This window comes from Lampetra fluviatilis, chromosome 30 (assembly GCF_964198595.1).
Source record: "Lampetra fluviatilis chromosome 30, kcLamFluv1.1, whole genome shotgun sequence".
Lineage (NCBI taxonomy): Eukaryota > Metazoa > Chordata > Hyperoartia > Petromyzontiformes > Petromyzontidae > Lampetra > Lampetra fluviatilis.
Window position 1 is genome coordinate 12608948 of NC_136304.1, and position 72089 is coordinate 12681036.

A 72089-nucleotide genomic window follows, 5' to 3' on the forward strand; every position below is an offset into this window, starting at 1 on the left:
AGCGGAGCAAATAATCCATTCCCTGCGGAGTGCATATCAAGAGGAATTTAGCATATTTATGGGAAATGCAGGTATGCGATTAGTACTACTTGTGAAATGCGTAGGAGGATTGGCGAGGGGTTTAAAGTAATTATGCCCATGCATTATGCAGGATTAGCTGTATCAAAGGGAGGGAGTAAGGTTATAATTAATAAAGAGAAGGAATGTTAATAATATGGCGCCGCAGCAACTAATATGCTTTTAGACTATACATTGTAATATTACACTATGTATTATTCTACCCACCCAACTGTATACCAATGTTGTATGTGTTGGGTTATGAAATTTTGATAAAAATAATACAAATTAATAATTTTCCGAAAAATGCGCAAATCACATTAATTATGTTAATGTGTGTATTAACATGCATAAATTATGATAATGCGTGTAATGCTATGCATAAATTATGATAATCGCGGAGATAATCGTAGTAATTTATGCGGATGCTTGCGATTATGTTAATGTGAGCAGTTGTGATAATTAAGCTCAGCTTCGTTTATCCAGTGTTATATCAATCAGGATAACACGATTATCATTGATTAAACGTTTACCGATTATCCTAGTGTGTGTTATGATATTTTAGGTCTCCATTTTCATATCTCATCACAGGATACAGTTATCAAGAATAAGATAGTTTTGCATGGATTTGGAAAGAAGCACTCGAACAGTTGGTGTTAAGCAATTTTATTCTAACAAGCATGTGACATTCTATCATGCAGGTCAAACATGCGTCAATAATTAATGAGCAAGATTATGCAATGAACTAATATGAATGACAAAAACTTATGCATTTACGAGATTATGCAATTACCTAATATGAATGACTAAAAACATTTATTCATTGGCGATATTATGCATTTAACGAAATTGAATGACTAAAAGCATTTATTCATTGGCAAGATTATGTATTTACGAAATTGAATGACTACAAGCACTTCTAACAACCGTAATTCTACTTTCCCACCAGACATCTCAGTAGTTCCCCCATGTATCGAGCACAACCGGCGACGGGCGGAGTTTTAAAACAGACATGCGACGATTTGTATGAAGGCAATAAAAGCAACTGATTATATCCCAGAGGCGAAAGTATATGTCAATAGATTCATCGGCAAGTATAATATCCTTTTAACGAAATGTTTGAGACAAGGGTCGGTGGATGCGTTTGTGAGAGAGAATATCGGCTCTGCTTTGATTAATTCCTCGGCGAGATTCTCTGACAAAGAAAACCGATTTGACAAGATATTCTCTCTCTATATATGGGCCGATTCGTAATGAGGATTCCGAGAGTTTGAGTTTGCCTCGACGAATATATTGATCGCCTATGCGATGAACGGGACAAAAAGAAAAAGGCAAGGAAAATAACCTCACTCTTATAACCGACGGACTCTTAATCACTCGATAGGCCACGATTCCTCATGGCCAGCTGATGGTTCATGTGGTTGATAATCAGTCTTCTGATAATTGACTAGGGTTGATACGATGGTAAGGGTGAACTAGATAGGATAGTCTCACAGGTGAGTGGGGCGTCGATGCGTGCGTGTGTGTGGGTCTATTGGTGGGGGAAGTTGTGGGTACGAACGACTTTCGGAGAAGGACCCTCTGGCTTGCGCGGCTGCGGTGAGCGGCTTGCTTTCCGACTCCTCCCTCGGCTGACCCCGTACGATGACTGACGGCGCGGCCAGGCGATGCACCTCGGCGTGGCGACACGGCAAGGGAGCTGGGCTCGTACACTCGTGTGTGGCAGGTGATGCACCTCGGCGTGGTGACACGGCAAGGGAGCTGGGCTCGTACACTCGTGTGCGGCAGGCGAGCACCTCGGCGTGGTGACACGGCAAGGGGGTTGAGTCTCGTGTACTCGTTTGCGGCAGGCGATGCGCCTCGGCACCCCGCGAACCTCGTCCTTCTGGATGACGAAAAGCTTCTTCGTTGGCGGCGACGAGAAGAGATGGAGCCGAAGCCCTGGAGATCTGTGGTGGGGGCCAGAGCCCCTGACGATCTGAGTTGAATGGATTTTTCCCCGGCTTATATTGGGAAAATCCACTCAGTCTTCCCGAGTTGTTTGAAGGCCGTCATATATCTTTCTGTGGGTTGAACACATCTGCGTCCGTGTGTTTCGTGTGTCGTGTGCGTGTTTATTAGTAAAGACACAGCTGTGTAACCATTCTGGAAGGAGGGGTGGGGAATGTTATTTGCTCGCGTGTGCAAATCTTGCTGTCCGTGCTGTGGGGAGACAAAGACGGCCGTGTTTAACTCAACGTGAGCACCCTCTCCTCTCTCCGCGTCTCTTGCGAGAGAAAACAAACAAAAACAGAGCGAGAAGAAGCAGACACCCCCGCGACCCCTCCTCGCGACCTTTCCTAACCCTCCAAGCATTCATGGGCCATCTGTTTGTGCTGCGGGGAGACAAAGACGGCCGTGTTTAACTCAAAACGTGAGCACCCTCTCCTCTCTCCGCGTCTCTTGCGAGAGAAAACAAACAATGTCAGCAACCCCCCCCCCCCCCCCTTGTGACCTTTATGCTCCCTCCTTGCTTGCCAGACCCCGCTGGAAGACAAAGGTGGCTGAGGAGATGTTTGTAATACATTTATGTGGTCCTGTGTGTTACATTTATTCTTGAATTATATTTTATGAGTTCCTTCGGTCTTAGTAGCGTGGTTATCATACGTCTATGTTTAATGAATATTCGTAATGATCCTCGTCACATTATTATTTTGGGGCTTCGCCAAGTTTAGTTCTCCAGAGATTGGTGTTTTATTCTGAGTTATATTTTAATGTCTTGAGGTTAAGTGTAACTATGTTTCCACTTAAGATTTCTGGAATTCGTACTCTTTAGTTTTTAGGAAGGTCGTGTAGGTAGGAAACATATACTAATAATAAAAATATTATTGTTTGTTGGTTAATTATCTTTGTTAAGTTTCTACTTTTCGGTAAGGAAAACGTTAAGAAAACGCGAAGTTTCAAGCGTTATTTACTCTGCACCTTATCTGTACATCTCCAGATGTCTTGGGAGGTTAGTCCATACATATTTTTGTCCATCTGGATGTCTATGACCTTTCTGTGACCGACTTCTTACCAGTTTAATGGCCGTTTCACAGATTCCTGGTGTGCTTGTAGTGGGTTGTTTTCATTATTTAATTAAAAAGTATATATAGATACAATAAAAAGAGAATTTTTTTTTTATTCTTAATATTAATAACGGAAAACAGGGCATAGATACAACACCAAACTGCTGTATATTCACTATACAATTACGATACTATATATTACCTTATACATTGTATTAAACAGTACACTTTAATACTATTTATTATTATACAATATGCTATACACTATACCATTGACCGTCGCGTGATAGGTACTAAGAGGAAGCAACGAAATATGTCAATGGGAGAGTGGTGATAGGAAGCTTGCAGCGGAGCAAAGAATCCATTCCCTGCGGAGTGCATATCAATAGGAATTTAGCATATTTATGGGAAATGCAGGTATGCGATTAGTACTACTTGTGAAATGCGTAGGAGGATTGGCGAGGGGTTTAAAGTTATTATGCCCATGCATTATGCAGGATTAGCTGTATCAAAGGGAGGGAGTAAGGTTAGAATTAATAAAGGGAAGGAATGTTAATAATATGGCACTGCAGCAACTAATATTCTTTTAGACTATACATTGTAATATTAAACTATGTATTATTCTACCCACCCAACTGTATACCAAACTGCTGTATATTCACTATACAATTACGATACTATATATTACCTTATACATTGTATTAAACATTACACTTTAATACTATTTATTATTATTATACAATATGCTATACACTATACCATTGACCGTCGCGGGAAAGGTACTAAGAGGAAGCAACGAAATATGTCAATGGGAGAGTGGTGCTAGGAAGCTTGCAACGGAGCAAAGAATCCATTCCCTGCGGAGAATACAAGATATATAGTCAATGTCAGTGAGTGGACTGCGGTCTGAAAGTCACCGTAAACGTGAACACAATCAGTTAAGATCCGAAATGGTTTATTACGTCCTTCCAATGATTGCTGAGCCAGAATCCATCTTCTCGGTTGAAATTGTCTCTGTGTTTGTATATGTGGATCGCCTCATGGACGAATCTCTCATGGTAGCCGGATGGCTTGCAGAGAACCTTTGTCTTGGAGAAGTCAATATCATGTGAGCCCACTGAATTGTAACAGTGATCTGCCACGGCTGAGGTGTTTGTCCTACCGTGTTTCAAGTCTGCTTTATGTTCACGGATGCGGTCCGAGACATGTCGTTTGGTTTCTCCAATGTAACTGCTACCACAGAGGCAACTTAGTTTGTTAACGCCAGGGTACTGTATGTCTGGAACCACGTCTTTTAGTTCCTATTAGTTGCTGCGGCGCCATATTATTAACATTCCTTCCCTTTATTAATTATAACCTTACTCCCTCCCTTTGATACTGCTAATCCTGCATAATGCATGGGCATAATGACTTTAAACCCCTCGCCAAACCTCCTACGCATTTCACAAGTAGTACTAATCGCATATCTGCATTTCCCATAAATATGCAAAATTGCTCTTGATATGCAAATTATTTTGTCAAAGCGCTCTTCGCCCCTCCATCTCAGCATAAATAGTCGCTCCAAGCCTGGGGCGTGCCATTCAGACTCTGTCTACTTGGCAGACCTGTTCTCCACCTGAAGACGGCTGCTTGCGTTGTGACCGAAACGTCGTGAGAATTATTTTATTATGTTTTATTATGTTTTATTAAATTTCGATTTAAAGCTCCCACGTGGCCCCCTCCTCCGTTGTTTCCCGTTCTGACCACGTGTCGTTCGTCTCCACCCCTATTTAATACCTGGGTCACGTGGTATGTTCCGCCAATCCTCGTTAGCCTGCATGGAATGTTCCAGGCTCCCTAGTCATCTCCCGGGACCACGCCCCTGACTCATCTCCCCATTGGCTGTGGCCAAGGCCAGCAGAACCAATCCTCATAGCTGTCATCTTTCCATCACGTCAGGGCCACGCCCCCAGGCTTCCCCCCATTGGCTGTAAACCAGGACCGGCAGAGCCAATCCCCATGACGAGTTGTGTCAGTGAGCCGGATATATCCTCATATTACACAATGAAAGGTGGCCCCTCATGCCACATTTAATAGTCAATGCGTGCTTTCTCACAAAGTGTGTAAACCCACGAGGGCTTTTATAGAGCACAAGATAAACCCTACTGTGTATTTCAAAGAAAAAAGGAGTAATGGCAGGATTCAATAATAGCTGGAAAAGCAAGCAAATCAACTATACCACACAGAACATCTTAAGAACATGTGTGTTCAGTACAGCTTTGTATGCCTGCGAGACTTTGTCATTAAAAATACTGACAGAGATAAGATATTGACACTAGATATGTGGGAAGGCTAATGCATCTAACCTGGACCCAAAGAATGACCGTCGTAGAGGGTAGAAAAAGGTTGTACATAGCGGACCTGATGCAGGCAGTGATGAAAAGGAAATTGGCACTTTTTTTCTTCTTGGTTCTTTCGGTAAAGTCACGTAGAAGGAAAAAAATAAAATAATAAAACATATCTTCTTGGTTCTTTCGGTAAAGTCACGTAGAAGGGAAGTAATAAAATAATAAAAATAAAACATAATAAAATCAAATAATTCTCACGACGTTTCGGCTACAACGCAAGCAGCCGTCTTCAGGTGAAGAATGAGACACTGCCAAGCTAGGAGCTTATATATAAGCTGAGTTGGAGGTGGAAGAAGAAGAGAGCCTTAACAAAAGAATGTGCATTTCAAGAGGAATTTAGCATATTCATGGGAAATGCGTAGGAGGTGGGCGGGGGGGTTTCAAAGTCATATTATGCCCATGCATTATGCAGGATCAGCAGCACCAAAGGGTTGGGGGGTAGCATTAACAAAGGGAGGGCATGTTAATAGTATGTAGAAGCAATGAAACATGTGAATGGAAAAACGGTGGCAGGAGATCCGCAGCGGAGCAAATAATGCATTCCCTGTGGAGAACACAAGATACACAGTTAATGCCAGTGAGTGGACTGCGGTCTGAAAGTCACCATAAACGTGAACAACAATCAGTTAAGATCCGAAGTGGTTTATTACGTCCTTCCAATGATTGCTGAGCCAGAATTCATCTTCTCGGTTGAAATTGTCTCTGTGTTTGTATATGTGGATCGCCTCATGAACGAATCTCTCATGGTAGCCAGATGGCTTGCAGAGAACCTCTGTCTTGGAGAAGTCAATGTCATGTGAACCCACTGAATTGTAACAGTGATCTGCCACGGCTGAGGTGTTTGTCCTACCGTGTTTCAGGTCAGCTTTATGTTCACAGATGCGGTCCGAGACATGTCGTTTGGTTTCTCTAATGTAACTGCTACCACAGAGGCAACTTAGTTTGTAGACGCCAGGGTACTGTATGTCTGGAACCACGTCTTTTACAGACGGAACCAGATCACGGATTTTTTTGTACTGTGTTGAATCGTACCTGAGTCTTGTGTTTAATCAGGATTTTGGAGATCTTTTTTGTGACCCCAGCAATGTAGGGTAAGGTGATCGTTTTGAAAGGCTCCTCAGCAGGATCCTTCTTGACGGTTGGAGTGATGGCCTTGCGGACTGTGTAGTCGGAGTAACCATTAGCCTGAAGAGCTTGGCGTACGTGTTTGAGTTCACTGGCAATGTGTTCCTGGTCGGAGATGCATTGGGCTCTATGGTATAGAGTCTTGATGAGGGAGTTCTTCTGGGATGGATGGTGGTGGGAATCCGGTTTTAGGTAGGCATCCGTATGGGTGGCTTTCCTGTAGACAGAATGGCTCATTGAACCATCAGGTCTCCTTTTAATTAGGACATCCAAAAAGGGTAGCTTGCCATCTGTTTCGACTTCCATGGTGAATCTGATGGCTGGGTGTATGGAATTGATGTGGTCGAGAAATTGGTCTAGAGCAGGCCGGCCATGTGGCCAGATGACAAAAGTGTCATCTACGTACCTCTTCCATAAGGTCGGGTGTAGAGTGGCAGTCTGGATGGCGTCAGTCTCAAATTTCTCCATGAAAATGTTGGCTACAACCGGAGATAGGGGGGAGCCCATTGGGGTGCCCTCAGTTTGCTTGTAGAAGGTTCCATTCCAGGTGAAGTATGTATTGGTTTATGCAGTGGTCACCAGGGGGGTACCCCAGTATTCAGTCCTTGAGGAACCAAGTCTTCAATGATTGCGATGGTGTCAGGCACAGGAACCTTGGTGAACAAGGAAACCACATCAAAACTGACAAGCAGGTCGTCTGGGGACAGGGAAATCCCCTTGATTGTCGATACCAGGTCAGTAGAGTTTTGTACCGCAGAGGTGGTTTTTCCAGTGAAAGGCCGTAGGATTTCAGACAAAAAACGAGCCAGTTTGTAAGTGGGGGAGTTGATAGTAGAGATTAAACACAAGATTCAGGTACGATTCAACACAGTACACAGTACACAAAATCCGTGATCTGGTTCCGTCTGTAAAAGACGTGGTTCCAGACATACAGTACCCTGGCGTCTACAAACTAAGTTGCCTCTGTGGTAGCAGTTACATTGGAGAAACCAAACGACATGTCTCGGACCGCATCCGTGAACATAAAGCTGACCTGAAACACGGTTGGACAAACACCTCAGCCGTGGCAGATCACTGTTACAATTCAGTGGGTTCACATGACATTGACTTCTCCAAGACAGAGGTTCTCTGCAAGCCATCTGGCTACCATGAGAGATTCGTTCATGAGGCGATCCACATATACAAACACAGAGACAATTTCAACCGAGAAGATGGATTCTGGCTCAGCAATCATTGGAAGGACGTAATAAACCACTTCGGATCTTAACTGATTGTTGTTCACGTTTATGGTGACTTTCAGACCGCAGTCCACTCACTGGCATTAACTGTGTATCTTGTGTTCTCCACAGGGAATGCATTATTTGCTCCGCTGCGGATCTCCTGCCACCGTTTTCCCATTCACATGTTTCATTGCTTCTACATACTATTAACATGCCCTCCCTTTGTTAATGCTACCCCCCTCCCTTTGGTGCTGCTGATCCTGCATAATGCATGGGCATAATATGACTTTGAAACCCCCCCGCCCACCCCCTATGCATTTCCCATGAATATGCTAAATTCCTCTTGATATGCACATTCTTTTGTTAAGGCTCTCTTCTTCTTCCACCTCCAACTCAGCTTATATATAAGCTCCTAGCTTGGCAGTGTCTCATTCTTCACCTGAAGACGGCTGCTTGCGTTGTAGCCGAAACGTCGTGAGAATTATTTGATTTTATTATGTTTTATTTTTATTATTTTATTACTTCCCTACTACGTGACTTTACCGAAAGAACCAAGAAGATATGTTTTATTATTTTATTTTTTTCCTTCTACGTGACTTTACCGAAAGAACCAAGAAGAAAAAAGTGCCAATTTCCTTTTCATCACTGCCTGCATCAGGTCCGCTATATACAACCTTTTTCTACCCTCTACGACGGTCATTCTTTGGGTCCAGGTTAGATGCATTAGCCTTCCCACATATCAGGTGTCAATATCTTATCTCTGTCAGTCTTTTTAATGACAAAGTCTCGCAGGCATACAAAGCTGTACTGAACACGCATGTTCTTAAGATGTTCTGTGTGGTATAGTTGATTTCCTTGCTTTTCCAGCTATTATTGAATCCTGCCATTACTCCTTTTTCCTTTTGAATACACAGTAGGGTTTATCTTGTGCTCTATAAAAGCCCTCGTGGGTTTACACACTTTGTGAGAAAGCACGCATTGACTATTAAATGTGGCATGAGGGGCCACCTTTCATCGTGTAATATGAGGATATACCCGGCTCACTGACACAACTCGTCATGGGGATTGGCTCTGCCGGTCCTGGTTTACAGCCAATGGGGGGAAGCCTGGGGGCGTGGCCCTGACGTGATGGAAAGATGACAGCTATGAGGATTGGTTCTGCTGGCCTTGGCCACAGCCAATGGGGAGATGAGTCAGGGGCGTGGTCCCGGGAGATGACGAGGGAGCCTGGAACATTCCATGCAGGCTAACGAGGATTGGCGGAACATACCACGTGACCCAGGTATTAAATAGGGGTGGAGACGAACGACACGTGGTCAGAACGGGAAACAACGGAGGAGGGGGCCACGCGGGAGCGGGGCTCCGAGTTGCCACGTGGCAGTGCGTTTCTCTCGGTCTATATGTCCCTTCACGTTGCCTATCAGCAGCGTGAAGTAGCTGTAACCTAAAGTGAATAAAAGACGGATTTCAGAAGTCGTCTCAAAGAGCTTTATTACAATTTCTTGACATTCTCTGAGAGGCAGTCCTCTCCTACGTCTCCACGCACTCACTCCACCCAGGGCCGGATTAAGGTTCCTATCGGCCATCGGCACTTTTGTTTCGTAGGCCTTCAGTGACAACTTACTACAGTTAGTACTGCTGCTGCCCCATGCTATAACTGCCGCTGTCACTCCACTTGTTTCACACGTACTTCGTCCAGCCGCTGGACAGATGTCGTTACTACTAACAGATTCGTTATTTAGTCTGTGCCCTCATTCGATGGGAGCGCTCTATGTCCCGCAGAAAAGAAAATGTAATTGAAATAATTGGGGGGGGGGGGGGGACAAGGTGAGCCAAACAATATTACATACAAAAATTTCTGCAACAATTTTTTACAATGATTAATTATTAGCATATCAGATGCAATATAAATACATTTATGAATATGAATAATATATATTTATCATAAGAACAAAAAACATGGCAAATGTTTTTCGTAGGCCCTTGGCTCAGTACCTACAGTGGCCTATTGGATAATACGGACCTGGGTCCACCCTGAGCCAGGGTGCAGGATCTCGAGAATTGGGAGCCGATCCCAAAGAACCGACTATGTCCACCCGGTGCCTGCCATAACGTATATCAATTTCATCCCCGAATTTATAACTTAAGATTTAGCGAAATTCTGTGCGTTCAGTCGCCGTATAACGACGGATGACTATACTGTAGCATGGGATCTCCCTTGCCAGTATCAAAATATAAGAATAGGTTTAACCTTTTCTGGTAATACAACAGGTGTTAAAATGTTAAAACACCAAACAGAAACCTTTTGCAAGGAATCATGTCTGCATTAAGCACATATACTTGTGGTGAACATGCAAACAAAACATGCTCTGGTAGTATATTATGCATTGTCTTTGAAACTGATTGGTCCACACCAGGCCGTGGCTGATCATTGTTTTAATGCGATGGGCTCACCTGAAATTGATTTCTCTAAGACGAAGGTACTTTTTGGGAGGCCATTGATGAATGGCAGGAAAATTAATTATTCAGTCTAGGAACTAAGCCTGTGGGACTAAAGCACACATGGATCTAAAATACGACCTTCAATTTTTACCATATGTGTCTAATCGAATGGGTTCTAATGCATAGGAAGCTGAAATAAAGTTTTGCACAATCTAACCAATTGATGGCATATAATCAATTTCTTCATCTAGTTAATGACATGAACAGTTTGGCCTGCAAGTCATCAAAAAGTAAAAAAAAAGTAAAATTACTGTTGTTAGAAGAGCCGAATGAGAATCATTTTCTGTTTTGAAAGGTCTATGTGGGGTGGTTTTTTTTGCCAGAAAGCAGCGGATACTTTTGAATTGCTGTGTACGTTCTGGGTTATGACACAGCTACGGCCAGACCCAATTGCACATTTGATGTGACAAGTTCCTGAGTACCCACAGCTTTAGTTATCATTCATTATTGATTTTTGGGTAAGATCGTGTCGATCAAATGCGTGTTGTAAACCCTCCTCCACTCGACACAGAATATGAATAAGGTTGTCACGTGATCAAAAGTGCCAATTTATTACTGCTTCAGCAGCACCGGTGTGTTGAGAGAGCAATATTTACCACCAGCATCATCAAGTAGTTGCCAGAATTGTGAAACTGTCCTCTAGTTTTCGACCTTAAATAGGGCGTGTAATGTCATAAATGTGTAATGAGCGACTTCCGCGACATGTCGTGTAGAGGGTACTTCATTTATTTCTCACACTGGCACAACACAGGCCAACCTTATTCTTCTCACTCTGAGATATTAACGTATCTGTAATGCGGGCGTAAACGACCTCCCGGAAGTGACGTCATGGGGGGAGGAGTTACGTCACGTGGGGGAGAGGGTAACGGTCTATAAGGGGGGTAACCGGAAGCAGTCGGGAGTGATCGGGGACTGGGAAAAGTGAGAGGCCACGCAGGGCGAAGGGTGAGAGAGAGTGGCGAGGTCGCCACACACCCGAGCCACGAGGATCGGCACCGTCGGCCAACGGTGACCGACCCCGGGGCAGGAAGAGCAGCGAGGAGGCTGCAGAGAGCAGCGGGTCTGCAAGGGAGGAGTCGGCAGCAGGGGTCTGCACGACGTGACAGTGGCGGGGCTGCTAGGAGGGAGTTTGGGCTACGTGAGCGACAGCAGCCTGGGGCTGCAGAGTGGAGAGTATATAGGGGAGTACCGTGAGGGAAAAGAGATCGAACCCAAATAAAGGACACAGGACAGAGAGAAGCGTCCGAGTCTTTTATTACACTGGTGTCAAAGTGTAACGGTATGGCTAAACAACTGAGAAAAAAGAATATTCCGTCTCCGGCATCGGCTTCATCTACCGACGACGATGACCTTCCTCCTGCGGTGGATCCGACTCTGGCAGAGGAGGAGATCCGTGCTGGGACGAGTGCGGGTCCAGGGGTCCAAGATGTCGCCGCGTCGGCGGACCAGTCTGCACCAAAGGACGCGGATTTGAGATGGAGTCAGATGGCGGAGCAACTTGAAACTCTCAAGAACGTGCTTGCACAGTTGTGTGCGCTTGTTACGCCGAGGACGGCGTCGGAAGGCGATGTTGGTGGTCCGCAGGAGCCCGGGTTGTCTTCAATGTCGACGCCATCAGCCACGCGGCATGAAGACGCCATCTTGGGCGTGGCGCACGACGAAAGGCGGGAAGCCGCCATTTTGGGCCCTCCGCGACGGAAGGCCGCCATCTTGTCGACACCACGCTGCGACGCCATGTTGAACATGCCACCGGAAGAGTCAGCGGCTGGAGGGAACGCACCAAGGCGTCGCAGTCGTCACCTAACGACTGTCAAGGAATTCTCCATCGGGGGCGATTGGAGTGCGTTCGCCTGCAGATTTTTGGCAGCGGTGCGCTCGGCGAGGTGGACTGACGCCGAGGCATTAGAAGTTCTTCCGACTCTCCTTGATGATGAGTCCGTTAGATTCTTTCGCTCTATAAAAGACGCGAAGAAGAAAACATTGCGTGGTGTGTTTGACGAAATGGCAGACGCTTACGAGCCGCCGGATGACGCTCATCGCCGGTTTGTGCAACGACAACGCGCACCCGAGGAGTCTCCGGTGGCGTATAGGGGTGCGGTACTGGAGCTGGCAATGGCCGCATACCCGGAGATGGAGCCTGACCTATTGGAACCTCTCATCCTGGGGAAGATGTTGGAGTTGTCCCGGGATCTCGGCATTCCCATGCCGGTGTGCGGTCACGAGAAGCTCACATCCCGGGCTGCGGCTAAGTGTCTGGACGCCCAGTTCAACCTGCGCCGGTGGAAGCAGGTTACGGCGTGGACGGGTGGGCCCATCGTCGAAGGGGGAGCCGTGGGTTGGGACCCCAAGAAAGCTGTTTATGTGCCGGACGACAGGAGCCCGCAGGAGCTGTCGGCTGCCACTGCTCCGTGGCCGGAGCCGCGGGCTGCGCCGCCGACACGGCCGCGTCGGGACGGGGCGCCCGCAGCAAGGCGCAACAACATCGACTGCTTCCGCTGCGGGCGTAAGGGCCATTATGCCAGGGACTGCTGGGCCCGCGTCCCGGGTCCGCCCCAGCAGGAGGCCTCGACAGCGGCCGCTCCAAGGAAGGATTCGCCAGCACAGGCAAGTCGGTGCGCACCAGACACCCGGCAAGGCTTGACACCTCACTCATCACCGTTGTCATGCGATCCGGGTGTTTTTAATAACGGGAGACCATTGACTGTGCCTTGTCGTTCGGTAACGCAGTGGCGTAAGTTGGCTCGGCGGGTCGTCGCGGCCGCTACCGGTTCGTCCACCGTACCTGGGTCGATACAAGGGGTGGACGTACGGATTTTGGTAGATTCCGGAGCATCCGCGACCATTATTTCGGATGTAATATTCCATCTCTTGAACATCCCACCAGAGGCCGTGAGTCCGGCTTACGCTTCCTGCATCGCCGCGAACGGGGGTAGCATGGGCATTGTGGGCCAGGTGTACGCTACAATTGCTATCGGGGGAGTGTCGGCCTCGGGAATTGTGTTAATTTCGAGGTCTCTTGCGGTTCCTTGTTTATTAGGGACCGATTTTCTGGCCAAAATGCCCATTTTAATTAGAATTAATGAGAACTGCATTCAATTACCGGAAGGCCGTAAAATTGCCTTTTTGCCGTCGCCCTGGGGGCGACCTGCTCCTGTCGCCCAGGTGCAGGCGTTGTCCGAAGTGTCTGTTGATATTCCACCTGGCTCACAGATTCTCATTCCTTTGCGTTATCGGAAGCCTGTACCTGGTCGTCAAGGAGCGATTGGGGTTTTGTAGTCACCGTCCGCCACCATCACGGGTGGATCGGCGCTGGTTGGGGCACAAACTATTGTTAGGCCAGACCAGCAGCCGTTTTTGCAGGTGCTTAACGCGAGTGCCGAAAGCGTGTGTGTGCCGGCGGGTACCGTTGTGGCACATGCCACTACTGCGTTTACAGCTCATGATGATCTGTCCGGCCGGGGGGTTGTTGGAGGTGTTTCGGGGCCCGGAGCTGTGGATGACCGCTGGATTGCTGAATTGTGTGGGGAGAATTCAGCTCTTTCCGGGGAACAGCGTTGTGCGATTCGTAAATTGTTATCGAGCTATTCTGATGTGTTTAGTTCCGACGATTTGGACTTAGGACGCACCTCGTTGCTTTACCATCATATTGACACAGGGGACGCTGCCCCTATTCGGTTGAACTCGCATCGGATGAGTCCGGCTGAGTGAGAGCATGTTCGAGGGGCAGTGGATGACATGTTGGCTGCGGACATAATATCTCCGTCTAACAGCCCATGGGGCGCACCTGTTGTTTTGGTCAAGAAAAAAGATGGCAAATTGCGATTTTGTGTAGACTTTCGTAAATTAAATAAGGTGTCAGTGGCAGATGCGTATCCCCTGCCGCGTATGGACGACTCTCTCGATGCCTTGTCGGGGGCGAAGTTCTTTTCAACGCTAGATCTCTCTTCGGGTTTCTGGCAGCTTCCCCTCGACGAGTCCTCGCGAGAAAAGACTGCTTTCCGTACGCCGCAGGGGTTATTTCAATTTAACTGTCTTCCGATGGGGCTGAATGCGGCCCCTGCCACTTTTCAGAGGTTGATGGAGTTGGTATTAACGGGGTTGCAGTGGGAGACATGTCTTATATATTTGGACGATATTATCGTTTTCAGCCGCACATTTGACGAGCATTTATCGCGCTTGGAGGCCGTGTTCACCAGGATGCGTTCTGCTAATTTGAAATTTAAGCCCAAGAAATGTCAGCTGCTGCAACACTCCGTGCGTTATTTGGGGCACATCGTCAGTGCGGACGGGGTGGCCACGGATCCGGACAAAACTGCGTGCGTCCGTGACTGGCCAACCCCTGCCACGGTGGGGGATGTGCGTCGGTTTTTGGGGTTCGCCTCATATTATCGGAGGTTTGTTCCAAATTTTGCTACGATCGCGAGGCCTTTGCATCTCCTGACGGGTAAAGGACACAAATTTGCTTGGGGACCCCCAGAGGAGGCGGCGTTTCGAGGCCTACGCGATCTATTGGCTACGGCACCGACGTTGGATTATCCGGATTTTGCGCATCCCTTCATTCTGGATACGGACGCGAGTGACACGGGTATTGGGGCGGTGTTATCTCAGTCCAAAGATGGTGTAGAACGCGTGGTCGCGTATGGTAGCCGGGTTTTGTCTCCCGCTGAAACCCGCTACTGTGTCACTCGCAGGGAACTTTTGGCTATTGTTTTTTTTCTCCGCCAATTTCGACCGTATCTGTACGGTCGTTCGTTTATTGTTCGCACGGATCATGCGGCCTTGCAGTATGCTCTTAAAATGGACCAACCATCCGGCCAGCTGGCGCGATGGTTGGACACGCTGCAAGAATTTTCCTTCCAAATTCACCATCGGAAGGGAGTGCGTCACGCTAATGCGGACGCACTTTCCAGGCTGCCGCAGCGATCCCCTTGCGCATGTGCGTCGGGGACGCATAGGTGTGGCCCGATTCAGCACCCCCCTCCGCCTGTCGCGCTGGCAGTCGAAGTGCCGGAAGCTCCACTTGAGCCGGGGCCGGCTGATGCGGGGTCGGCTGATGGGGGACCGGTTGATGGCATTCTACATCTCCCGAGGTCTGTGTGGATTCGGGAACAGATGTTGGATGATTCCTTGGTAATGTTACGTAAGCGGCCTGTCAAGGGGAGTGGGCGACTCTGTGCGGGCGGCGTGCCGGAAACTGCTCTCCGTGATGGCTTGCTGATGTGGAGGGAAGGGATGCAGGAACACTGGCGTCTGGTTGTACCGGCATCATTGCGGTACGAATTGATTAGGACTCTGCATTGTGACACGCTTTTACATCTGGGGGTGCAGAAGACGCTATTGACGCTGCAGCGAGACTACTATTGGCACCACATGACGACGGATGTCGTCGGGCACGTTCGCGCGTGTCCCGATTGTGCCCGCCGTAAGCCGCCTAAACATCCATATGTACCGCAGATACAATCCATCCAGGTGTCTCGAGTTAATGAGTTGGTGGCGTTAGATATTTTGGGACCCTTTCCGCCATCCGCTAGGGGAAATAAATATTTGCTGGTAGGTGTGGAGTACCTCTCCCGCTGGCCGGTGGCCTGGCCTTTGCCTGACCAGTCAGCGGCGTCTATCACGGACGCCTTTCTTTTTGGGTATGTTATGGACAAAGGGGCGCCGGAGAGGCTCCTTACAGACCAAGGCCGGAATTTTTCCTCCAAATTGTTGGGGGAGGTGTGTGCGGCGCTGGGTACAAAAAAAATACGGACATCTCCCTACCACCCACAAACGGATGGTATGGTGGAACGGCTTAATCGGACCCTGTCCGCCATGTTGTGCCATACGGTTAGTGAAAAACAATCGGATTGGGATTTGCATATCCCTGGGGTGCTTTCAGCGTACCGGATGACGCCGCATGCGGCTACAGGATATTCGCCGTTTTTTCTAATGTACGGTCGTGAAAACGTACCGCCGATTAATGAACAGTTGGGAACCGAGGCGAGGGGACCTGTCAAGCCTCTTCCTGATTACATTCAGGACACCGTTCGCCGAGTCACTGAGGCGCGGGTGGAGGCTCGCATGGCTACGGCCAAAGCCCAGGCTCGGAACGAGCGGTGTGCGCGACGTTCAAAAGGGGAATGCTCTTGGAAAACGGGGGACCTGGCCTGGCTCCATTGTCCACAGGTGCGGCCAGGTACCTCTCCTAAATTACATAAGCCATGGCAAGGGCCGGTTCGCCTCATCGAGGTTCCCAACCCACAGTCGGCGCGTGTTCGGTTTGGTTCTCGGCGTTGGTTCGTCCATACATCTCGGTTGAAACCATACGTGGCCCCTCGACCGGATGCGTCATCTCCTGAGGTTGCCTTGCTGGGGTCTGTTGCTGCCGACTCGCCCTTGCATGTGCCTGCTGACTTTGCTAGAGCGCCTGTCGTGCCTTTCACAGACGAGCCGGCCGTGACGCGGCAGGGGAAAGCAGACCCAGCTCGGGGTGCACCTACCACGGCTGCGGAACCTTTGAGGCCCGCAGCCCTTCCTACCCCGCCGCGGACACGATCGCGGGACGCCTCTGATGCTGCGCCTTCGAAAATAGGGGACCGGGGCGTTGCCAGGCCTCCAATAGCGACAGACGAACTTCAGCCTGTCGCTCTTAAAACCCTGCCACGTTCCCGCTCGGCGGGAGGGCCACCGACCGTCCGGGACGGCCCGGCGACCCGCACCCGCTCGAAATCCCTCACATTTCGTTAATTATTGTGTTGTGTTCTTGTTCTTTCCGTATATTATCGTGTGTTCTGTGTCCTTTTACGTATTCGGTCGTGTTCGCTCGCATTGCTTATTAGAGTTGTGTTCAGCCGAGGTCGGCTGGATTTACTCTACGGGGGAGGGTGGTGTAATGTGGGCGTAAACGACCTCCCGGAAGTGACGTCATGGGGGGAGGAGTTACGTCACGTGGGGGAGAGGGTAAGGGTCTATATGGGGGGTTACCGGAATCAGTCGGGAGTGATCGGGGACTGGGAAAAGTGAGAGGCCACGCAGGGCGAAAGGTGAGAGAGAGTGGCGAGGTCGCCACACACCCGAGCCACGAGGATCGGCACCGTCGGCCAACGGTGACCGACCCCGGGGCAGGAGGAGCAGCGAGGAGGCTGCAGAGAGCAGCGGGTCTGCAAGGGAGGAGTCGGCAGCAGGGGTCTGCACGACGTGACAGCGGCGGGGCTGCTAGGAGGGAGTTTGGGCTACGTGAGCGACAGCAGCCTGGGGCTGCAGAGTGGAGAGTATATAGGGGAGTACCGTGAGGGAAAAGAGATCGAACCCAAATAAAGGACACAGGACAGAGAGAAGCGTCCGAGTCTTTTATTACATATCTACTGGCTACACACACAGCACACAGCAGATCACTCGGCGTGGTCCCACCGCCCTCACTCGGCTACGCCGCTGTCTGGCGGTGTGACGAGGATGGCGATGGAATCCCCGAAGGAGATCTTCCACGTGGCCGGACGACGGAGAGAGATGATGGCGAGCAGTGATGCAGTCCGGACCCAAGAATACACACACAAACCCCGAGCCCCGGGTCCACTCGCCCTTATATCTCCCCAGGCGTGGCTAGGCCCCGCCTGGCTAGGCCCCGCCTCTGGCCACGCCCTTATGTGGAACTTTCGAGCAGGTTCCCAGAGCATCTCGGCCAACTCCATATTTCTTTTGCCACAGATACCTCTCCCTCTCCGATTGGATGTTATTTTAACTGTGCCCATACCCATGCTTCTTTTTCCCAGCCAGCAGGTGTCATCATGTCATTACAAATGTACACCCTGGTTATTCCTCACCGAAATGGCAGGGCAGATGTGCAATTCTAACAGCCATACTCTCTTATGTTGCTCTTAGTTAAGTGTACTAATTGTTATGATACGCAGCCAGACAAGTCATAATTCAGATTACATTGTATTACTTTGGTAATTTCATGGACACAGACTCTTGTAAAGCATTAAAAGATTTGTGTGTGCCTTTTTCTCATTGTTTCTTCATTGTGTATTGCACTTGGGAACAACGCTAATTAATATTTTATTCCACATGGCAGCCACATCTCACATTGTGGAACAAACTCATCAAGATATTTGTCGGCTTTCACCACAGATCTTTCTAACCATGCAGGCACACAAGTGATTTGCTCTGTGCGCAGTTACAGAAGCTCTGGCGTCACCATTGAATAGGTTTCTCCGTGATGACCTTCGGTATCATCACCACTTCACCACTGGAAATTAAGAGGTTGGAAAACGGCCAATGCTCTAGGTATCAGTACACCCATTAATCCTCGACTTTCTACTGCAAGACTGCAGCTGATGCAGTTGAAACCCAACTTCCAAGGTCTGTTTCCAATCCAGCGTTCAGTTTTCCCAGGGTCCGAGTAATCCTGAATTGGGCACTGACCCTTAGAGTTACGCTGGGGAAAATCAAGTGCAAAACTCTATAACAGCGGCAACATTACGCCGTATTCAAGTTCGCTTGTCACGTTGCTAAACCTCGCGCGTACAATAGGATGACAGGCTTCATAATAAATAAATGCTGCAAAGGCTGTTGATCGTGGCAAATGACAACGGTGACGGCTACTACAGCTTTAATTACATCACAGCAGTTGCACGACTGATGTGAACAGGAACGTCGCTCAAAAACAGAAGTGGAAAACGTCCTATTGTCCTTTTTTTACAGTGCTTGTTGATGAGGCTAAGGCCATCAACGTTTACTGTACACGAACATCTGGTTGTATCTTAGTTAGAAGCTCATGACGAATATCCAGCATTGCTGCATTGGTTCAAAGACCGCAGGCATAGCATTACCCATCTCTGAGCTGCGCAGCCACCTTCAAGTCCAGGGATCTTTGAAGTCTACGTGCCAATGGGATGACAGGCTTCGCATTTTCCCCAGGGGCAGAAGCGCTTGTAACGCCGTTCCCACAGCTATGAGCCAAATTCTGGGATTTTCCAGCTGAACCCATGACCTTTGGAACGTGGGTGTGCTGCTCAAGAAATGTGGAGGCTGCGAGGGATGCTGTCCCTCAGCCCTTCACCTCAGCCTTTGTGTAGTTGCAATATGCACACATCCCGACTGTACTTATTATGCATTCATTGGTGACGTTATGTATTTTAAACACAATCTGGGAATACGTGCCGTAATTAAAAATAGTACACAAGTACAACATATGCAACAAGTTAAACTCTTGGTACAGATTCTCTCCATCACAAGTTTTTTTTAAGTCCCCTATTAAAGCTTCCCTAAAGACTATTTCCAAAGGAATGTTTTAAGATTACACAGGATACGACTATGAAGGTTTCCCAGACTCTCCTAAAGAATGTTGTGTTTGTCAATGACCGTTTTCGCATTATTCTACAATAGCCCTACTTAAATTAATTACCGTAACGGCACCGAGTCCACGGTTGTTTGCATTCAAGTAGATGGGATTTCTGCAATGGCCAAATAAATTCCCATGAAATGGAATTGCCTACCGTGACATCTGCTAGCCTGAGCAGTCCCGCCAGCCTTCAGTCAGTATTCGTGCAAGTGTGTGAAGCATCCCTCGCAGCCTCCACATTTCTTGTGTGAAGCTACCGGGCTAAAGCCGTTACTTCGCAAATGTGCCAAGTTGGAGTTAACCGATATTAATGTCACATAAGAGCGTCCCTTTAGAACCAGCACTGGAGATTACAAGAGAACATTCATCACGTCATACATCTCAGAAGACGTCTGTTCTCATAATTGCCATGAATCTGGGTTATTTATTAATTTAAGGCAATATTTTAAAAAAATTGGCGTACAGTATTACATTTTTTTCTGCTCACAAAAAATCCTTTCCTGTAATTATATCCGAGGTTGTGCACATTGGTTTGCTTGGAAATGCAAACAATGGCTAATGTCACTATGCCATAAATTTGTGGCTTGGTCGAGCTTGGTAAAATGTGCGTCACAACAGGGTTTCTTTTTCATTTGTGATGGCAACAAACAATAGCCACAAGCTGCCGAGAAAGATGGGCACCATCTCATGTTCACTTGAGCAAGAGACGCTCAGACATTTTACACGTAAATGTTGGATAACGAAATGCTTCTATAGGGTAATGAAGACAACAACGTAAACTCCAGCTTCATCACAGTGATGGACATGTCCCTGTATATTTGGAGTTAGCATGTTTTCCCCGTAGTCGAATGGATATTTCTCTGGGTCATGCGGTTTTTCCCCTCCACATTTAGAAACACGCGTTGAGAATATTTGGCTGCTATAAATTTCCACGTAATAAGCCACTTTGTTGAGCTGTAATTTGTAGCCAGGTTCGCTTCTGAAAATGAGCTTTATAGCTCAGTGGGCTTTACCTGGTAAAAGAAAAATATATTTCTAATTTTAGAACCCAGTGAGTACTAAAGCCAGGCCAAAAGATGAGCATAAATGCTAACGACGATGGAGGTATTTAACAAAACGGGAGAGGCAGCTTTAATGTGGAATAAACTAGAATAGGGGTTGCATATTTACAAAATAATTAATGTCTAATTTCTACAGCTATCCATATTTACTTGATTTTTGTGTTCAGTTTGTTGTCCTTCCCCCGATTAGCACGGTTGGCTACGTCCGGTGGAAACAAATTCAATATATAGCCTTCATACATTACTTATCATATTTCCTGGCAACAGTCGCAGCTAAAATATACAAGAGCGAACGGGATTTAAATCCATTTGCAGTTTCTAAGAAATGCACTAACTGCACAGTTTCACGTGGTTGTTATCCGCTTCTATGCATTGCAAGGAATGTGTTTCTGCTGTTTACGATATCTGCATATTCCCAGAGATGCACATTCTTTAAGCTGGGTTGTCGAAGCCCCTGGTGTAATGTCTCCATCAGGAAAGTGAACCGTGTTGACGTGTATTTTCGCACATGTTAAAGCCCTGGTGTATGAACTCTGCTTGGTTGGTCTCTACGCAGGTGTTTATAAAGTGAGAGAGCAGCTTCTCGGGAGCTTCCTGCCAGCCGAATACTCAAAACAAGAACAGAGCATGCATTTACACTGGTTACACGTTCATAGTGTGCGAGTGTTTTACTTATACGACTAACATAACAAACGTTGACATCGATATGCAGTTGCATTGCTCTTAGCTGCACGGTATTATCAGTGGTGGTGGAAAGGTAGTGCAGCGGTTAGAAGACTTCCCTATGAACCCGGATACCTGAGTTCAAATCTTGGGCATGGTTGACATCTGTGGCAAACGAAACCTTCACCATTCCATCACGGCAAGCATGGTGAAGTATGGTCAAACAACCCCATTACTGATGCAGCATGGGGAGGCCTTCATCTAGCAGTGGATGGACAAAAAGTTAAGGGGTGCCGGGGTGGCAAGATGTTGTCTCCCTGGCCTGGTATACTGGAGATCGTGACGCCTGTATATTCGGAGTTTGCATGTTCTCGCCGTGGTAGTGTGGATTATTAGCCGGTCGTCGAGTTTTTTTCCTCCACAATTTAGAACCATGCGTTTAGAGTATTTGGCTGCTATACATTTCCACATGATAAGCCACTTTGTTGAGCTATAATTTGTGGCCAGTCGCTTCTGAAAAAGAGCAATATAGCTCAGTGGGTCTTGGCTATTAAAATAAAAAAAAGTTTTATATCTAGTGGTATTAATAATTATTGTGAGTGATGGCATACTTATGCGAAATAATCATCTCTAATCCCCGTTTCCTGCAAAAGAAAAACTACTTCCTACAATATGAAAACATTGTAGAGTTCCCACATATATTGGTTAGATTAATTGACACCCACAAGTCACCCTGTTTAACAAGTATCACAAAAAGGGCACCGGTGTGCATTTTATCACTGCATTTTTACATTTTATGGTTTTTCGTTGGGTCGAGTAAATTACGACACTGGCCCTTTTTTATTCCTGGAATTCCTCCTTCCTTGCTGCATAGCTGCAAAATTCCTGCCTCAAAAAACGGGCCAATCAGTTTAAGTGGAGGAGTCCCGGCTCACGGGTCGTGAAAATTGGACACGCGGGTTGGGTTCATGATCAACAGAAGCAACGGGAGGCGAGGTTGAGCGTGCTCTTTGCGCGTCACTCATCCCTCCTCCGAGGGAAGCGTCAAGCCTGGCTGGCAGAGCCTGTCCTCGCAGGAAGACAAGGGCCCAGTGTGCAAGCCATTTCCTCTCCATCTCACGCCAAGAGCGGCGGAGCCACGGAACGCGGCGCGCAGCTTCACCAGAGGGACGGCAACTTCCCTCCCGCCCCGTAGCGCCCGGCGCTCCCCCTTCTCCGCCAGCTCTGTGTTCTTTCACAGCAGCGGATGCTCTTTCATTCGAGCGTGCTGCGCAGGAAGAGATGCCGCGCTGAAAACGACCAGAAACTAAGATATCGAGGGATTCATTTGGCGGAGGTGAGGTTTTTTACATTATAATTACTGTATATGTTCTTTTGTCGAACACGCGTAGGAAATATGCAAAGAATGTGAGAGTTTGGCTCCTGTGATATCGGGGAAGTGGCTTCGAATAGTTTACACAGCTGGATTTGTTCCCATAAAAACATCCTTGATGGCTTGGAACGCTCCACTGGGTTCTTGCGGGTGACCTCTCGAGTAAGTGCATCCACGGCATTCGCCAGTCTGCGTAAACATGGACGCAGCGTTGGGTGATTCGTATTGCCGGTGGCATACATGCTGCTTGCCTTCAGGGTTTGTAGTAAAAAAAAACTTCGTCTTGTTACTTAAACAACTAAACCGATGATCACACTTTTACGCATTGGCTGTTTTATTTATGATGTTTAAAAAGCTTTACGTGCTCTCCAATACAGAATTTGAAATGCGTAGCTCATGTTGAGGATGTCCGACTCGTTCCGTTTGAGTAAATATTTAATACGCATCTGCATTGCGCGCACGCACTTAGCAAGCAGTCTCGCTTTATTTCTTACTTTAATGACTTTATAGTTCATAAAGACAACTTGTTTTAAATAGTTTACACATTTTATACGGCCGTTTCAGTTGATGACTTCTCTATAAAACGTTATGCTAGTAGTGTATAGTTGCATTAGCTTGTACACTGGACTCTCAGTCAACATTCGTTTAATTTTCGTTGTTCCATGATAACACTGCTACAAAGCCAGCTGTTGATCCACTTATGGTAAGGTGCAATGTGGGTACCTCCACCTAACAATCTGTCCGGCTAGCACTGGGGTCGGCAACCTGCGGCTGCTTCATATTCAGGGGGCATCTGAGAAAAAGAGCCTTATAGCTCATAGGATTCCTCCAGTATAAAGACATATTCATTGCAGCTCTTTAAATATTGAGTTTATTTGACCGAATTCTAACAAAATGGCTCGACTTGTTATGTTGGTTGCCGACTCCTGGACTCGCACATAAGTTGAGAAAAACTCTCCCTGAATAAATATAGTGGTCTCATTCTGTATGTTTACATTAGCTTTATTAAGGGGTTATTTTGCGGAGGCAGGCATTGGAGTGGTTTTATGTCGGTCCGGCGACCAAGGTGAAGACCTCAGGCCAGATGGTGGGAGACTGTTAGGGCAGATCTTAGGGGGCCACGGTGGCAAGATGTTAACTGCCTTGCCTGGTATACAGGAGGCCGTGAGTTCGATTCCAACCCTGACGCCTGCTGTATATTTGGAGTTTGAATGTTATTCCCCGTGGTCGCGTGGATTTTTCTTCGGGGGTCCTCCGGTTTTTCCCTCTAAATTTAGAATGCGAGGTGTGGTGGCATCTACAGCGTTGGCCGTGACGACATCGCGACATTGATCTGTTGCTGCAACATAACAACACACACTGGTGCTGGACATGCTTTTCAAGTAATTACGTTTTTGAATCTAATTCTGTTCGTGCAGAATTTGGGGATGTAAAAAAAAACAATATTGAGGAGCAGAGGGAGGGAGGCGGTGGTGGTAGTGCGAGGAGAAGAGGAGTGGCTCATCCTCAATAGCTCTTCCACGTGTATGTGTGCGCCAACTGGCCTCTGCCTCGGATAGCTTTATCACGCTGAAAGGTCCAACGAAGCCCATTTTTCAAAGCCCCTATCGCTGTCAGGTGATTCTGACTCATGACGTTTCCCAACTCCGGTCATCGTCGTCAGCCATGATAAATCCACTGCTGTGTGAAATCGTACCCAAGCTTGTCGCCATCTTTCACGGTCTTGTGAAGTTACGATCCATCTCGTAAACTGCACATGAGCTGGTTGTATAAGGAGAACATCAACTGTGGTTGTGATGGTGGAATATATGTTATTCTTCAGGAGTGATTGAGGAGGAACACAGTTTTCACTCAGAAGAATAGAATACGTCTAATAAACAACATGGGAGGATGCAGGCTAAGTTGAAATAGCCAAAGCAAGAGGTTCGAGTTAGACTGGCTAACTATCGCATTGAATATAGGCAGAGCCAGGCAGAGGAAATTGAAGATTCTAGCATAAAGAGGGACATAAATAGATATATTTTTACAGTCAGTTCACTTCGTGGTAAGAGGGATTGTAATAATACAGTGTATGTGTTTCGAGCAAATTAATGCCCTCAGATCCCATGGTGGAAATTCCATATTTCCATGGCAGAGGCCAGCCTCTCCATACGAGCAAATTTGCCCTCCCACAAACACACATAAATCGACATTGAACTTAAACATAGAAACGTATTCTCAGCATTAACATACGTCACTGTACTACTCAATTACTAGGGTGCACCTTATTGTTGGTCAGAGTCAAGATGCACAATATTCCTTTTTTGTTCGTCTCCCTACATTGAGCTGAGAGCCTTTTCAGAGATCAGGGCCCCGAATGTGGCGGCAGCAGCAGCAGGAGGAGCAGCTGCAACAGGATTAAGGGGAAAATTTTTTGTTACAGACTGGTGACCACAGTTTTTGCAAACAAATCTCCAGACGTTCACTGCTCCTTGTTGCAATATCGTGTACAGCGTTTATGAATTGCAGTCTTTATTCGCGTCCTATTTGGTGGGTTTTAAAACGAAAATTTCCTTAGGTGTCCAAAAATCGTGTGGTTTTGCTGCCTTCATTTAATGAGGTACGTCTTAGTTTGAGCTTCGTATCATTGTATTTCCCATGAAAGCCAGATAATATTTAATAATTAAAAAATATATAAAATGTTTTTTCTTTTTTGGATAGATTGTGGTCTTTTCTATCACTATCGTCATCAGTCATGATCCATCCACTTTTGGATGAAGGCTTCCACAGGCTGTTGTCATCCCTCATGGTCTCATAATCCAACAACCCATCCGGCTCCTGCAAATGAGCTGAGCTCATATCTCCATCTGGGTCGTGGTCTTTTTCTTGTGGGCGTGTTCCATGTTTTGGCGGTGATTTCACCACCAGTCTCGGCCTTCAAGGACAGTGCATATATTATCAGAATTATGTTTTTTGTTTGCATTATGGCTGCAGGTATTGTGGTCTATGCAAACATGACTCCTTGTAAAAATGGTGTCAGTTTTATTGCCAGATAGAAGGGTAAAAAAACAAATATCATATTTTTTACTGGCAAATGAGGTTCCAATGATGTAAATGCTTACCCGAGCTCTCATACTCTGATGGTGCATTGTCTTTGAGTTGTGCGCCTTTTGACGTCATTTGATCCAACCCATGTGAGACTAGGCTCTAAGGAAAGCTGTCTCGGGTGTGGACCAATCAACTTCAAGGACAGTGCATATATTATCAGAGTTATGTTTTTTGTTTGCATTATGGCTGCAGATATTGTGGTCTATGCAAACATGACTCCTTGTAAAAAAGGTGTCAGTTTTGTTGCCAGATAGAAGGGTAAAAAAACAATTATCAACGTTGATCGAGTTTACTGATTACACATCTTCATACTACCTTATGCATAAAAAAGCATCCATGGTGAAATTAGAAAATGCGTTGCCATAACACCATGAGATCTCATCCAGTCAATCAGAACCCTTGTTGCATGTGCAACTAAACGCATCTCACAGTGCATTTATGGTTTCTCTCTGTTGCAGAGCCACGTTCAACTTTATTCTGTCGCAGCCGGTATTAAACACAACTTTCTTTCAGGAAACATTACCGCATTAAAGTTAGGGCAAAACTTCAGCATTAGGCGCAACGACGAACTGGCATTGTAAACAGCTATTGAAAGGAGACACAGTAGGGTAGTGAAGATATGGATTATTGCCTTCCCTGCATGAGATAATGCTCATTTTAAGATTTTAGTGCTATTGGGATATATGTTTTATTATCACACACACGGTAATTTGCTGTCCTCATGCACTTCCGTAAGTCTCCAAACAATCATAAAAAAATCCTCGCAAGTCTTCATTATTTTATGCAATTGCACTGTTTAACATTTTTCTGCTTAATTAACAAAGAAAGGCAACATGTGAACAATCTGCATGCTCCTGAGGTGAAACAGATATGTTGTTAATGTTATTCGTTTATATTGTTATCATGTACATTGCATTACTGTAGAGTGGTCTCAGACCACAAATATGGAATTACTGTTTATAGCTGCATGTTCCTGGATTTCCATCTAAAGCATGATTAGGGAGCACAACTGGAGATACATATGCAATTGTAGTGTTAATGATTGTACCGTAAATCTAAGTTGTATTATTGTACTGAAGCCCCCTTTTAATGGCTTGCCACGTTACGTTGAGATATACATTATTATTATACCGTGTCACTTTATTTGCTCACAGTTGCTGGACCTGAAATGGAAAACGGCAATAACAGCAAACAAAGTCTCAAGGATTATGAATTCGAGGCTTCTCAGCTCGGCTACCTGCTGGAGAATCTCTCCAATATGACGCAAAGTGCTGGTAAGTATGAGTTTTTCTTAAATGATAGCTTTGTGCAATGAATCGTACCCAAGCCCATATACTTTTCTTCACAGTGAAGATGATGCATCTAATTTGCATTTGTTCTCTGATCCACATATTCCTCTTTTGTCTCGCAATATGATTCTCTTCATTAATGTCTCCATGCTTCCTTGTATACTGTACATTTCAGCTTTCATCTCGTGCTCTATCTCAGAGTCTATGTTTGTGATTCAGATATCAGGCGGATTCGAGGACCACGTAAATAACGATATCACTATATGCTTATTTTTTATTCATAGGTTAACGATTCATTGTATTTGCTTTATGTTGCATCCTGCCAACCCGAACATGGGGTGGACCTCAGAGAGAGACTCTCCTGCTTTTGTGTAAGACAAAGTTTGGATGTAATTGCAATTGAAAACTAATTTCTTGAGAACTGCTTCTTGTGCTTAGTTTGTTGTCCTTCCCCCACACCTTCGATCAGCATGGTTGGCTACGTACGGTGCGAAGGAAGTTCAACATACACATATAAACCCCGAGGGTGTAGCGTGTTCTAATGGTGATGGGGTGTGGCGTCGTGCCTAGGTCTGGATGGAACATGGAAATCGAGACATCAGTAGTTTCATGAAACGTTACCATCACCGGGGACACCAGAATTGGGAAGAATATGTTCCTAAGCTGGGGTGATCTTTGCGCAACATGCAAAAGGCTCCCGCTGAAGGCAATAGCTTGCTCAGAAAACTATGGACTCTTAGACCCACTGGTCTACCAGGAAGGTAGGAAGGACATCTTGGTTTGGGCCTTTTGGAGTTTCTCCAATTATGCATTTTAGAGGTGATATCCCCAAAATTCAAACCCTAGCCTCACACGTTATGTTCGAATTTTTTTTTCTGACCTCGAGGGCCCAGGGTAAACTCCCAGCAGATTCACATGTGCTTTTTTCAAGAAATGTGTTCTTGGTTAGACGACCATAACATCGTATATTCAAGAATATACAAATGCTAAATTCTGAATCATTACGATGAAGGTTAAATCACAGCATTTAACCTTCAACTGTGTCAAGGTTATAGGAGCAGACATTTCCGCTTCCTTCATGCAAATACTTGGTTCTGTCATTATTTTTATGGCAACAGAAAAACCTTAACAGCCCACATCCTGTTCACAGTGATGGAGTCAGAGCAGAGGCTCCCTGAGCCATGCTGGGACTTCAGGAAACCAGAGAGCCAAATACACAGGCAGGCCGAGCAAGCAAACCTGGAAAAACAAAAGGCTGAGTCAACGACACGGCTGTGGCCTACTCAGCTGGGCTCTCCGTGGGATGCGCCCTCTGCCTCAGCTCTGCATACCTTCCCCAGGTAAGATGTCTGTGCACGACGGGGTACAGGAAACAATACCATCCCCTCTGAAACCACAACACCGTGCAGGAGGCATGTAGGGCAAGTTACCAATAAAGGCTTTGTAATGGTCACCCAGATGTCAGTGAAAAAGAGAGCAACCTAAACCCACATGGTGGAATACTGCAAGAGTGGACCTTGAGGGTCGGGCAACAACCATAAAACAGTTTTAGAACCTCGTAGAAGGTGTAGGGGTGTTAGAGAGAGAGCCCGTTATGCATGGCAGCTTATGGCAAACAAACACAGTGGGCGGGGCTACGTGAGTGCACGGGGAGGTGCTCTCTATGACGTCCGCGCCAGGCACCCCGGGGGGGGCCCCACCCCTCAGCGGGGGGTTGGGTATAAAAGGGGATGTATCGGAGGGCTCGGGGTTCTTGTTAAGCTAACCAGTGAAGACTGAAGACGTCTTAGCTAGAGCCCTGGACTCCCCTGGTTCGCCGTCCTTATCAGGGCCGAACAGGACCGAGCCAGCGGCGTGGTCCCGAGATCCAGAGCCGGTGATCTTGTCAGCGCTGGTCTGGGACTCAGGGTACCGGGCCCGACTTACCAGTGTCGGGCCAGATAGCCTCCCCTAGCCCGTTAGAGGAGGACTAGGAGGCAGGCTAGGAAGTAGCTAGCGCGTGTATCCCCAGCTAGCCGGGTGAGGGGGCCGACACCCCCTCTAGTGTTGTATGCCAGAACCGTGCTGTGTGAATAAAACCCGTGTGCCTCCAACTCCGGCGTCCAAGAGTCGTGAACTCTATTACAAAGGTATGAAATGTTGGATAAGTGCGTTGACATCGGAAGCTTTGGATCTCTTGACATTTTTCTCAACGTGGTGGCTCACTCTCCCCACTAACGTGCTTTTTCCGCACAGATCGCGACCTCTGCTGTGCGAATCGAGCATGGGGCGGCCCCGGGCAGCCAGCTGTGGCTGCTCGCTCAACCGTAGGGCCGCCCCACCGACCCGGCCGGGGCCCGTGCCGCACGGCACCCTGCGCAGGGCCCTCCAGGCCGAGGAGGTGACCACCACTGCTCATTTTAAAGTGCCCTGGAAAGGGCGCTATATAAATCCGAATTAGAATAGAATGATTGCGGCCGCACAGAGGTCAGCTCACTTCAGGAAACATGAGTATGTGGGGGCCGACGTCCACCCAACCGCCCTCGCCGGGCAGGTGGGGTGCGACGTCCGCCCTTTCCACTCCCTCCTCCACTCACTCCTCCACCGCGTCGATTGGCTCCTGCCGGGCCCCCGCCGACCGGGTGATTGGTCCCCCCGCGCTAATGCCCTCTCTGAGAGACATGAAAAAACTACTGGCCTGCCGCCGTACAGAGTTAGTCCTCACTCGCACACACACCAACACTCACGCCAATGCGGCACACAGCTGTACGACCACACCCACACCTGCGAACGGTTTCCTCTTAACACACACTACAGCTAACGCTAGCGTCTACGTGAACACGCGTGCGCGCCTGCGGGTGGTTATATCCAAATCCGCGTCCGCACAAAGACTAGCACTACGGCGGTGGCGCGAACACGCGCGTGCCGGTGGGTAGTTATACGCTACCCCGCACCCACACTAAGACTCACACCTTCACACACAACAGTTAACGCTACAGCAGCTGCGTGAACGCGCACGCACCTCCAGGCGATTATCTCAACGAGCGCTCGTGCTGCGGCTCTGCCCTTACTCTTGCCACGTGTCCGCCCACGCAGCAGCTCTACACATAAATCACTCACACCACACTGAGGCTCTGTGCTAACGTTTATTCACGGCGCAAATCCCTACACTGCCCGGAGGTCATTTTCTGCGAGCAGAGCCTATCCTACTACTATCCAATTCCTCAAACACTCACACACTCTATCACGTACCTCGCAGCTGTATTCACGGCATCGCATGGACGCTGTGATAGTTGGAGGGAGGATGACGAAAAAACCTTGCTTATCACTGCCTCGTAGCAGCACTCGCTGGCATCGCACGGATGCTGTGAGCAGCTTGAGGCAGGCCGCAGGGAGTCGGTCTTAGCGGCCGAGCGGTTGGAGAGGAGAACTGACTTGAACTGTTTCGGGTTCCTTTTTTTATGCCCCTTGATTTCTAAAAAACCCATCCGGGGTTACATTATCCTGCGCAGCCAATCGTGCGCCTACCTGTGATTTTCAAAGTTTTTCTGTTCTTACATGGAGCATTACATTATATTCTTTTTCGTCCCATTGTCTCTGCGCCCATACCCATTAATTCCTGACTTAGCCGGTTTAATCTGGGAGGGCGTGCTGACTGGCGTATACACACCCGGTCAGTGTGTACTTGGTCGGAGACGCTAGATTCCCCCCCCACCCTCATTGTCTGGTCTGCTCGCTTAATATTTCACCCCAGCCCTTTCCCCAATGTCGTGCGTGACTCATTGTGGCTGGCCCAGTGAACCTTGGTGCGCCCATACAATTTTAAGCCAATTTAGGGGCGCCACAATCTGATTTGTCCTGGGAGGGTTGGCCAATTTTCTGGCACAGGGAAAGCACGGGACTTCCCACCTAGGGGCTCTTCGGATGAAAACCCGTTGTGTCAGGCGATCCCCCACTGGGACACTACGTGTGTGTGTGCTGCGTGCGTGCGTGTGCTCAGGCGGAGGGGTAGGGGAGAATCGCAGCACTTGCGGAGTTGCTCCGTGGTCGGGGCACCACAAGTATATGTGCCGCTCATGTCAGTCCAACTCCACTGCTATATGGGGATCTCTCCGTACCAACAATCTTGGTACGGTACCAACAACTCATGCTTGTTGGTGCCTTTGAAATCTTATGATGTGTCTCTTGTCAAATAAAATTTGGTCAGGTGGCTAAGAGGTCAGAGCACTTAGTTGGAAATCCTGGGTTTGAATCCAGGCAGTTGTCAGTAATTAAACATGCTTCTAACATGTAATTGCAGCGAATTGAAGGTCTCAGCCCAATTACTAATGACTGTACTCATACTCTTAGATTTTTTCGGTAAAGTCACGTAGGTAAAAAATAAATGACTGCATACTAATACTAATGACTGCATACTAACGACTGCACATGAAAACCCATACATTGATTTGGTTTGTACTAAATTTGGTTAAATTCCAGCTCTTAGAATAACAAAATGTCAGTTATCCTGTCATGCAATATTTATTGCTCTCTCGGGTAGTTTTGGGTGGGAAATTGCTGTCCCCTACTTTTTGGACCAGAGGTCATGTGAAGAAATCTCAGAGGTATCTCTGTGATATCTGCTTGGGTGGGCCGTTCTTTAGCACGGACGATCGCGCTGCTGTGCGAGAGTTCCGAATGGATTCATCACCTCGTGAGGTGACTCCAATAGTACAATTGGGACAAATCTCTTGATGAAGTAAAAACAAAACCAAGTGCAAAGTTTCACCGGGAATGCAGATTCTAGGAGGCTCTCCTGTAATTTAGCACGGTCGGCCACATACGGTGCTAAAGAAGTTCAACACACATACGCACATTCACGTAGGGTTGTGTGCGTAACGCGACGCCGATCCTTCTGACCTCTGCTGTGCTGCCGTTGGTCGTGTGTAGCGGTGCAACGACTTTGAGGCGGAGAACGCCACGCTGCATGCGGAGAACTCGCGGCTACAGCTGGAGCTGGCCACAGCGCACATCCAGCTGTCGGCGCTGCAGGCACACCTCGAGTCGCTGTGCGACCACACGCGTGAATTCCTGCTCGCCCAGATGGAGACGCTGCACGTGCCTAGGGACGCTCTGGGACGTTGACGCTGATGCGATTCTTCGCTCATCTCCTTTTCCTATCAGGAGGTCGACTGGTGAATATTTCCCAGCTGAAACACACGTGGTTTAAGGCTCACCGAGAAGAGTCCTGATGGGCACTGTGACGAGGGTAACGGGATATGACGTGAAAAATGTCGTGTAATGTAATGTTAAAAATAAGCTAGTCCTCATAGTAATCCTAGTCCTATTGGTAGTTTACTATTTTTATTCTTTTTATTTTAACAGTTAAGGCCCACTGAGGTATTAGTTCTTTTTCAGAAGCGACTTGGCCGTAAATAATAGCTCAACGAAGTGGCTTATCATGTGCAAATGTATAGCAGCCAAATACTGTAAAGTCATGTTTCTAAATGTGGAGAGAAAAACCAGAAGACCGGGAGAAAAATCCACATGACCACGGGTAACCTTGTTATCCATAGCCCTCACCTTAGCAATAACTTTCACCCATGGTCATGACAATGGTTGATTGCACTAATGCTGTGAAACTCCCCGTCGGCGTCGAGCAGGAGCCATCCCCTGACTTGCCAGGAGATGGCGGTACAGCAATTGGAATAATCATCATTTTCTTGGTTCTTTCGGTAAAGTCAATAAAAATAAAACATAATAAAATTATGTTTTATTTGTATTATTTTATTACTTCCCTTCTACGTGACTTTACCGAAAGAACCAAGAAGACGAATCCCTGCAGTCACGAAAGCTTTAAATCGAAATTTAATCACCATTTATTTCCATATATACAGGGATAATGTTTCCCCCTCACGTGCGTGGGTTTTCTCCAGGTACCCGGGTTCATGGCTCTTGTATAAACACTCACAAATTGTATGACATTTTTTTTATTGGATCCATTGCATATCCGATGGTTACAGGCGAGGGACACTGGCTGACATCTTCTCAAAATAAAAAACGCATTGCAGGACCCTCCTGAAAAAAGAGTCCTACTACTCAGGGTGGTGCTCCTGGACAATTAAACAAAATAAGTAAAGTAACTGCAGCAAAAACACTCGTACTCATCGTACAAACTCAAATTATAACTTTAAAAGCCCAGGCCCCTACCCTAGCCCTATCTTTAAGGCAATCTTTTTCATAGCCATAGCATGAATCATTATACCCAGCAATGAAACTACTATTCTTTGGGTCTTTCCGTAAAGTCACGTAGATAGGTTCAAAGAAAATTACAAAAAACTGAAACTACGACGTTTCGATCGCAACACAAACGGTTGTCTTCAGGAAAAGGGGGATTAGCTTCCAAAGGCAAACTATTTATAAGGGTTTGAAATGGGCGTACCGCAAATGTCAGCAGCCAATGTTAATGAAAGTGGTGGGCAGCCAACCCAATGGTGGTTGGTTTTCCCTCAATCAAAGGGCTGCCAGGTGAAAATTAGCATGTTAATGAGAGATTAGCATGTTAATGGAGGATCGCAGAGCCGCAACCGAGGGGTCGGTGTGCGAAGAGGCTGTGTTGGTGTGAATCATGTGAAAGCGCAAGTTTGAAATGGGCGTAAAGCACAACTAACATCGGAAGGTGGTAGGATAGGAACATCATAGCCAGTTATGGAGGTGGAAAAGAACACCAAGCAACCATTCTTGGATGTTCTAATCAAAAAGAGACCAGATGGTTCAATGGGACACTGTCTACAGGAAAGCCACCCATACGGATGCATATCTAAAACCTGACTCCCACCACCATCCATCTCAGAAGAATTCCCTCATCAAAACTCGATACCATAGAGCTCGGTGTATTTACGACTGTCATCACCTAGCCAGTGAACTGGAACATGTACACCAAGCTCTCAGACTCCACAATCCATAAAGCTATCACCCCAACCGTTGAGAAAGAACCATCTGAGGACCCAATCAAAACCATCACCTTGCCATACATAGCAGGGGTCAATCAAGAGATGTCCAAAATCATGTACAAACAAAAGATCCAGGTTCGATTTAACATAGTACATAACATTTGTGATCTAATCCCATCTGTGAAGGATGTGATCCCTGACGAGCATTACCCCAGCAACTACAAACTAAGTTGTGTCTGCGGCAGTAGTTACATTGGGGATACTAAGCGACATGTCTCGGACCGTGTTCGTGAACATAAGGCAGATCTTAAACACGGTAGGACCAATACCTCGGCCGTGGCTGCTGATTGTTTTAATGCGGTGGGCTCACACGAAATTTATTTATCTAAGACGAAGGTACTTTGCAAGCCCACTGGCTATCAACAAAGATTCGTTCATGAAGCCATCCATATATATAGACACAGACACAATTTCAATCGAGAAGATGGGTACAAACTGAGCAATCATTGGAAGGATGTTATCTACCAGTTTAAGTCATAACTGGCTATGATGTTCCCATCCTACCACCTTCCAATGTTGTGCTTTACGCCCATTTCAAACTTGCGCTTTCACAGGATTCACACTAACACAGCTCTTCACGCGCCGACCCCTCGGTTGTGGTTCTGCGATCTACCATTAACATGCTAATCTCTCATTAACATGCTAATTTTCACTTGGCAGCCCTTTGATTGGTGGAAAACCAACCACCGTCGGGTTGGCTGCCCACCACTTGCATTAACATTCGCTGCTGACATTTGGGCTCCCCCCATTTCAAACCCTTATTAATAGTTTGCCTTTGGAAGCTAACTCCCCTTTTCCTGAAGGCGACCGCTTGTGTTGTGATCGAAACCTCGTAGTTTTTGTTTTTTGTTATTGTCTTTGAACCTATCTACTTGACTTTACCGAAAGACCCAAATAATATTAATTCCTGTAGTCATGAAAGTTTAAATTAAAAATGTAATACAACTACTGTATAGCTGTAGCCTAACTCTGAGATCTGCTTAAATGTTAACCAATGCAGACCACTATGCTTGAAAATTAGAGCAATGTAAAGAGAATACAAATGCATAACTTATCCTGTATACATGATATCACTTGCTTTTTACACCACCACTTAAACAGCATATTGGATCACGTGTAATTTTGACAACTTCTATAAATCTAGCGTTAACAAATACACTCTTGAACTGGGAAGAGTTGAGGTCAAGTGACAACGTCTAGGGGAATCGTGCGAGCAAGGCACCTTGGCCATTTGAAGTGAGCATGCAACGGGAGGCTTGCAGAGTCGTAACGGGAGCGCCCAGTGCCGGTGCCATTGAGACTTTCGGAGGTGACTCCCCTCGGCATCACTTGCAGATTTACGCAGTAACTAGTACTGTGGGCTGGCAGCTTCGGAAGAAATAGAATAGCCCCCCCACCCCCCATTTCTTAAATTGACAACTTCCTCGAACACAACTCATTTTTAAACCTTCGGTCTAAAACTTCAAAAGAGGATTTATGTGCTTGTGTAATGACATAGTGACATCTATTGGTTGGAAAATGGAAGCACAGGCACCACTTTAAACATCATCCAATCCTAAAGGGAGAGGTATCTGGGCCAAAGGTAAAGTGCGGGACTGGCCGAGATACTCCGGGAACCGGCTAGAAGGTTCCACGAGAGGGCGTAGCCGGAGGCGGAGACAATCCGCGCCTGCGGCAATATAAGCGGAGGCGGAGGAGGACTCATGGTCGGTGTGGGGAGCCTTGCGTCCGGACTGTGTCGCTATTCGCCATCATCTCTCTCCGTCATTCGGCCACATGGCAGATTTTCTGCGAAGTTCCACCACCCTCGCCGGCGCGCCATCAACCAGCGGCGAGGCCGGGAGTGGGCGAACGGAACCACGCTGTGGAATCGACCATGTGTAGCCTGTAGGGATGCTAATATTTATGTGTGTACTTGGAGAAGGAAGAGGATAAGGTTGGCCTGTGGTGTGTCCGAATGTGAATAAAGAAGAGAGCACCCTCTACACGACATGTCGCGGAAGTCGCTCATTACACTTGTGTAGGGGTGTTAGAGAGAGAGCCCGTTATGCATGGCAGCTTATGGCAAACAAACACAGTGGGCGGGGCTACGTGAGTGCACGGGGAGGTGCTCTCTACGACGTTCGCGCCAGGCACCCCGGGGGGGCCCCACCCCTCAGCGGGGGGTTGGGTATAAAAGGGGATGTATCGGAGGGCTCGGGGTTCTTGTTAAGCTAACCAGTGAAGACTGAAGACGTCTTAGCTAGAGCCCTGGACTCCCCTGGTTCGCCGTTCTTATCAGGGCCGAACAGGACCGAGCCAGCGGTGTGGTCCCGAGATCCAGAGCCGGTGCTCATGTCAGCGCTGGTCTGGGACTCAGGGTACCGGGCCTGACTTACCAGTGTCGGGCCAGATAGCCTCCCCTAGCCCGTTAGAGGAGGACTAGGAGGCAGGCTAGGAAGTAGCTAGCGCGTGTATCCCCAGCTAGCCGGGTGAGGGGGCCGACACCTCCTCTAGTGTTGTATGCCACAACTGTGCTGTGTGAATAAACCCGTGTGCCTCCAACTCCGGCGTCCAAGAGTCGTGAACTCTACTACATCTGGTGTCAGAAGTAAAGATCTACGAACATGGACACGCGCCGGACAGCTCAAGTCAGGGCACCGGAGGGGAAGGACACCGTTGCAGTCAGGGAGCCCGGGACGGCTGAAGAAAACACGGAGCAGTCGGGGTCGGATGCGTCCACACCGCAGCAACAGGAGAATGGAGAGCCGTCGACAGAGAGGCTGAGGCAGGCGCATGCTAAGCTGGCGGAGCTGCCGTACGCCGCTGCCGCCATGCTGGACCAGATCACACAGCTGGGGGCTGCTGGACCGCCACGGGGCGATGGCAGCCGGCGACCACAGCGCCTTCCCGCCATTTCGACGGAGCACCACTTTGAAAATCCCGCCATCGCCGCAGCTGCTGTTGAGGGCGTGGCCGGGTTGGGCATCGAGTCCAACGGCGGGCATATAGTACCTGCCGCGTCATCACCAACGGACGGCACGTCACCACGGGTGCGACCGGCGATGCCATCGGTTGTTCGAGCCGCGGCACAGCCGGGCGGGGGAGACGGAGTCGCGGCACAGCCGGGTGGGGGAGACGGAGTCGCAGCACAGCCGGGTGGGGGAGACGGAGTCGCGGGACAGCCGGGTGGGGGAGACGGGGGAGTGCGACCTTCCGCGGCAGCCGCTGCGTTACATCAGCGGCTACCTCCACTCAAAGAATTTGTGGGCGAGGAAGGCGACTGGGGCGGCTTCCAGCGGCGCTTCCTCGCTCACCAGGAAATGGCGGAGTGGACGGACGCCGAGGCTCTCCGCGCGCTGCCAGCACTCCTCGACAGCGACGTCCTTGCCACTCTAACATCGGCACCGAAGGAGAGGCGCTCCACGCTGCAGACGGCGATGCAGCTGCTGGCTGCGGTCTACGGTCCGCCGTCGGACTGCCGGCAACTCTTTTACGATCGCCAGCGGGGGGCAAAGGAGTCGCCCCTGGCGTACCGCACAAGCCTCCTGGCACTGGCGAAGGCGGCCTTTCCACGGATGGACATCGAAGGTGTCGACGCCATGGTCACGGAAAAGATACTCCTGCTGGCGGACGACTTGGAGATCGTCATCGTCGCACAAGACGACGCGGAGATGTGCTCCCTCCAAGCGGCACGACTCCTCCACGCAAACCTGCTCGCGCAACGACGGAAGGCCAGCAAGGCGGCGAGCGGGCATGCCGTGGCTGCAGCCACCCTCCCGGCAGAAGAGATTTGCGCCATCGACCATCAACGGCAGCAGGGAGCGGGAGTACGGGCGGACCGGGGCGGTTCGAGCCATCTCGACCATCCATCGTCTTCGCCAGCGCTCCCGCGCTGTTACAACTGCGGCATCCGGGGCCATGTCGCCTCGGGGTGCCGCTCTCCTCGGCAGCGGGGGACGACACCTCGACGGGACGCCGGCCCTCTTCCCAAGCTCCGTCATCATAACCCGGCGAGTCGCGGCACCCCTCATGTTTGGCCCACGCACACGCCCGTCACACACTCAAACACCGCGGCGAAGGGGGGGTCGATATCGCGCACCACCGCACCAACATGCACCACTCTGGGTACTCATATCGAACCCAGCCAGTGGTCCGTGTTGGCCCATCGTGTTGTAGCCGCATCGTCGGGGTCGTCTGCCGTTGTGGGGCACATCGACGGGGTTGAGGTGCGCATTCTGGTCGATACGGGAGCATCGGCGACCATTATTTCGGAATTGATTTACAATATTCTCCCTGTCCAGAGCCGTCCTTTGATGCCCGTTAACGTGCCATTTTATGCTGCTAATGGGGGCTCACTTAGCATCATTGGACAAATTCGAGCCCAAATTTGTATCGGGGATATTAAATTGTCTGGGCCGATTTTTGTTTCCTCCTCGCTGGCGGTTCCGTGCCTGCTGGGGACGGACTTCCTGGCCAAAATGCCGATTAGGATTTTAATCGACCAGGGATGCATTGAGCTCCCGTCGGGCCGACGCATGGCGTTTCTACCATCCCCCGTTACGAGTCGGACGGCGTTCGCGACGGTGCCGGCGTTCGTAGATAGAACGGTGCGCGTTCCTCCGGGGGCTCAAATGTTGATTCCTTTGAAACTTCGGCGGCCTTTCGCTAAGGGCATTGGGGCCCAGGGGGTTCTGCTGGGGCCGTCTAGGGCCGGGGTTAGTGGACCTCATTTACTTCCGGCCCAGACCATAGTGAGAGGGGACGGAGAACCCTTCATCGCGGTCCTCAATGTGGGCTCGCAGACGGTGGTGGTCCCACAGGGGACCGTGCTTGCTCACGCAACGCCGGTGCCCTGCGAGGAACCCGTCGCGAATCACGTGAGCGCTGTCCCTGCGCCGCGACCACATTCGGACAGCGATGAAGGGTGGCTCGAGGCGCTTTGTGCGGGATCGACGGACCTGTCAAATTCAGAGCGTCAACAGCTTAAAACACTACTGCGGGAATTTTCCGACGTTTTTAGTCGGGACAAATACGATTTGGGCTGCACTCATCTGCTGCGTCACCATATTGATACGGGTGACAGCGCGCCAATACGCCAGAATCCTTTTTGGTTAAGTCCCGCCGAAAAGGACCATGTCAAATCGGCTGTTGATGACATGTTAGCCGCCGACATCATTTCTCCTTCCACCAGCCCTTGGGGAGCGCCGATCGTCCTAGTTAAGAAACAGGACGGCTCGTTGCGGTTTTGCGTTGATTTTCGGCGCCTTAACAAAATTTCGGTGGCCGACGCATACCCGCTCCCACGGATGGACGAATCGCTTGACGCCTTGGCGGGAGCGCGATTCTTCTCCACATTGGATTTACTTTCGGGATTCTGGCAGCTTCCTCTGGACGATGATTCAAAGCCTAAAACTGCTTTCCGCACACCGCACGGCCTGTTCCAATTCAACCGGTTGCCGATGGGACTCCACTCAGCGCCGGCAACTTTCCAGCGTTTGATGGAATTAGTTTTGGCTGGATTGCAATGGGACTCGTGCTTGATTTATTTGGACGACGTTATCGTCTTTAGTAAAACATTTGACGAACATCTCCAGAGGTTGCGGGCGGTTTTCCAAAAGATGCGGGCTGCTAATTTGAAATTCAAACCCCAAAAATGTCATCTATTACGCGAATCGGTGCGTTATTTGGGACACATCGTGGGACGCTCAGGTATTGCTACCGATCCCGCCAAAACGCAGTGCGTCAGCTCCTGGCCGACTCCCACCTCGGTGGGGGAGGTCAGGAGTTTCATTGGCTTCGCGTCCTATTACTGACGATTTGTCGCGGATTTTGCGACGATTGCGAAACCCCTACACGCTTTAACGTATAAAGGGGTTCGGTTCCACTGGGGACAGGAGGAGGAGGCTGCTTTCCGCTCCCTTCGGGATGCTCTGGTGACAGCTCCTCCCTTGGTTTACCTCGATTTTTCTAAGCCCTTTTTGCTTGACACCGATGTGAGCAACACGGGTATTGGGGGCGTGCTTTCCCAGGTGGTTGACGGCGTGGAACGGGTGGTCGCGTATGGTAGTCGGGTGTTGTCTCCTGCGGAGCAGAGATATTGTGTCACCCGTCGGGAACTGTTGGCAATTGTCTATTTCATCCAACAGTATCGCCCATATCTGTACGGTCGGCATTTCACCGTCCGCACAGACCATGCGGCACTACAGTACGCCCTGCGAGTTCAACAACCATCGGGACAATTGTCTCGATGGTTGGAGATTCTCCAGGACTTCGATTTTGAAACCACCTACCGTAAGGGTGTTCGCCACACCAATGCGGACGCTCTGTCGCGCATGCCAACCACCTCCGAATGTGCATGCCTCCTGGGGTCTGGACGTTGCAGGCCTCCGGGGGACATATCGGTTCCGGTCTTGGCGGCCGCCGACGACGACGAAACATTGATTACTAATTCGATCGCACAGCAGGGAAAAGATTCCCTGTTGGGGTTGCCCGTCACTGAATGGGGGCGCCTCCAGATGGAGGATACCTCCCTCCTCGGGTGGCGTCGTCGCGTCGGGGTGCTGCGCGGGGGAGGGGTGATGCCGACGCATGGGAGATGGTGCAAGGTCTGCTGATGCATTGGGACGGGAAATCCCATCGACACCGGCTGGTGGTCCCTTCTGGGTTGCGGGGCAAGGTGGTGTGGGCCGCTCACGAGCGCCTCCTACACCTGGGGACCCAAAAGACCCTCGCCTTGCTCCAACTTGATTTTTTTTGGCCAGGCATGACGAGGGATGTCGGGGATTTATTGGGGTCATGCCCTCGGTGCGCGCAACGAAAACCGCCGGCACGGGAGTCTAACACACCCTTGCAATCAATCATAGTGTCCAGAATAAATGAGCTTGTCGCGCTGGATATTTTGGGCCCATTCCCCGCCACCCCCAGGGGCAATAGATATTTGTTGACTGGTGTTGAGTATTTTACGCGCTGGCCTATGGCCTGGCCCCTTGCCAATCAAATGGCAGCAGCCATCGTGGAGGCCTTTGTTCAGGGATATGTCCTGGACAAAGGTGCTCCGGAGTGGCTGCTGACCGACCAGGGCAGAAATTTTTCCGGCAAACTACTCCAACAAGTCTGTGAGCTCCTGGGCACGAAGAAAATTCGTACCTCCCCGTATTACCCGCAAACTGACGGGATGGTCGAGCGTCTGCATCGCACCATCACGTCAATGTTGTCACAGCAGGTTTCGGACTCACAGACCGATTGGGACCTGCAAATTCAAGGGGTCTTGGCGGCATACCGAATGCCCCCCCATGCAGCTACGGGATTTTCCCCCTTCTACCTCATGTACGGCCGCGAACCTGACCCGCCTGTTCGTGCCCAGCTGCAGATCCCCGCGCCGCAGAGCAAAACTAAATTGGCTGACCATGTAAAATTTAATCTGGCCAAATTAACTGAGGCACGGGATGCTGCCATGCAAAACTCTGACCGCCGTCAGAAAGCGAATGAGCGGCTCAGACTGGGTCGGGCGCACATGCTGCAGTGGAAGCCGGGGGACAAGGCATGGCTGCACTGTCCCCAGGTGCCACTTGGTACCTCCTCTAAGCTGGTGCGGCCGTGGCGGGGCCCTGTGGAGGTGGTCGAGGTTTTGCGACCGCAGTGCGTGCGCATCAAATGGGGGAAGCGGCGGTGGTTCGTGCACCCCTCTAGATTAAAACCCTTCATTGCGGTACACATCCCCACTTCACACACGCGTGGCCAAACATGTGCGGGGTCGACCGACTCACTGGGTCCGTCTCCGTCGCTCTCACCTAACGCCTTGCCGGCTGTGCCACCTCCAGGTGCATCAGGAGTGACGGGCTCACGCCCGATCACCCCTCCTGGGGATGCCAAGGGTCACGCGGCGTCAGATGTGTACTCACTCCAAGACGGACAGTTGCCACCTGACGGTCCGCCACCCGGGGTTACCCCGTGTGAGGGGCCCGCTGCAAGGACACGCTCTAAAATGCGCAGACTGTTGTGAGGCCGGAAGATGTGTACATAGGTTGTGTTCATTGTGTGTTGTGTGGGTGGTGTGTTCCCGGCTCATTGGATGTACATATGTTGGGTTCGCCATGTGTTGTGTGTGTGGTGGGTTCCCTGCAAATTGTATATAGGCTGTTTTTACGGAATTCGTATTTATTCGGGGGGGGGTGCGTCGGGTTGTTTTCTCTTCTCGCTGTTGCGTTCTTGTTGTGTTCTTGTTGTTGTTCTTGTTATTGTTGAAAAATAGTGAGGCACACGCGCGGTCAGGGGGTAAATGCGCTTTTATTGTCATTTTTTTTGTATGTAGGGCAGCCGGGACGGCTGCAAGCTATGCGGGGGGGGGGGGGGGGGTGATGTAGGGGTGTTAGAGAGAGAGCCCGTTATGCATGGCAGCTTATGGCAAACAAACACAGTGGGCGGGGCTACGTGAGTGCACGGGGAGGTGCTCTCTACGACGTCCGCGCCAGGCACCCCGGGGGGGGCCCACCCCTCAGCGGGGGGTTGGGTATAAAACGGGATGTATCGGAGGGCTCGGGGTTCTTGTTAAGCTCACCAGTGAAGACTGAAGACGTCTTAGCTAGAGCCCTGGACTCCCCTGGTTCGCCGTCCTTATCAGGGCCGAACAGGACCGAGCCAGCGGTGTGGTCCCGAGATCCAGAGCCGGTGCTCTTGTCAGCGCTGGTCTGGGACTCAGGGTACCGGGCCCGACTTACCAGTGTCGGGCCAGATAGCCTCCCCTAGCCCGTTAGAGGAGGACTAGGAGGCAGGCTAGGAAGTAGCTAGCGCGTGTATCCCCAGCTAGCCGGGTGAGGGGGCCGACACCCCCTCTAGTGTTGTATGCCACAACTGTGCTGTGTGAATAAACCCATGTGCCTCCAACTCCTTCGTCCAAGAGTCGTGAACTCTACTACACTTGTATCAGAGAAGACAAGTCACCTACCCTACTGGATAATAACATGATGTTGTGTTCCTCTATGTTACCTTTATTTTATTTTACACATTTATTTAGATTGCCAGAATATTTTGTCTAAGCAAGTATCACAGGCTATATATATATACGTGAGCAAATAATAAAGGCTTGGGGAAGAGACATGGCTCCTTGTCGAGCCCTGAGCCGTCTCATCCTCCAGCTATGTGTGACACGGTTCGTGGTGACGGACCGGTAGTGGGAACCCGCTCCCCAAGGACTGTTTTTCATTGAAGAATGCGAGAGCGTTCAAAAGGATAGACTGCATTGCACACTCCATAAGTAATTCGCACGTTACTTGGTTTGTATATAAGGTTAGCCAGGACAGCTGGATTTTTCATAACAAGTTGCGAAGAACATTCAAGCACATATGGGCCTCAAGGACGAGCTAGCTGCGATGGCATGCACGATGGTGAAAGGGGACACGACGGCCAGCGACGGCAGCATGAGATACGCAGCCTGGTCTTCAAGTCCACGACGTGTAGAGATGAACGGTGGTCAGTCGCCACCACGTCGCGGACCACCAAGAGGATACGCTTTGCGTGGGTGCTACAACTGCGCGCAGATGGGCCACATCGCCAGGAACTGCCGGCCACATGTTGGTGGTCCGCCTGGAGCTCCGGCGACCTACGATGTCAACTTCTCCTCGTTCCGAGGACCATAGGCGAGTCGCGACCCATCATGCACATGGCCGTTTCATTCCCATCACTCATCCGTGCCGCATTGCCCTGTATCTGTTCATGCTGACGGGTTATATGACGATGGTGAATGGTGTGCGTTGGCATATCGGGCGTTCTGTGCCGCGCCGGGTTTGTAGGACGTTATGGCGCTTATCCAGGGGGTGGAGGTTCAAGTGGTAATTGACACGGGTGCTTCAGCTACCCTCATTTCGCTGTTGACTTTTTGATCGATACCGGCCTCACCCCGGCTGCGAGAGCAGGTGAACGGGCCATGTATTGTGGCAATTGGTGGTAGTTTTTGGATTGTGGGTCGCATGATTGCTATGATACAAATAGAGGATGTACGTATGGATGGTCCTGTGTTGGTTTCCATGACTTTGGCCATGCCGTGCTTATTGGGCGTGGATTTCTTGTGCAGGATGCCCCTTAACATTCGGCTGGATAAGGGCTGTATTGAGATGCCATCGGGATGGCGCCTGAACTTTTTGAAAACATCTACAATGTATACGGTGTTCAATGCTGTTGTACAGGCTCTGGTTAGCCACACTGTACACTTTCCACCAGCCACGCAGATGCTTGTGCCATTACAGCTGCGTAAAAACTTGCCCTTGGTGAACCCGGTAGAGGGAGTCTTGTTGACCCCCTCGAATGCGGTGTCGCGGCCACCCTCTTTGGTGGGGGCACTAACGGTGGTGTCGGCAAATAGTGATCCCTTCATTCAAGTCGTTAATGCGGGGCATACGCCGATTGTCATTCAGGAATGCACCGTGTTTGCACACGTGACGGTGGCCACGGGTATGAAACAGATGGCGTGCATGTCAGGGGAGTTGGTACAGGGGTTGCCGGTATGCGATGATGAACCCGAGTGGCTGCGGCGGTTGTGTGAGGAAAATCGGGAATTGACATCTGAGCAGCGGGCGCAACTTCGCTAGCTTTTGCATGAGTTTAAAGACGTTTTAGTAATGGAAAATATGATATAGGCCGGACAACCCTATTACAGCATCATATTGATATGGGGAACGCACCTCCAATTCGATTGAATTCCCACAGGATGAGCCCACGTGAAAAAGATTGCATTCGGCAGACAGTGGAGGAGATGTTGGCGCAAGACATTGTCTCTCCCTCCACCAGCCCTTGGGGGGGCGCCCATTGTATTAGTCATCAAGCGTGATGGCTCGTTGCGATTTTGCATGGATTTCAGGAAACTTAGTAAGCTTTCTGTTGCGGATGCATACCTGCTTCCGCGCATGGATGATTCTTTGGACGCCTTGTCCGGAGCGCGATTCTTCTCGACCCTCGATCTTTTGTCGGAATTTTGGCAATTGCCTTTGGACGAGGAGTCGAAACCAAAGACGGCTTTTCATACACCACAGGGGATGCATCACTTCAAAGTCCTTCTGATGGGACTCCACTCTGCGCCAGCCACCTTTCAGCACCTTATGAAATTGGTTTTGTCTGCGTTGCAATGGGAATCGTGCCTTATTTAATTGGATGACGACATTGTTTTCGGGCGAAATTTCTACGAGCGCTTGCAGTGGCTGCGCTCTGTTTTTTCCCGGGTGCAGGACGCTAAATTGAAATTCACCAAAGTGTCACTTGCTACAGACGTCAGTTAAGTATTTGGGTCATGTGGTTAGCACATCGGGGGTCGCTACTGATCCAGAGAAGACGAGCTGCGTGTGCAAGTGGCCAACCCCCAAATCAGCGTCAGAGGTCCGCAGCTTTGTGGGGTTTGCCTCGTATTACTGCAGGTCCATTAAGAATTGCACAACGATCGTGAAACCACTCCATGCGTTAACAGCTAAAGGACACAAGTTCCATTGGAGCAAAGCACAGCAGGGTTCCTTTGAAGTGCTTCTTGACACACTCGCCGATGCGCCGCCGCTCATTTACCCAGATTTCTCGAAGAGGTTCATCCTCAACACTGACGCTAGTGATACGGACATAGGTGCTGCCTTGTTGCAGGTGGTCGACGGAGTGGAGAGAGTAGTGGCGTATGGCAGCCGTGTTTTGTCCCCTGCTGAGCAGAGGTAATGTGTTGCACGCAGGGAGCTGCTTGCCATGGTCCACTTTATAACGTTGTACCACCCATATCTGTGTAATAAAAGACTTCGTCAGGTACTGCTGGTCTCCGTTGCTCTTTTATTTAGTTTCCTTCTCGCACCCCGCTGGTCCTGACAGCGGACCAGCGTCTCCTTCCGCGCGCCCCGCATGCGCTCCCTCGTCAGCTCCTCCTCTCCTTCTCACACTCCGCTGGTCTTGACAGCAGACCAGCGTCTCCTCGCGCGCGCCCCGCACGCGCTCCCTCGTCAGCTCCTCCGCTCCCCCACTCCGCACACCACTGGTCGACGGCGTGCCGAAGCTCCTCCAGCCACATGGCTGATGGCGCGGATCCCCTCCGGCCACCCAACGTGGCTCAGCTTCTTTACTCCAGCAACTGACCCAGAGCCCTTTACCACGTGATCCTGACTCCTCCCCTTCCAGATCGTCAGATCAGGCCTTCCCATACTGCCCTGCTGGCTCCACCTCCATTCACCACGCTTCCGATTGGACCCGAGGTGAACGGCGGCCTCTCCCATACGCCCCCCATACTGGGCTCCGCCCCCCATTACCCCGGGCCGTGTGATTGGGCCAGAGCCCAGTAGCGAACCCCGTTTACGCTCGCATTACATGACCCCCCCCCCCCCTGATGTAATGCGAGCGATGGCAACACATTTAGGAATCACAACCGACACAACGCAGAGCACAATAACGACGAACACAATCAACGAAAGGGAAGGGATCTGGAACGAGTGCGGGTCGCCAGCCCGTCTTTCACGAGAGGCGGCGCCCTCGGAGGTCGCAGTCCCGACAGGGTTTGAGGAGTGGCGGAAATGGAATCATCTGCCACTGGTGGAGGCCTGTCCTTCCCAGCACCCCGTTCACCAGAGAGGTCCGTAATCGGGGCCCCCTGCAACTGCAACCGCGGCGGGGTTGGAGGGGCAGCGGGATCAGGTGTCCCCGTCGCCGTGGTAGGCCCACCCGGTGCAGGAATCTTTTCGTCCGGCAGGATCACCGCCGGGCCATCTACAGGAGGCACAACAGGTGCGCTTGCAGGTTGAACAGGCAAGGGCAGTGGCGCGTCGGATGCGACAGACACCAGCAAGGCAACATTAGGAGATGACGCATCGACACACGGGGCAACGTAGGGTTTCAATCGGGACGTGTGAACGTACCGAACGCGTGCGGACTGTGGGCTAGGGACCTCAATCAGCACCACCGGCCCTTGCCAGGGTTTGTGCAACTTAGGGGAGGTCCCCACCAGCACCTGTGGGCAGTGGAGCCAGGCCATGTCCCCCACTCGCCAAGGGGACCCACGATGAGAGCGCCGGGCGCACCGTTCGTTCCGGGCCTGGGTCTTGGCCGTAGCCAATCGGGCCGCGTCCCGCGCCTCCGCCACACGCCGAGCGGCATCGCGAATATACTCGGGGAGGGGTTTAACATGACCCTTCACCCGCGTGCCAAGTTGCACTTCTGTGATGCCGCCGCCACAAAGCCGTTCAACAGGCGCCCTAGCTACGACCTCGCCACCACCAAGCGACGGAGCCAACCCCGCGTCCCCCTCACCTCACCTCACATGAACACACCCGCACGCATTCCCCCCCCCATAGAGCTCCGAGGGGAGGTCACCTGGCCGACCGGTTTTAATCTGAGAAGCCCTTATCGGGATAACTTTCACGGTTTCCGGTGACCAGGGAATTGGACGACCTCCCCCCGATGCTACTACGCGGTGCTGCGACCGGCATTAAGATTGCAAGGTCGCAGCGAGGGGCCATTCGGCCACCACGGGTGAAACGCACCACACACACCCCACACACGCAAGTTATCGACGGGGCAAGAAGAGTGGCATAAGCATTGTGATGGAGGAGCATAGTTGGAGTGAGCGCCGCGCATAAGCATTGTGATGGAGGAGCATCATTAGAAAACACGCAGCGCATCTGAGTTGCATAACCAAGGCGCCCCGCACAGGCAGGGGAGGGACGGCGTGATTAGCATGACCGCAGGGGCTCTTGCGCGTAGTCGCTGCTGATTGGGATAATTATGCTTGAGCGCGCAGGCACCATTGTTAGGGGAGTTAAAGGATGGAGCTGAAAGTATGAATAATCGGGAGAGCGGAGGCACGCGGGGAGCCCATACACAGATTCCCACGGCGAGCCTTTGTGATGGACACCGCCGCATAATGTGCATAACTAAGGCACCCTGCATAAGAAAGCAATTGAACAGCACCTGCCCCACACATGGCAGGAGGGGGAGCAAAGAGTACGTGGGAAGGGGGGGGGGGGGGGGCTTGAGTCCGGGAATTAGGATAAAAGGGAGCGTAGCGAGGTAGAGCGATCTCACTTCGCTTCAAGAGGCCCGCGTGCAAGTCGGCTCCCAGCTCTGCCCTCCGGACGTCCGCGTGACGTGTCCGGACGAGCATCGAGGAAAAGCCACAGGACGCCGAATACTTCGAACCGTGAGTGGCAAGGTGAAAGGGTATCGTAAGCCGATAAATAGGGAATAGGTCCAGGGGTAGGAGAATAGGCCAGCCTCGTCGATTCATACTGATTTAACATCAATTCCCAGGTAGCAGACAATAAATCATTAATAGCTGGTCGTGGCCTCGTGTGATCTCGTTGAGAGGTGTGAACGTGTTTGGTGCTGTGTATACAGTGGTTCGCCACGTGAGTGAGCGCTGCGCGGAGCTGCGCGTGTGGGTGCGCGTGTGTTCACTACGTGTACGATACAGGTGCGCGATCACAACGTGAGTATTCAGTGGTGAGTGAGTGCCGCGGGGAGCTGTGTGCGTGAGTGCGCGTACGTTTGCTACGTGTCGGATACGGGTGCGCATTGGTAACGTGGTTATTCGACGTGGAGGCGAGTGCCGCACAGGGCTGTAGACGGGCACATGCTCGCAACGTGCGAGAGCTGTACGTAGTGGTGTAAAGAGGGGGAGTATGGCGTTTGATTCATGATGCTGTGCGCACGTATGCTTGCAGCGTGGGAGCGCTGCGTGAGGCCGTATGGGTAGGGGTGTCGCGTTCGAAGGCTGGCGAAACCCTAGCGGGTATTAGGGTGGTGGGGTAACGTAAACGGAATAAGGAATGCAGGCGGGGGAGACCCCGAGGGCCAACGGCCCCCACACTTCCACAGGCTGCACATTCTTGCGACCGTACATCAAAAAGAAAGGTGAATACCCCGTCGACGCATGTGGTGCCATCCGGTAAGCGGAGAGCACTCCCGGGATATGCAAATCCCAATCGGCCTGCTTCTCGCTAACCGTATGGCAGAGCATGGCCGACAGGGTCTGATTCAACCGTTCAACCATCCCATCAGTTTGTGGATGGTAGGGAGAGGTCCGCACCTTCTTAGTTCCCAGTGCGTCGCACACATCCCGCAATAGGTTTGAAGAAAAATTTCGCCCTTGGTCTGTAAGCAGCTTTTCCGGCGCCCCCTTGTCCATCTCGTACCCGAACAGGAATGCCTCCGTGATAGACGACGCCGACTGGTCGGGCAAAGGCCAAGCCATTGGCCATCGGGAAAGATATTCGACCCCGACCAGCAAAAATTTGTTCCCCCAAGCGGACAGGGGAAAGGGCCCCAGAATATCCAATGCCACCAACTCGTAAACCCGCGTAACTTGAATCGACTGCACTGGGGGAACATACGGTTGTTTGGGTGGCTTCCGCCGGGCACAGTCGGAGCACGCCCGAAAATGCCCGACGACGTCAGTCGTCATGCCGTGCCAAAAATAATCACGTTGCAACGTCAACAAGGTTTTCTGCACCCCGAGATGTAACAACTTCTCAGCGTGCAGAATCCGAATCAACTCGTATTGCAACGACGATGGCACAACAATGTGCCAGCGACCCTGCAAGCCCTCCCTCCACATCAACAACCCGTCACGGAGAGCTGCTCCCGGCATCCCATCAGACGACGGATACCCCTTCGACTTCGCAGCCTGACTCCGCAAGGCCCCAAGCGACTCATCGAGCAATTGTTCACGAACCCACACAGAACGCGGCAAATTCAAAACCCCGTCGGCCGGTTCCGGACACGTGCCAGCTGGCCAGATGGCTGGTCAACTTTCAGGGAGTATTGCAAAGCCGCATGGTCCGTGCGCACAATGAATTTCCGGCCATACAAATACGGGCGGTATTGTCGGACAAAATGCACAATAGCCAACAATTCCCGCCGGGTGACGCAATAGCGGGTCTCCGCCGGAGAGTGAATGCGGCTCCCGTAAGCCACAAGGCGCTTGACGCCACCCTTACACTGCGATAGGACGGCGCCAATACCCGTGTCACTAGCGTCGGTATCCAAAATAAAAGGCAGAGCGAAATCAGGGTAATCCAGCGTTGGTGCTGATGCCAAGCGATCGCGTAGGCCGTGAAACGCCGCCTCCTCCGCCGGCCCCCATCTGAACCTCTGGTTTTTTGCCGTAAAGAGGTGCAGCGGCCTAGCGATCGTAGCAAAATTTGGGAATAGGAAGCAAACCCGACAAATGAACGTACGTCTCCCACCGTGGCCGGAGTCGGCCAGTCCCGAACGCACGCCGTTTTGAACGGGTCCGTGGCCACACCATCAGGGCTGACAATGTGACCCAAATAGCGCATGGAGCGTTGCAAAAGGTGACACTTCTTGGGCTTAAATTTCAAATTGGCGGAACGCACCCTAGCAAAAACAGCATCAAATATCTGAAGATGCTCCTCAAACGTGCTGCTGAAAACAATAACGTTGTCCAAATATCAGGCACGTGTCCCACTGCAGGTCGGTCAACACGAGTTCCATCAACCTCTGGAACGTAGCAGGGGCGGTGTTTAAACCCATGGGGAGACAATTAAACTGAAACAGGCCCTGCAGCGTACGGAAAGCCGTCTTTTCCCTCGACGATTCGTCCAGGGGGAGCTGCCAGAACCCCGAAGAGAGGTCAAGAGTTTAAAAAAACTTCGCCCCAGACAAGGCATGGAGGGAATCATCCATACGCGGCAGGGGGTAAACGTCTGCAAGCGACACTTTGTTTAACGTCAGAATATTTGGACAGCAGCGCGCGAAGCGCGGACCGCTGGTACGTAGTCAAGGACGCGTTTTTCTGATACAACCCGGCGATCCATCGATCGTCCTGTGACGTAGAAGCCGAAACCTCCGCCACGAGATCCTGGTGATCCGGATCATCATGGGCCATGAAAGCGGTCGTGGCATGGGCCAGGACCGTACCGGCCGGCACCACAACATTGTCCGCGCCTCCGTTTAACACTTGCAAAAACGGAGGCTGACCCGGCCGAAGAATGGTCCGGGCTGCGACCAGCGCCAGGCCGCCCGTAACAGCGTTGGACAGCGACAACAACACATCCGCCGCCCCCTCAACCCCAGGCACGGGCTTCCGATAGCGCAGCAGAATGAGCATCTGTGAGCCCGGCGGAAAGTCGACCGAAACGTCGGACAACGCCTGCACCTGGAGGTCCGGGGTGGACCGGCCTCACGGCGATGGCAAAAATAAAATCTTACGGCCCGCCGGTAACTCAATACAACCCTGATCGACCCTTATCTGAATCGGCATCTTCACCAGGAAATCGGTCCCCAATAAGCAAGGCACAGTGAGGGACCTGGAGATCAACACCGTCCCCAAAGCCGACACATCCCCAACGGAAATGCGTGCTTCCACCTGACCCACGATGCCCATACTCCCCCCGTTAGCAGCAACACACGAATCGAAAACCGGTCATACTCGCGACGGCGGAATGGATAGGAGATGGAATATAACATCCGAGATGATAGTGGCGGACACGCCCGAATCGACTAAAATCCGCACGTCAATCCCCTGTATAGAGCCCGGCACGGTCGAAGACCCAGTAGCGGCTGCGACCACTCTGCGAGCCAGTTTCCGCCACTGTGTCATCGTCCGACGCGGATCAGTTAGAGTCCCCCCGTTAGAACAGGCCCCCGGAACGCACTCCGACGGTGATGAATGAGATGACAGGCCTTGCCAAGTGTCTGATGCGTACCGACTTGCCTGACACGGGTGACCGTTCGACATGGATGGCGCGTCCCTGGTCAGGGACTCCGGGTGAAGAGGTGGATGAGGGCGACTCCGGCAGTCACGCGCGAAATGTCCGAGACGTCCGCAGCGGTAACACGCCAAGTCGGCCCGCAGCCCGGCTCCCCCGGCGATCCATCGACGAGGGCCCCGAGTGCGACACCGCTCCCCCCTGAGGAACCCACTGGGCCGCCGCCGCAGTGAGATCGCCAGGCCTCCTCTCATCCGGGATGAAGACGGCCTTCGACGGTGTCCAACCAACGGCCTCCCCCTCCACGGTCGGACCCCCCGTCCAGGCGGCCATTTGCGCCCAACGGCGCAAGTTGAACTGCGCGTCAAGGCACTTGGCAGCCAACCGGGAGGTCAGCTGCTCGTGGCCACATATGGGCAGTGGAATGCCCAGGTCCTTGGACAGTTTCAACATCTTCCCCAGTATCAAGGACTCCAACAAGTCGGGCTCAGTCTCGGGATATGCAGCCATGGCCAGCTCAACCACAGCGCCACGGAAGACCACAGGTGATTCCTCCGGCGCCCGTTGTTTCTGGACAAATCTACGGTGTGCGTCGTCCAGAGGCTCGTATGCTTCCGCCATCTCGTCGAACGCCCCTTTCAGCGTCGCCTTCTTCGCAGCCGCGATGGAGCGGAAAATTTTAAGGACTTGTCATCCAGGAGCATCGGCAGAACCTCCAAGGCTTCTGCATCCGTCCACTAGGCCGATCGGACAGCCGACTCAAAACGCCAAGCGAATGCGCTCCAATCCCCTCTGACGGTAAATTCTTTAATAGTCGTCAGACGGTGGCTGCGAGTCCCCCCGCTGCTGTCATCCGAAGCGGGCGCCCCACGTGGCGGTGACAAGATGGCAGAGGTGTGGACTCGAGTCATGTGACTTGGACTCGAGTCAGACTCGAGTCATGAATTTGATGACTTGCGACTCGACTTGGACTTGCATAACAATGACTTTGTCCCACCTATGAGATGTGGACTCGAGTCATGTGACTTGGACTCGAGTCAGACTCGAGTCATGAATTTGATGACTTGCGACTCGACTTGGACTTGCATAACAATGACTTTGTCCCACCTCTGCAAGATGGCGGCTTCCCGCCAGTCAGTCGTGGCCGCACCCAAGATGGGGGCGTCCTGCCGCGTGTCGGGAAAGGCGGGAAGCCTTGCAGAGGCTGCAATGGTGGATGGCTCGGCCCCACCCGAAGTTTCCCCCTGGAGAGGCCCGACGCGTGGCTGTCCTGGCATCGTCTCTGGCGCGACCAGGGTGACCTAATCCAGCAAAACGGCCCGTAGCGAATCAATTTGCTCCGCCACGAGCCGCCAGCCGTCCTCGGCGCCCGTTGACGCAGACGGCCCGGCTGCCGCGACGACATCTTGTACCCCTGTCGTGTCGCTCGCCGCCGCTTCGCCCGCGCCCTCCGTGTTCAGGACCGCCACCGCCGGAGGAAGGTCCTCTTCGTCCTCTGAAGAAGGCGTAGGTAGATTCTTCTTCTTGAGATGTTTTGACATTTCGAAGCACTTCTGACCCCAATGTAATAAAAGACTTCGTCAGGCACTGCTGGTCTCCGTTGCTATTTTATTTAGTTTCCTTCTCGCACCCTGCTGGTCCTGACAGCGGACCAGCGTCTCCTCAAGCGCGGCCCCCGCACGCGCTCCCTCGTCAGCTCCTCCACTCCTTCTCGCACCCCGCTGGTCCTGACAGTGGACCAGCAACTCCTCGCGCGTGCCCCGCACGCGCTCCCTCGTCAGCTCCTCCGCTCCCCCACTCCGCACACCGCTGGCCGACGGCGTGCCGAAGCTCCTCCAGCCACGTGGCTGATGGCGCGGATCCCCTCCAGCCACCCAACGTGGCTCAGCTTCTTTACTCCAGCAACTGACCCGGAGCCAATCCGGGCTCCCACCTATATCCCCTTTACCACGTGATCCTGACTCCTCCCCTTCCGGATCGTCAGATCCGGCCTTCCCATACTGCCCTGCTGGCTCCACCTCCATTCACCTCGCTTCCGATTGGACCCGAGGTGAATGGCGGCCCCTCCCATATGCTCCCCATACTGGGCTCCGCCCCCCAATACCCCGGGCCGTGTGATTGGGCCAGAGCCCAGCAGCGAACCCCGTTTACGCTCGCATTACATCTGTATGGCAGGGACTTCCTTGTCTTATCTGACCTGCGCTTCGGTACTCTTTGCGTGTAGACCAACCCTCCAGCCAAATGGCCCGTTGGATGGAACTTTTACAAGGGTACTCCTTTACTGTGCAGTATAGGAAGGGGACACGCCACGTTAATGCAGATGTGCTGTCATGCCTGCCGCCGCCGCCCGACTCATGTAGGTGCATGGCGGGCTCATCAAGGTGCGGGCCGCCCCTGCAGATGGCCCCTGATACGGTCGCCGAAGCCATTTCGGGCCCTGCAGGCGAGGTGCACGTGCCATACGATCGCAAAGTGGGGACGCCTACAGGTGGAGGATTCCTCCCTGTTGAGATTGCGGCGCCGCGCTTCCCTGACACCGAGGTCAGTTGAGCGCCCCTTATTACGGCTCATGGATGGACTCCTTTTGTGATGGAATGTCGAGCCTCAAAAATGTTGTATTGTTGTGCCCACGAGCTTATGAAGCAAACTTGTGGACATGGTACACAATAAATTGATGCATTTGGGAGTAAAGAAAACGTCATTGACTTTAAAGACAGATTTCTATTGTCCGGGTATGGAAAATGATGTGCACTTGTTTGTTAAAGCTTGCCCTGAATGTGCACGTCGGAAGGCGCCCACACAACCGTACAAGGTGGTATTGGACATTTTGGGTCCATTTCTCGTTACCCAGAGGGGGCACAAATAATTGCTGGTAGGGGTTGAGTATCTCACCCGGTGGCCGATGGCGTGGCCGTTGGTTGTCCAATCGGTGGCGTCCATAACCGAAGCCTTTCTGCAGGGGTTTGTGCAGGACACAGGTACACCAGAAAATTGTCTCACTGACCAGGGTAAACATTTTTAAGCTGTTAAAGGAGGTGTGTGATTCCCTCGGCACTAAAAAGATTCGGACTTCCCCGTACCACCCACAAACAGACGGGATGGTTGAGCGCTTACATCGAACCTTGACATCCATGTTGTGTGAACAAGTTAATGCAGGACAAACCGACTGGGATTTGCACATCCAGAGCATCCTGGCTGCCAATAGATTAGCTCCACACGCCTCGACGGGGTATTCACCCTTATATTTGATGTACGGATGGGAACTTGAGGCTCCCGCATTGGTGAAATGTAGGCGTGCGTCCGCCAGGCATCGCGTCGGCCATACCGATTCCCATGCAGGTGACCCTTGAGCGGTTGAGGGAGGCTCGTGAGGCCTCCATAAGCAACCATGGCGGGAAGGTGACAAGGCGTGGCTCCATTGCCCCATGGTGCCGGTGGGCACGTCACCCAAACTACATCGCCCATGGCAAGGGCCGGTAGAGGTTGTTGATGTTCAGCGCCCCAGTGCGTGCATATTCAATTCGGGCGTCGCCGGTGGTATGTGCACCCATCACGGCAAAAGAAACTTGAGCCACTGACTCACGAGGCATCCAATCCTCAAATGGCCTGTGTCAGATGCGTCCGACAAGCCTATCACGCCGACCCTGGAACCCTCGGGGCCTGACGTCCCCTAGGTCACCCTTAGCCGGAGGACCCAGAGACCATAGCCCCAATAGTCGGGCACATCAATCCAGAGGCGGTACCTCCTTAGGCAGCGGGTGAAGGGGCCGCTACCCCTTCAAGTGTTAGGGTTCCCTACGTGCTGTATCGTAGCCATTGTTAATAAACGTGTTGCCTCTAACCGTCTGTCTCCACTCTTAAAACCTACACTACATTTGGTGTTGGAAGTGACCATTGGGATGCGTGGAAAAACACGTACCCAGAGCCCGGACAGCGACATCAGCGACCGTGCAGCTGCGGGGCCGGCAGATCCGGCTGAAGACGGCGTCGCACTGCCGGCCGAGCTGCCGCCCGCTTCACCGCCCGCCGCTCCCCCCTCACCATAAAGCCCGCTGCGGGAGGCGCATCTTCGCCTCCATCCTGGGCAACATCCATCAAGTGGAGGCTGCTACAAGAATGGGGAAGGCGGCGCAGCATCCAATGGACGCTCCCGCCAATTTTTTCGAAACTCCCACCACGCCGGGAGGAACTTCCGCCGGGCGCGAGGTGCCCTCTGGGAGCCGCATCACTTCCGGCTCCGACGGGAACCAATGAAGTGGCGCCGCGTCATCAGCGCCACGACCTCCACCAACAGGCGACATCTTGGCCAGCGCTGATGCTACTGTACCAACGACATCTACACCCACATCACCGCCTGAAGGACGCGCACCCAACGTCCAGCATCGCCTCCCGGCGCTGAAGGAGTTTTCCGCGGCTGGCGACGACTGGGCGGCCTTCCGGCGCCGGTTCACCTCCCACATGGAAATGACCGGCTGGTCGGAGGCAGAGGCGCTCCGTGCCCTCCCGGCCACACTGGATGATGACGTCCTCGCCGCGTTCATCACGATCCCGCTGGTGGACCAGTTTGCACTGCAGAGCGCCCTCCAGCAGATGCAGGTGTAGTGACATAAGAAGGGAGGGGCTGCTGGGGGCTCTGTGTTCCCGGGCGGGTCCAGACGATTAAGCCTCTGGGCGCCAGGCGCTGGGTTCCCAGGGGGTCCAGATGCTTAAGCCTCTGGGCACCAGGCTTTGGGTTCCCAGGCGCTTAAGCCTTTTGGCGCCGCCAACGGGGGGGGGGGGCTGTGTGTGCTCTGTGGGATGTCTGGTGGCGCACACGGCTCCACCCCTCGTTGGACTAGGCATAAAAAGGGGAGCTCCCTAGACGATCGGGGCCAGTTGTAACTCAAGACCCAAGACCCACGACCAGCCATCATAAGACCCTGGGATGTTGTGAGAGCGAGTGGTGGGACTCTGGAACTCCCGACTCTACGACCTTGTGAGGGCGAGTTCCAGAGCGTAGCCAGAGTAGAGTATCTAGGCTGTGTACCTAGGCTGTGTACCTAGGCTGTAACAGAGTATCAGGACTGTTGGACTGTTGTGTTGTAATAAAGAAGTTACCTCTACAAGTGTCTCCGGAACCCGTTACACAGGAAATTTATGGACCGCCATCCGACTCCCGCCACCACTTCGACATCCGGAGGAGAGTGGACTTGGAGTCGGCGCTGGCATTCCGCAGCGTGCTGCTGGCCCTGGCGAGGGCCGCTTATCCTCGCATGGACCACGACTCGCTGGTACTGCAAAAGCTCCTGAGCTTGGCTTGGGAGCTTTGCATTGCCTTGCCAGCGGCTGACGACGACGACTTCTCGTCCCTGCGCGCTGCCAGGTGCATCCAAGTGCACCTGCAGCTTCAGAGGGAGGCGACCGTTGCCGCCCATGGTCATGACGCAGAGTCGGGCCATGACCAGGCCTTCGCGGCATCATCGACAGGGAGCCAGAGGTCGGCCAATCGTCGGCCCCTGTGGGACTACCGTCAGCGAGACCGGCCGGCCCCGTGCCAGGATGGCACATCCATCACCTGCGACAACTGCGGCAGTTGAGGACACGTGGCGTCCGGCTGCCGAGCCCCCCGACACCGCATCCCTGGACCTCAGCCCCTGGCACCTCGCTCACCATTGGCTCCATGGCGGATCCAGGCAAGTCGCGGCACCTCACGCTCTCGGCCCCCGCTGACACCGCGTACACACCTTCACACTGCACAGGGTGGCCGTGCGTTGGACGGGCTGGATCCGAGGGGATCGGTAACTGACCGGGCGCTCGGACCAGGTCAGTGGTCTGAGTTGGCCCATAGGGTCATTGCCGCGGCCACGGGATCCTCCGCCGTGGTGGGTTCCATTGAGGGGGTCGACGTCCGTATGTTGGTCAACACAGGTGCGTTAGCGACCATCATATCGGATCTCATTTTTAACATTTTACCCGATAGATGCCGTCCCCTGCGGCCAGTTGATGTGCAATGCTTTGCCGCGAATGGTGGTTCATTGGGCATCATTGGACGAATCAATGCCCGGATCCGCATTGGCGACGTTCAATTTGATGGTCTCATTTTGGTTTCGTCGACCCTCGCCGTTCCATGCCTCTTTGGAACAGATTTCTAAGGGAAAATGTCCATCAAAATTCGAATTAACCAGGGGTGTATCGAACTCCCCTCCAGCCGACGCATGGCTTTCCTGCCCTCACCCACTTGGTTGTGCACTGCCATCGCGTACAGTTCGCATTCTGCCCGGGTCTCAGATGCTGGTTCCCCTCCGGCTTCGGAAACCCCTTGACTCTGACGCATTGCTCAGGCCTTCGAAAATGAAGGTGCGTGTGTTGGACCTCGTCGGTGTGCAGACGCTCGTAGCAGGTGACCGTGAGCCTTTTATTCAGGTCCTCAATGCAGGGTTGAGAACGGCGGTCATCCCCAGGGGTATGGTGCTTGCCTATGCAACACCGGCCCTTTCAGGGGATTCGATGGACGTGTCCCATTCTGATCCGCATCCGGAACCTGATGATAAATGGCTCGACGTGCTTTGCTCAGGTTGTGCAAATTTGCTGCCGTCACAGCGGGCTAAATTACGAACGTTGCTGCACGGCCTTGCGGATGTTTTTAGTCAGGGGAAATTCGACATTGGCTGTACCAAATTACTCAGCCACCTGTTGTATCCTAAGCCTTCTTCCAAACTTGATATTTTTATATATTATCTTTTTACTTGATATATAATGAATGAAAACACACCAAAAGCAGCAGACTGCAAAACACCAGGTGTCACTAAGTAATGGACTGGAGGAGGTCTAGGATGGCAGAATTTGCAACCTTGCTTCAAGGAAGGAGGGGGCCTGATGAACGGGCATATGTCACCCGTGCAGGCGGCAGAGACAGTGGGAGAGTCAGCCAGACATAATTAAGGCAAAAAGCCAACCATCCTGCATGGTTTTAAGGAGTTAAATTATTAAATCCAGGGTGAGTGGTCAAATGAAGTGGGTCAGCAACGCTGTGTGCACAGGGGAGGGAGCTGATTAACAACCCTGCGCGGCTGAACGTGAGGGGGCCTTTGACCTGAAGTTAAGAAGGTTGGATGACCACAGTGAGACGAATAAGAGCGTTGTATATCAAGGATGCAGACTCAGCTGAATAACAAGGCTGCGGAGGTTACCAGGAGTTCGCGTTCGCCTAGTTAAGTCAAAAAGCTCAATTATTCTGTATTGCTGTTAAAGTAACGTTAGAGTCAGAATTTAACAACAGGGTAGGCTAAAGTTATTGATATTCACACCCACTCCAATTAAACCAGGCCACAAGTTACGCCTACTGAACCATCACCATCATTAAGTCAATATGAAATGTTATTTCCATACTTTAATATACAACTCGACCCGAAGCATATGACAATCAGAACCTTCCTAAGTCAAAATTGAATCGCACCCAGACAGGAGCGAATAGTCGATATAAGGTTGAAGAGGGTATGAACAATAAGAGCGCGGCGAACTGCAAACGTAAGCAAAAGCCGGGAACGACACCAACCCAGCGACACCAGCCAGCAACAGCGAGTCGGGCTTCGACAGGCCATAAAAGTAGAAATAATAACTCTCGGGGTCAGGGGACATCAGAAAAAGCAAGCAGACAAAAACCAGAACTGACTCCAAGGTTCAACCGCCCTCACCTACAAGGAGTGACGGAAATTAATGAGGCCTTGAGTTAACGGCGTCAGCTGGACAGCAACAACACCGGCGAGCAGAGACAGAGTGAGGCAAAAACTGCCAGGCTATGAAATACAACTTCATGTCAGTGAAGCCCTGACCAACAAGTTAAGTTAAAGACATCACAATACATAATATCGTACATAACATCAATGTTAACGCTATTCACCGTCAACTATATTCCGCTTATATAACCATGCAGACACCAAGGAATACGAATTCCTAGGATCAAGAAACTTACCCCTTAACCTAAGATATCGGGAATAATTAATAATAATAAGCCTATGCATGAAAGACAAAAGTAAAACTTATGAAAAGCCAGGATAGCGGGATAAATCACCACTAGGTCGAAAAAAAATACATAATAAAAGAGCGATGTTAAACCCAGGGTCGGAGAGAAAGGGAGATCCCGGCCGTCTTTGTATCCCCGCAGCGCGGGATGGGAGTGTGTATGTGCTCGGGGAGGCACCTCCACTTGGGTCAAGCACCACGATGGGAAACGACACACCTGAGGTTACATACAGAATCATAACTGGGAAATGGTAAGGGACAAATGTTAATTTAAAACTTTTAACCATGTCTTTGTGTGCTGTGAGGATCGGAGGGAGTGTGCCCCTCCCTCCAGGTCGTGCAACACGAACAGAGGTGCCTATGAGACGATTTGTAACGTCTGTGTTTTGGTTCATGAAGGAGGCCAGACAGAGAGACGACTTCGAGGCAATTTGTAACATTTGATTGTTTGCTCATGGATTTTATGGAGGGAGTATGACAACGGAAAATGCCGTGGGTGATGCACACAAGCACACGGACGTACGGACACACACATGAACACACCTACACACGGACAGATCCTGACACAGTAAATCAAAAGAAAACCCCGCCTTGTGGGCAGGACCCAAAGGGATTTTTCGGCATAAAAGAAAGGACCCTGAGCATTGGAAACCAGTTCGACCAGGAGTCAACTCATCACGAGGGCGACCAACGGGTCGACTCATGAGCGAGCTCGACCGGAAGGGTCGGCTCGACTCATCAGCCGAGTTCGACCAGGAGTCAACTCATCACGAGTGCGACTAACGGGTCGGCTCGACTCTTCAGCTTCTGGGACTCAGCCGAGTTCAGCCGGCTCTCGGGGCTCGACTCAAGCAGCTCCCCGTCTCCTCTGCAGGCGGGCAAGACCCGCTTGACAGCTCAACCTGCCGCGTCAGAGGCCCCTGCTGGCAGCCAGGGTCGCGGTCTGGCGACGAGAGGACGACGGTGCGCTGCGAGCGAGCTGCGGGCGCCACCTACCGACCGGGTTCCGAACTACGACAGCGTATCAACAGGCATCCAACCAATTCCCCACGGCGACAGAGGAGCGACTAATACGTATGACGCGCACCGCCCCCTCACCACACGACCCCCAGGCATCTGTTGACATAAAGAACCGACTCCGAACACTGACTATTGAAGACAACTCTTACCACTCAAACCCACTCGAACCCATAAGCCATCCGTGGCTGTGAAGAAAAACTCGAGACCGAGTGATGGCCATTCGTCGTTTATAAGAGTATTAAGGTTAAGGTTTTTCTTAGCATAGTATTTGCATGTTTTAACGACTCTCTCTCACTAACAACCATCGCGTTACGCGGGATCCATGTGCCGTTGTCAAGTGAAATCAGACAATCATTGATGATACTGTATTGATGCCGTGTTGACGTTCCGGGATTGAGAGTTCGCATACTATATCATAGTTGAGGTTGAATTAGTAATAAATTAATTAATACAGAAGTGGTTGTGTGATTCTTTCCTGAAGTCTATGCATAAAATCTGCTTCTGCGTTGAGATCTGAACTTGGTGACCTTAATAAACACACTAACACATACTCAGTAAATGTTAAAGCGATAACGGGGCGAACCAGGGACCTAAATAAGCGAGAATGAGACGAACCTAGACAACGATGCCGAGTTAATCTAAGTTAATCTTTCATACTTACACCACACCTGCATAACTGCATACGATTAATTGCCTTATTCCGATCGATAACCCACCCTCGTCACCGAGGCGGGGTCTGGTTATCATAACGACTGGCATTATCATAATTACCCCCACTCGCATAATTACTACGATTACCTCTCGAATTGGCATAATTAAATGTGCATAATTACATAAATTAATATATTTCCGGATAATTACACATTTGGCCAAATTTCATTTGATTACTCTATGAGATCTCTTTTACCAGTGGCAAAATATGATAGTAGGTTTTTACCCTTTTAACTGGTACAAAACTGACACCTTTGTCAGTTTTGTACCAGTTAAAAGGGTAAAAACCTACTATCATTTCATTTGATTAGTATTATTTTCACTGAATATTCATAACCCACATATACAACATAATAATTTCACCCACGCACGCATACAACACATCAAAATTTTCATAACCAACATATACAACATAATGGGGGCGTCGCCCGGGATTTCTCGCAGACAGTTTATGCATGAATTCAGGAACGAATCACTGTTGTGTTAATCAAAGTGTTGTGAACTAACGTTGCCTTGTGATTGTAAACGGGCGTAAAACAAAACAAAACGCGCTCTGAAGGGAAATACCAGAGTAGCAGAGTGTTACAAAGACAGCTGGGCTGAAATTATTTGCTCGAGTTGAACTGACGCATCCTGTGATACAATTGTGTATAAGTACTCTGAAAAGGAATGTCAAAGTAACTCCTGCCACTTGAGATGATAGGATTAAGAATAATTTTTGAATGGGTGACGGGGTACGGGGAGCTCGTATTAAAACGTACCGACCAATCTGTTACAAAGCAGTACAGTCAGAGAGACATATGGGGAGGGAGCTGTATCGATAACACGAACACACCTCGGGGGAAACTAATTGACTGGATAAAATGTAACAGAGGCGAACACGATGCAAAAACTACAGGAAAGGCAGGACAGGACTCATTCCTTCTCACACAGGCATACAGTCAGGGATGGTGGAATAAAGGAAAATTTGGAAAGGAAACAGGAGAGAAATCGTCTCTAATAAACGAGGGAAAATGTCCTCACACCATCGTAAGGGAGGAGAAATCAGGGCTCGCGACACCAGCGAAACTCACAGACGTGTATCCACAGAATAAATATGGAAGTAACATTAAATCACACTCATTCGAGAGAAGGGATGGAGAGATACATATGCAAACAAAAACATGTGAGATTGACAACTTCACAGGTAGAGGGAAGCGAAATGTTAAAGTAAAGTCGACAGGACGTGTTCCGCTAAGGGCAGAGAAAAAAACTGAAGGGAAATGGCAACACGAGCGACACGGCACTGGGCACGCACACAGAAAATGCACACCGCTTAATCACGCCCCACGCAGAACAGATAAAAGTGACAGATTGCCTGATGATAACTTGTTTGATGATGACGCTGACGGCGACCAACTTTCGGAATACTTTTTCAACAGTAAAACCCTTAAATTGATGGACAAGGCTCTAGTCAGAATTCCCGATTTTGACCCCCACAATAAGTCCATGGATATCCACACACATATCGCGACAGTGGAAGAGGAGGCAATGATTAGAGGGTTGATGAGACGGGATGAAAAAGCGAGTTTGTTGAAACGAAGCTTAAATAAAGGTTCTATCCCATGGGTAAAGTCACTACCACACAAGGTTAGAAATGATTTTAAACAACTGAGCCTGGCAGTGATTCGGAAGTTTGGAGAATATTCGACACTCACTGAGGGGTTTTATGCTGTAAAATCGATGACCCAGGGCATGGACCAAGATCCACGTGACTACCTCGTACAATTTAAAAGAGCGTATTACGCAGGCGATGTGAATCAATACCACGAAGGAGATAAAATGTTCAAAATTATGTTTTTTGAATCCTTGAGCCCAGAGATTACAGAAAGGGTGAGAATGGTTGTGAATCCAGAAACCGCATCATTACGCCGCATAGAGAGCAAGGCGTACATGGCATGGTTATACAGAGCTAAGAATCATAATTCGGATCCAGAACACAGGGAAAGGGATAAAGAACCCAGCCTCTCAGAGAGGAATAAAAATCACCGAGCAGTCCCACAATGCAGGACGGAGCAAACAAACACGCACACATGGCAAAATAACCCAGAGAGAGGTTGGCACGAGGATGAGAGCGGCACAAAGCCGGACATTCAGAGGAATCGCAGGAGGGGGAGGTTCGGAACAGAACCATACCAACACCCCATGCCACGACACACACGAGGCCAAAATTACGCACAGAGATGGCGAGATAACCACCTAGCGGGAAGGTGTTACACAGACCGCGGAGGTATGGATGCGAACATTCAGAGTAATCGCAGGATGGGAGGTCAAACACAATCGATCCAATTCCGACCAATTCCTCCACCGGCTATACCAGGAGGGAATAGAGGAATAACACAGAATGCGGTCCAAAGACATGATGAACTACCCACAGTGAGCGCGAGCAAGCGGCCAACACGCGTCCCACCCGCCGAGGTATTAAACCCGAAACTCAATGAGAAATACGGGCAGGCTGCAGGTGACAGGGCGGGCAAAGGCGTGGACAGTACTCCCGTAAATGACGCGCGGATCGAATACAAGGACAGGGTTGCATTGAAGCGTGATCGGACAGTACAAAAACCGACAGCAGGGACACGCCCTGAGGAGCGCAGGCATGAGCCTTTGAATGGAAATATCCAAGGGAAACCAAAATTTATGTGGATCGGAGTGCTAAAATGGAGACGAATGTCTATGACGTATCGGGAATGGTGTTGGAATCCAACACACTCGTAAAAACAAAGAGGGCAACATTACGAGGGACAGAATTAAATCGACACACTGACTCGGCAAATGTGCATGTAATCGCAGAGAGAGCGAATGCCAGTGACGACGGAGTACCGAAGTTGGTTGTGTGCGCGAATTCTGATTATGTGCAGCACAATTTTACACCCCACACTCCCACGACGCGAGAGAGTGAGAGGGGAAATTACAAAAACGAACCGGAAAACCGTGATCGAATGATCAAAGTGATAAGTGGTAAACCAGACACTCGGAACTTGGTAAAAAGATTGCAAGGATGTAACAGGAGGGAATTAACGCAAAAATGCGTTCGAAACCGCTACATAGCGTTTCCCAGGATTTAACAAAAACAAAAAAATTAATATCCGTCGGAGTTATGAGGGATGAGAACCATGTAACTGGGGATATCGATGTTAAAGTTTTGTGGTATTTTTTTGCTTATTTCAAATGTAACCTTGTTAAGATTGTGATACATATGCGCGCGCTTTGGAAGGAATGCGTTATGGATTAGTACCGATGTTTAACGTGGTGTTTTTTTTTTTGCTTATTTCAAAAGTAACCATGTTACGATGGTGATACATATGCGCGCGTCGTAAGAATAACCGCCGAGAGTGAGGGCGGCTTATAGATTCATAACACAAAAAAGGGGCATTTACTTGGTTTGGAAATTCGCCAGTGGCCAAGTCGACCCCTGATAATTATTCAAACGGCCGGATTGTTGTGTCTATTTTTTTTTTTAATTAAGAACAATTCAAAAAAATATAATATTTTTTTTTAATTTATATATATACCTTTTTTTTTAATTAACTAATGAAAACAACTCACTTCTCCTCACAAGAACACCAGGAATCCATGAAACATGGAGGGCGGTTAAAGTGTTGAGAGTTCGGTCACAAAGAGGTCATGGACATCCAAATGGACAAAAGATGTATGGACTAGCCTCCCAAGACATCTAGAGATACAGATAAGGGCAGAATAAATAACGGTTGAAACTTCGCGTTTCTTAACGTTTTTCGTACCGAAAAGTAGAAACTTAACAAAGATAATTAACCAACAAACAATAATTTTTTATTATTATATGTTTCCTACCTACACGACCTTCCAAAAAAAAATAAAAATAAAAACTAAAGAGTACGAATTCCAGAAAGCTTAAGTGGAAACATAATAACGCTTAACCTTAGGACATAAAAAAAAAATTAACTCAGAATAAAACACCAATCTCTGGGGAACTAAACTAATGGGCATATCACACTACGATAATGTGTAACATGTTTTCCAGGAAATGGCAGCCCTCCTGCTCACGCTCCTGCTAACGTACCTTGCCAAGCTAGCAGGGATAGAGCCAAGGCCTGATGATGCCACCCAAGAATAACCGTAGAAACTATCTTTTAACGATATCTCCTATAACACGTAGTCAATAGAATAATTTCTCCCTCCCTTATCGTGTTACCTTCCTTTAGAATTTTTTTTTTTCCTCCTCTCTCTTGTCACATATAACCATGTTAAGTTGTGACACGTACGCGCGCGTTGTAAGGAAATAGCAGCAAAACTTGAGGACAATCGATGGTTCATGATGGAAGAAGGGTATACATTTTTTTAAAAATAACCCGTGGCCATTTGACCACTGGCCATTTTTAAAAGGGCGGAATGTTGTATCCTAAGCCTTCTTCCAAACTTGATATTTTTATATATTATCTTTTTACTTGATATATAATGAATGAAAACACACCAAAAGCAGCAGACTGCAAAACACCAGGTGTCACTAAGTAATGGACTGGAGGAGGTCTAGGATGGCAGAATTTGCAACCTTGCTTCAAGGAAGGAGGGGGCCTGATGAACGGGCATATGTCACCCGTGCAGGCGGCAGAGACAGTGGGAGAGTCAGCCAGACATAATTAAGGCAAAAAGCCAACCATCCTGCATGGTTTTAAGGAGTTAAATTATTAAATCCAGGGTGAGTGGTCAAATGAAGTGGGTCAGCAACGCTGTGTGCACAGGGGAGGGAGCTGATTAACAACCCTGCGCGGCTGAACGTGAGGGGGCCTTTGACCTGAAGTTAAGAAGGTTGGATGACCACAGTGAGACGAATAAGAGCGTTGTATATCAAGGATGCAGACTCAGCTGAATAACAAGGCTGCGGAGGTTACCAGGAGTTCGCGTTCGCCTAGTTAAGTCAAAAAGCTCAATTATTCTGTATTGCTGTTAAAGTAACGTTAGAGTCAGAATTTAACAACAGGGTAGGCTAAAGTTATTGATATTCACACCCACTCCAATTAAACCAGGCCACAAGTTACGCCTACTGAACCATCACCATCATTAAGTCAATATGAAATGTTATTTCCATACTTTAATATACAACTCGACCCGAAGCATATGACAATCAGAACCTTCCTAAGTCAAAATTGAATCGCACCCAGACAGGAGCGAATAGTCGATATAAGGTTGAAGAGGGTATGAACAATAAGAGCGCGGCGAACTGCAAACGTAAGCAAAAGCCGGGAACGACACCAACCCAGCGACACCAGCCAGCAACAGCGAGTCGGGCTTCGACAGGCCATAAAAGTAGAAATAATAACTCTCGGGGTCAGGGGACATCAGAAAAAGCAAGCAGACAAAAACCAGAACTGACTCCAAGGTTCAACCGCCCTCACCTACAAGGAGTGACGGAAATTAATGAGGCCTTGAGTTAACGGCGTCAGCTGGACAGCAACAACACCGGCGAGCAGAGACAGAGTGAGGCAAAAACTGCCAGGCTATGAAATACAACTTCATGTCAGTGAAGCCCTGACCAACAAGTTAAGTTAAAGACATCACAATACATAATATCGTACATAACATCAATGTTAACGCTATTCACCGTCAACTATATTCCGCTTATATAACCATGCAGACACCAAGGAATACGAATTCCTAGGATCAAGAAACTTACCCCTTAACCTAAGATATCGGGAATAATTAATAATAATAAGCCTATGCATGAAAGACAAAAGTAAAACTTATGAAAAGCCAGGATAGCGGGATAAATCACCACTAGGTCGAAAAAAAATACATAATAAAAGAGCGATGTTAAACCCAGGGTCGGAGAGAAAGGGAGATCCCGGCCGTCTTTGTATCCCCGCAGCGCGGGATGGGAGTGTGTATGTGCTCGGGGAGGCACCTCCACTTGGGTCAAGCACCACGATGGGAAACGACACACCTGAGGTTACATACAGAATCATAACTGGGAAATGGTAAGGGACAAATGTTAATTTAAAACTTTTAACCATGTCTTTGTGTGCTGTGAGGATCGGAGGGAGTGTGCCCCTCCCTCCAGGTCGTGCAACACGAACAGAGGTGCCTATGAGACGATTTGTAACGTCTGTGTTTTGGTTCATGAAGGAGGCCAGACAGAGAGACGACTTCGAGGCAATTTGTAACATCTGATTGTTTGCTCATGGATTTTATGGAGGGAGTATGACAACGGAAAATGCCGTGGGTGATGCACACAAGCACACGGACGTACGGACACACACATGAACACACCTACACACGGACAGATCCTGACACAGTAAATCAAAAGAAAACCCCGCCTTGTGGGCAGGACCCAAAGGGATTTTTCGGCATAAAAGAAAGGACCCTGAGCATTGGAAACCAGTTCGACCAGGAGTCAACTCATCACGAGGGCGACCAACGGGTCGACTCATGAGCGAGCTCGACCGGAAGGGTCGGCTCGACTCATCAGCCGAGTTCGACCAGGAGTCAACTCATCACGAGTGCGACTAACGGGTCGGCTCGACTCTTCAGCTTCTGGGACTCAGCCGAGTTCAGCCGGCTCTCGGGGCTCGACTCAAGCAGCTCCCCGTCTCCTCTGCAGGCGGGCAAGACCCGCTTGACAGCTCAACCTGCCGCGTCAGAGGCCCCTGCTGGCAGCCAGGGTCGCGGTCTGGCGACGAGAGGACGACGGTGCGCTGCGAGCGAGCTGCGGGCGCCACCTACCGACCGGGTTCCGAACTACGACAGCGTATCAACAGGCATCCAACCAATTCCCCACGGCGACAGAGGAGCGACTAATACGTATGACGCGCACCGCCCCCTCACCACACGACCCCCAGGCATCTGTTGACATAAAGAACCGACTCCGAACACTGACTATTGAAGACAACTCTTACCACTCAAACCCACTCGAACCCATAAGCCATCCGTGGCTGTGAAGAAAAACTCGAGACCGAGTGATGGCCATTCGTCGTTTATAAGAGTATTAAGGTTAAGGTTTTTCTTAGCATAGTATTTGCATGTTTTAACGACTCTCTCTCACTAACAACCATCGCGTTACGCGGGATCCATGTGCCGTTGTCAAGTGAAATCAGACAATCATTGATGATACTGTATTGATGCCGTGTTGACGTTCCGGGATTGAGAGTTCGCATACTATATCATAGTTGAGGTTGAATTAGTAATAAATTAATTAATACAGAAGTGGTTGTGTGATTCTTTCCTGAAGTCTATGCATAAGATCTGCTTCTGCGTTGAGATCTGAACTTGGTGACCTTAATAAACACACTAACACATACTCAGTAAATGTTAAAGCGATAACGGGGCGAACCAGGGACCTAAATAAGCGAGAATGAGACGAACCTAGACAACGATGCCGAGTTAATCTAAGTTAATCTTTCATACTTACACCACACCTGCATAACTGCATACGATTAATTGCCTTATTCCGATCGATAACCCACCCTCGTCACCGAGGCGGGGTCTGGTTATCATAACGACTGGCATTATCATAATTACCCCCACTCGCATAATTACTACGATTACCTCTCGAATTGGCATAATTAAATGTGCATAATTACATAAATTAATATATTTCCGGATAATTACACATTTGGCCAAATTTCATTTGATTAGTATTATTTTCACTGAATATTCATAACCCACATATACAACATAATAATTTCACCCACGCACGCATACAACACATCAAAATTTTCATAACCAACATATACAACACACCACATCGACACAGGTGATGCCGCTCCAATTCGACAAAACCCGTTTCGGTTGAGTCCGGTCGAGAAGGAGCAAGTGCGGGTAGCCGTCAACGATTTGTTGGCGACTGATATCATTGCGCCATCCAACAGTCCATGGGGGGCACCGATCGTTCTTGTCAAAAAACACGACGGTAGCCTCCGGTTCTGTGTGGACTTCAGAAAACTTAACAAAATCTCCGTGGCCGACGCTAACCTGCTTCCCAGAATGGACGAGTAACTCGATGCCCTGGTGGGTGGATCACCTGTTCTCGCTGGACTCCAGTGAGGACCAGCATATTGTTAGCCGCTCCGGCATTGCCACGGACCCAGAAAAGACCAAATGCGTACGCTCATGGCTGACCCCTACCTCTGTTGGGGAGGTGCGAAGTTTCGTGTGCTTTGCCTCTTACTACCAGCGGTTCGTGGTGGAATTTGCGACTATAACAAAGCCCCTTCACATGTTGACGGCGAAAGACGTCACATTTCGTTGGGAAGAATTGGAACAGGCCACGTTTGACGCCATTCAAGAGGCGCTGGTTGATGCCCCTCCCTTGTCTTATTCAGACTTTACCATCCCATTCATTCTGGATACTGACACCAGCAACACCAGCATTGGGGGGGGGGGGTGCTGTTACAAGTCTTCAATGGGGTCGAGCGCATCGTCGCCTACGGCAGCAGGGTGCTATCACCCGCAGAGCAGTGTTACTGTGTGACCCGTCGCGTACTGCTCACTATCGTCTTTTTCGCACAGCAATATAGACCGTACCTATATGGCAGACACTTCGCTGTGTGTTCCAACCATGCGGCGGTTCAGTATGCTTTAAGGGTTGACCAGCTGTCTGGGCAGCTCTCGCGCTGGCTCGAGATCCTCCAAAACTTTGCATTCACGGTTGTTTACCGGAAGAGGATCTGCCATGGAAACGCCGATGGGTTGTCGTGGCTGCCAACCGACAGGCGATGCACTTGTTTCCTTGGTGCGGGGCATTGTAAGCAGCCTGACGTAGGACCGCCCCCATCCCTCACTGCCTTGGCCGGGGATGGGGTCGATGAGCATGGGGCTCCTCTCATGCCGATCGCACAGGACGCATTGCTGGTCCTCGGTTTGGACGAATGGGAGCGTCTCCAGACGGACGTCTCCCTCCTCAAATTGTGCCGCCGTGCACAGGATTCAAATGGGGACGGAGGCCGGAGAGGCCCTGTCTCATTCGTCACTCAAGATGGTGTTCTCTTGCATTGGGACGGCGGTTCCCAGGAGTACAAGTTGGTCGTGCCATCCTCCCTGCGGGGAAAGTTTGTGTGGGCAACCCACGGTCGTCTCTTACATCTGGATGTCCAGAAGATGCTTGCGACACCCGGGCATGGGGAGGGACATGGCTGACCTTCAGGGTTGCACCGAATGCGCACGGCAGAAACCTCCGGTGAGGCCGTCCTGCCCGCACCTCCAATCTATTCACGTTTCACGGGTAAACGAGATTGTGGCTTTGGATATCTTAGGTCCATTTTCTGTTACTCCTCGGGGTAATAAGTACCGATTGGTTGGGGTGGAATACTTTACCCGGTGGGCCATGGCCTGGCTACTCCCCAACCAATCAGCAGCAGCCATTATGGAGGCCTTTATTCAGGGCTACGTCCTGGATAAGGGTGCTCCCGAACGGCTGCTGACCGATCCACCTTGTTGCAGGACGTGTGCAACCTACTGGGTACACACAAAATTCGGACCTCGTCGTATCACCCACAGTCAGATGGTATGGTAGAGCGACTGCACAGGATGCTCACCTCCATGCTAAGCCACCAAGTGTCGGAGTCGCAGACTGAGTGGGACCTCCACGTCCCTGGCGTCCTGGCCGCTTATAGAATGGCGCCCCATGCGGCTACGGGGTACTCGCCGTCCTACCTCATGTATGGCAGGGAAGTCTGCCTTCTGGTGGACATCCAATTGTGCATTACGCAGCCCGCACCCAGGACTAAAATCGCCGACCACATCCGTGCCAATGTCCGTCGCTTGGTGGATGCCCGGGAGGCAGCTAAATACAATTCCGAGGCATGTCAACTAGCCAATGAACGGTTGCGGAACCTCCGCACGTCTCACCATGTTTGGGCGGAGGGGGACCGTGCCTGGCTCCACTGCCCCCAAGTACCGCTAACTACGTCGCCAAAGTTGCTTAAGCTCTGGAGGGGCCCGGTAGAAATCGTCCGCATCGTCCGACCCCAGTGCGTGAAGATCCAGCACGGTAGGCGGTCCTGGTTTGTCCACCCATCGTGCCTGAAATCTTATGTCCACCCGCACACACCACCCACACTTTACGAGGGTCGAGAGCGTGAAGTGTCCGACGAGCCGGGTCGTGCCACTGAGGATTATAACTCTCAGCCGAGCTGTGTTGTTCAACCCTCAGATGCCGCGGGAGTGAAATTGCCCCGGCCGCCCGCGACGACCACCCCAGCAGGCACCCACTTGCCTGCCCAGTCGGGCGGCCAGAAAACCGGCCGGACCCCGGACTCTCTGCCCCCACGGGCCTCGGCCGCGCCAGATGGGCCAGCCACAAGGACTCGCTCGAAGTCCAGACATTTTTCTTGATCCCTGCCCATGAAATATTGTCCCAATCCACCCAGCACTTACCTTGCATTTGATTGGCCGAGTCGGTCGTTTCTCTTCTCTCTTTCTCTCTCTCTCTTCAACGTGGTCTAGCGGCCATGGGCTGCTCTGTCGCCATGTGCGTCTTGTTGGTGTGGCTGGGGCTTGGGATCGTACTATGTATATTGTGTACATAGTGTATTATTTGTACAGGTGGGCTCGGGTATTTATGTGGGTCCACGCAGTTTTTGTT

General features: G+C 50.5%; 1 protein-coding gene across 1 annotated transcript; it reads left to right on the forward strand.

Annotated features, from left to right (window-relative positions):
* The first annotated feature begins 22634 nt into the window (after positions 1-22634).
* LOC144943338 (uncharacterized) lies at positions 22635-33424 on the forward strand. Its single transcript, XM_078870713.1, has 5 exons — positions 22635-22720; positions 26998-27117; positions 28283-28472; positions 29368-29512; positions 32041-33424. Exons 2-5 carry the CDS (start codon positions 27012-27014, stop codon positions 32233-32235), a joined length of 636 nt encoding a protein of 211 aa, XP_078726839.1. The 5' UTR covers positions 22635-22720; positions 26998-27011; the 3' UTR covers positions 32236-33424.
* The last annotated feature ends 38665 nt before the right edge of the window (positions 33425-72089 follow it).

Coding starts and splice junctions, on each gene's coding strand:
- LOC144943338 (XM_078870713.1), top strand. CDS start 27,012: ATGGAAAACGGCAATAACAGCAAACAAAGTCTCAAGGATTATGAATTC. Junction 27,118..28,282: donor CAATATGACGCAAAGTGCTG/GTAAGTATGAGT, acceptor TCCTGTTCACAG/TGATGGAGTCAGAGCAGAGG. Junction 29,513..32,040: donor GGGCCCTCCAGGCCGAGGAG/GTGACCACCACT, acceptor GGTCGTGTGTAG/CGGTGCAACGACTTTGAGGC.